Raw genomic sequence first — 72,089 nt, 5'->3', positions numbered from 1 at the left:
GATAACAGGAACTAGATTTTGTCAGTTGGAAGGAATTGAGTAAATCGCCTGTATCAAAATAGTAGTGTATTTTTCATGCAGTAATATGCTCAGCCTTATCACAAAATAAACAATAGCATTGACCTTACCCACCAATCAGTAAAGCCTATTATAATCATGTGATGGCTCAATCCAATAGTGAACATGCTTAGAAAAAAGCAAAAAAATAGTCTTGGCTGCCATTGTCTCAATACAAGATAAGATGTGCTAAAAAGTCCTTATCATGTGGGGCAGGATTAGATAAAGCCGGATACAAACCTGGGTATGAGACATAAGGAATTATTTCCTAGCCTCTTAACCACAGGGTTGTTGGGCTACAATAGCTATTTAACACACAGTGTATATAAGGGATAAACTGTGCATATGAGATATGGGTTCAAGTGGGGAAAATGTTCACTCCGTGAACAAAAAGCGCCAAATAATTGGGCGCCAAATCCAAAAGTTGGTGACCACCATGTGAGATCCCTTGTTATAAGCTTTTATTGATATAAGTATCATCCTCACAGCAACTACAATAAAAGAGCGCCCCATTGGAAACAAAAACAAAAAATGTGATATGATCAAGGTGAATGAGTCACATGTCGGCAATTTTCAATTAGAAGTTTTATTTTTACATCATTTTCTGGCAGTTTATGAATGCTACATTTTGGTGCAAACCCATCAAAATCAGACATCTGGTTACTGAGTTATGAACAATTTACCAATGGCTGAAAAAATATAAAACAAATGAATTGGAACACTGTTTTTGCCAATATCTCAAAAACAATATTAACGACATCCGACTCATTCACCTTGATTATGTCACAAATTGGTGACCATCATGTCATCTCTTGCCCACCGTGACAACCCTTAACCCACCCTAAGACCCTTAAAGCAACCACACCCCTTGACCCACCATGGCAACCCGTTGATGTTGTCCCGGGATGTTGTCCAGGGAAAGAAAAGCAACTAGATGTCACAGCTGTGTTTGAGCAAACACGAATATATATGCCCGTGGCCCCCTATGCTCACAAACGAAAACTTGGTGACCATCATGTAAAAGCCCTTGTTAAAAGCTTTAATTGATATCAGAATCATCCTCATAGCTCTTAGAATAAAAAAAACGCCAAATTGGGCGCCAATTCCAAAAATTGGTAACCATCATGTGAAAGCCCTTGTTATTAACTTTAATTGATATAAGTATCATCCTCATAGCACCTAAAATTAAAAAGCACCCAATTGGGCGTCAAATCCAACAGTTGGTGACCACCATGTGGAAGCCCTTGTTATAAACTTTAATCGATATAAGTATCATCCTCATAGCACCTAAAATAAAAAAGCGCCCAATTGGGCGTCAAATCCAACAGTTGGTGACCACCATGTGGAAGCCCTTGTTATAAATTTTAATTGATATAAGTATCATCCTCATAGCACCTAAAATAAAAAAGCGCCCAATTGGGCGCAAAATCCAACAGTTAGTGACCACCATGTGAAAGCCCTTGTTATAAACTTTAATCGATATAAGTATCATCCTCATAGCACCTAAAAAAAAAGCGCCCAATTGGGCGTTAAATCCAACAGTTGGTGACCACCATGTGGAAGCCCTTGTTATAAACTTTAATTGATATAAGTATCATCCTCATAGCACCTAAAATAAAAAAGCGCCCAATTGGGCGCAAAATCCAACAGTTAGTGACCACCATGTGAAAGCCCTTGTTATAAACTTTAATCGATATAAGTATCATCCTCATAGCACCTAAAATAAAAAAGCGCCCAATTGGGCGTTAAATCCAACAGTTGGTGACCACCATGTGGAAGCCCTTGTTATAAACTTTAATTGATATAAGTATCATCCTCATAGCACCTAAAATAAAAAGCGCCCAATTGGGCGCAAAATCCAACAGTTAGTGACCACCATGTGAAAGCCCTTGTTATAAACTTTAATCGATATAAGAATCATCCTCATAGCACCTAAAATAAAAAAGCGCCCAATTGGGCGTTAAATCCAACAGTTGGTGACCACCATGTGGAAGCCCCTGTAATAAACTTTAATTGATATAAGTATCATCCTCATAGCGCCTAAAAATTTAAAAGCGCCCAATTGGGCGCCAAAACCAAAAGTTGGTAACCATCATGTTGAAGCCCTCTTTATAAGCTTTAATTGATATAAGTATCATCCTCATAGCACTTAAAATTTTAAAAAGTGCCCAATTGGGCGCCAAATCTAAAAACTGGTGACCACCCCTTGCTCACCCCCTTACAAACCTTGACAACCCTTTACCCTCCTAACACCCATTAACCAACCACACCCCATGTCCCACAATGACAACCTTTTGAGGTGGTCCAAGGCACCAATATCAAAATGCCTACACATTCCCTTTTAAGGGAGTTTTTGTCAAGTGATCAATTTCCTTGACGTACGATTCAGGCCGTTATCATTGTAAACCCATGTAGCTAACGAAATGCTACCTATTGCGTTACACTGTGTTAATAGGTCGTACCTATTTTGCCTTTTAAAGCCTTTGAACTTTGACCTTTGGGGTTGCAGCTACCATAGGATACATCTGGGGCCATGGGCCATCATTGTACCAAGTATGAACCCTGAGGGCGCTGTAGTTCTTGAGCTAGAGATGTTTGAAATTTTACACATATTGGTCCCTGTAGCCCATGACCTTTGACCTCTGGGGTCGGGGCTACCCCAGGAAATTTCTAGGGGTCATGGGCCATCATTATTCCAAGTATGGGCCCCGAGCCTACTTTAGATATTGTGCAAAGTTATTGCGAATATTCGCAATAACATTGCGAATATTCGCAATAATTATTGCGAATATTCGCAATAACATTGCGAATATTCGCAATAACATTGCGAATATTCGCAATAATTATTGCGAATATTCGCAATAATTATTGCGAATATTCGCAATAATGTATGGGTGGCCGATAGCAACAAAACACGTCTAAATTATACGCCTGATCAAGATGCAATCTTGGACGTCCAAAAATTTCGCGGCAGACATAAATCGACGAATCACAGTGTCAGAAATCTACTGTAGATAGTTTTATACTCACACTTTGCTATCTACTGTAAATTCTTTTATACTCCCACCATGCAATCTACTGTAGCTCCTTTTATACTCACACCCCGCTATCTATAATGTTATACTCACACTTTCCGATCTACTGAAGTTACTTTTGTAGTAACACTCTGGTATCTACTGAAAATTGTTTTATACTCACACCTGATATCTACAGTAGATAGTTTTTATTCGCATCCTGCTATCTATTGTAATTTTATACTCACTTAAGTAGAGATTAAAGTGCGACAGGGTCGGAAATCTACTGTAGATAGTTTTATACTCACACTTTGCTATCTACTGTAGATTCTTTATACTCACACCATGCAATCTACTGTAGCTCCTTTTATACTCACGCAAAATGCCATCTTTTGCACTATACTGTGTTAATAGGTCGAACGTCTTTGCTATTGACGTACGTTCAAATCCGTCATCATTGCAAATACAGGTAGCTACCAAAATGCCATCTTTTACACTACAATGCGTTAATAGGTTCAACGTACGACTCGTATTTGATATTGACGTACGTTCCAATCCGTTATCATTGCAAATACAGGTAGCTAGCCAAATGCCACCTTTTGCACTACACTGTGTAAATAGGTCGAACGTTTTTTGCCTTTTAAAGCCTGTGAACTTTGACCTCTGGGGTTGCAGCTACCATAGGATACATCTGGGGCCATGGGCCAACATTTTACCAAGTATGAACCCTGAGGGCGCTGTGGTTCTTGAGCTAGAGCTGTTTGAAATTTTACACATATTGGTCCCTGTAGCCCATGACCTTTGACCTCTGCCGTCGGGGCTACCCCAGGAAATTTCTAGGGTCATGGGCCATCATTATACCAAGTATGGGCCCCGAGCCTACTTTAGATATTGTGATATTGTGCAAAGTTATTGCGAATATTCGCAATAACATTGCGAATATTCGCAATAATTATTGCGAATATTCGCAATAATTATTGCGAATATTCGCAATAATGTATTGGTGGCCGATAGCAACAAAACACGTCTAAAATTATACGCCTGATCAAGATGCAATCTTGGACGTCCAAAAATTTCGCGGCAGACATAAATCGAAGAATCACAGTGTCAGAAATCTACTGTAGATAGTTTTATACTCACACTTTGCTATCTACTGTAGATTCTTTTATACTCCCACCATGCAATCTACTGTAGCTCCTTTTATACTCACACCCCGCTATGTATAATGTTAATTGTTATACTCACACTTTCCTATCTACTGAAGTTACTTTTGAAGTAACACCCTGGTATCTACTGAAAATTGTTTTTATACTCACACCTGATATCTACAGTAGATAGTTTTTATTCGCATCCTGCTATCTATTGTAATTTATACTCACTTAAGTAGAGATTAAAGTGCGACAGGGTCGGAAATCTACTGTAGATAGTTTTATGCTCACACTTTGCTATCTACTGTAGATTCTTTTATACTCACACCATGCAATCTACTGTAGCTCCTTTTATACTCACGCAAAATGCCATCTTTTGCACTATACTGTGTTAATAGGTCGAACGTCTTTGCTATTGACGTACGTTCAAATCCGTCATCATTGCAAATACAGGTAGCTACCAAAATGCCATCTTTTACACTACAATGCGTTAATAGGTTCAACGTACGACTCATATTTGATATTGACGTACGTTCCAATCCGTTATCATTGCAAATACAGGTAGCTAGCCAAATGCCACCTTTTGCACTACACTGTGTAATTAGGTCGAACGTTTTTTGCCTTTTCAAGCCTGTGAACTTTGACCTCTGGGGTTGCAGCTACCATAGGATACATCTGGGGCCATGGGCCAACATTTTACCAAGTATGAACCCTGAGGGCGCTGTGGTTCTTGAGCTAGAGCTGTTTGAAATTTTACACATATTGGTCCCTGTAGCCCATGACCTTTGACCTCTGCCGTCGGGGCTACCCCAGGAAATTTCTAGGGTCATGGGCCATCATTATACCAAGTATGGGCCCCGAGCCTACTTTAGATATTGTGCAAAGTTATTGCGAATATTCGCAATAACATTGCGAATATTCGCAATAATTATTGCGAATATTCGCAATAACATTGCGAATATTCGCAATAACATTGCGAATATTCGCAATAATTCTTGCGAATATTCGCAATAATGTATGGGTGGCCGATAGCAACAAAACACGTCTAAAATTATACGCCTGATCAAGATGCAATCTTGGACGTCCACAAATTTCGCGGCAGACATAAATCGACGAATCACAGTGTCAGAAATCTACTGTAGATAGTTTTATACTCACACTTTGCTATCTACTGTAGATTCTTTTATACTCCCACCATGCAATCTACTGTAGCTCCTTTTATACTCACACCCCGCTATCTATAATGTTATACTCACACTTTCCGATCTACTGAAGTTACTTTTGTAGTAACACTCTGGTATCTACTGAAAATTGTTTTTATACTCACACCTGATATCTACAGTAGATAGTTTTTATTCGCATCCTGCTATCTATTGTAATTTTATACTCACTTAAGTAGAGATTAAAGTGCGACAGGGTCGGAAATCTACTGTAGATAGTTTTATACTCACACTTTGCTATCTACTGTAGATTCTTTTATACTCACACCATGCAATCTACTGTAGCTCCTTTTATACTCACGCAAAATGCCATCTTTTGCACTATACTGTGTTAATAGGTCGAACGTCTTTGCTATTGACGTACGTTCAAATCCGTCATCATTGCAAATACAGGTAGCTACCAAAATGCCATCTTTTACACTACAATGCGTTAATAGGTTCAACGTACGACTCGTATTTGATATTGACGTACGTTCCAATCCGTTATCATTGCAAATACAGGTAGCTAGCCAAATGCCACCTTTTGCACTACACTGTGTAAATAGGTCGAACGTTTTTTTTTTTTTATTGCCTGTGAACTTTGACCTCTGGGGTTGCAGCTACCATAGGATACATCTGGGGCCATGGGCCAACATTTTACCAAGTATGAACCCTGAGGGCGCTGTGGTTCTTGAGCTAGAGCTGTTTGAAATTTTACACATATTGGTCCCTGTAGCCCATGACCTTTGACCTCTGCCGTCGGGGCTACCCCAGGAAATTTCTCGGGGTCATGGGCCATCACTATACCAAGTATGGGCCCCGAGCCTACTTTAGATATTGTGCAAAGTTATTGCGAATATTCGCAATAACATTGCGAATATTCGCAATAATTATTGCGAATATTCGCAATAACATTGCGAATATTCGCAATAATTGCGAATATTCGCAATAATTATTGCGAATATTCGCACAATTATTGCGAATATTCGCAATAATGTATGGGTGGCCGATAGCAACAAAACACGTCTAAATTATACGCCTGATCAAGATGCAATCTTGGACGTCCAAAAATCTCGCGGCAGACATAAATCGACGAATCACAGTGTCAGAAATCTACTGTAGATAGTTTTATACTCACACTTTGCTATCTACTGTAAATTCTTTTATACTCCCACCATGCAATCTACTGTAGCTCCTTTTATACTCACACCCCGCTATCTATAATGTTATACTCACACTTTCCGATCTACTGAAGTTACTTTTGTAGTAGTAACACTCTGGTATCTACTGAAAATTGTTTTTATACTCACACCTGATATCTACAGTAGATAGTTTTTATTCGCATCCTGCTATCTATTGTAATTTTATACTCACTTAAGTAGAGATTAAAGTGCGACAGGGTCGGAAATCTACTGTAGATAGTTTTATACTCACACTTTGCTATCTACTGTAGATTCTTTTATACTCACACCATGCAATCTACTGTAGCTCCTTTTATACTCACGCAAAATGCCATCTTTTGCACTATACTGTGTTAATAGGTCGAACGTCTTTGCTATTGACGTACGTTCAAATCCGTCATCATTGCAAATACAGGTAGCTACCAAAATGCCATCTTTTACACTACAATGCGTTAATAGGTTCAACGTACGACTCGTATTTGATATTGACGTACGTTCCAATCCGTTATCATTGCAAATACAGGTAGCTAGCCAAATGCCACCTTTTGCACTACACTGTGTAAATAGGTCGAACGTTTTTTGCCTTTTAAAGCCTGTGAACTTTGACCTCTGGGGTTGCAGCTACCATAGGATACATCTGGGGCCATGGGCCAACATTTTACCAAGTATGAACCCTGAGGGCGCTGTGGTTCTTGAGCTAGAGCTGTTTGAAATTTTACACATATTGGTCCCTGTAGCCCATGACCTTTGACCTCTGCCGTCGGGGCTACCCCAGGAAATTTCTAGGGGTTATGGGCCATCATTATACCAAGTATGGGCCCCGAGCCTACTTTAGATATTGTGCAAAGTTATTGCGAATATTCGCAATAATTATTGCGAATATTCGCAATAACATTGCGAATATTCGCAATAATTATTGCGAATATTCGCAATAATTATTGCGAATATTCGCAAATAATATTCGCATAATGTATGGGTGGCCGATAGCACCAAAACACGTCTAAAATTATACGCCTGATCAAGATGCAATCTTGGACGTCCAAAATTTCGCGGCAGACATAAATCGACGAATCACAGTGTCAGAAATCTACTGTAGATAGTTTTATACTCACACTTTGCTATCTACTGTAGATTCTTTTATACTCCCACCATGCAATCTACTGTAGCTCCTTTTATACTCACACCCCGCTATCTATAATGTTAATTGTTATACTCACACTTTCCTATCTACTGAAGTTACTTTTGAAGTAACACCTGGTATCTACTGAAAATTGTTTTATACTCACACCTGATATCTACAGTAGATAGTTTTATTCGCATCCTGCTATCTATTGTAATTTATACTCACTTAAGTAGAGATTAAAGTGCGACAGGGTCGGAAATCTACTGTAGATAGTTTTATACTCACACTTTGCTATCTACTGTAGATTCTTTTATACTCACACCATGCAATCTACTGTAGCTCCTTTTATACTCACGCAAAATGCCATCTTTTGCACTATACTGTGTTAATAGGTCGAACGTCTTTGCTATTGACGTACGTTCAAATCCGTCATCATTGCAAATACAGGTAGCTACCAAAATGCCCGCTTTTACACGACAATGCGGTAATAGGTTCAACGTACGACTCGTATTTGATATTGACGTACGTTCCAATCCGTTATCATTGCAAATACAGGTAGCTAGCCAAATGCCACCTTTTGCACTACACTGTGTAAATAGGTCGAACGTTTTTGCCTTTTAAAGCCTTTGAACTTTGACCTCTGGGGTTGCAGCTACCATAGGATACATCTGGGGCCATGGGCCAACATTTTACCAAGTATGAACCCTGAGGGCGCTGTGGTTCTTGAGCTAGAGCTGTTTGAAATTTTACACATATTGGTCCCTGTAGCCCATGACCTTTGACCTCTGCCGTCGGGGCTACCCCAGGAAATTTCCAGGGGGCATGGGCCATCATTATACCAAGTATGGGCCCCGAGCCTACTTTAGATATTGTGCAAAGTTATTGCGAATATTCGCAATAATTTGCGAATATTCATTGCGAATATTCGCAATAACATTGCGAATATTCGCAATAATTATTGCGAATATTCGCAATAATTATTGCGAATATTCGCAATAATGTATGGGTGGCCGATAGCAACAAAACACGTCTAAAATTATACGCCTGATCAAGATGCAATCTTGAACATCCAAAATTTCGCGGCAGACATAAATCGACGAATCACAGTGTCAGAAATCTACTGTAGATAGTTTTATACTCACACGTTGCTATATACTGTAGATTCTTTTATACTCACACCATGCAATCTACTGTAGCTCCTTTTATACTCACACCCCGCTATCTATAATGTTATACTCACACTTTCCGATCTACTGAAGTTACTTTTGTAGTAACACTCTGGTATCTACTGAAAATTGTTTTATACTCACACCTGATATCTACAGTAGATAGTTTTTATTCGCATCCTGCTATCTATTGTAATTTTATACTCACTTAAGTAGAGATTAAAGTGCGACAGGGTCGGAAATCTACTGTAGATAGTTTTATACTCACACTTTGCTATCTACTGTAGATTCTTTTATACTCACACCATGCAATCTACTGTAGCTCCTTTTATACTCACGCAAAATGCCATCTTTTGCACTATACTGTGTTAATAGGTCGAACGTCTTTGCTATTGACGTACGTTCAAATCCGTCATCATTGCAAATACAGGTAGCTACCAAAATGCCATCTTTTACACTACAATGCGTTAATAGGTTCAACGTACGACTCGTATTTGATATTGACGTACGTTCCAATCCGTTATCATTGCAAATACAGGTAGCTAGCCATATGCCACCTTTTGCACTACACTGTGTAAATAGGTCGAACGTTTTTTGCCTTTTAAAGCCTGTGAACTTTGACCTCTGGGGTTGCAGCTACCATAGGATACATCTGGGGCCATGGGCCAACATTTTACCAAGTATGAACCCTGAGGGCGCTGTGGTTCTTGAGCTAGAGCTGTTTGAAATTTTACACATATTGGTCCCTGTAGCCCATGACCTTTGACCTCTGCCGTCGGGGCTACCCCAGGAAATTTCTAGGGTCATGGGCCATCATTATACCAAGTATGGGCCCCTGAGCCTACTTTAGATATTGTGCAAAGTTATTGCGAATATTCGCAATAACATTGCGAATATTCGCAATAATTATTGCGAATATTCGCAATAATTATTGCGAATATTCGCAATTCGAATAATGTATGGCTTGCCGATAGCAACAGAACACGTCTAAAATTATACGCCTGATCAAGATGCAATCTTGGACGTCCAAAAATTTCGCGGCAGACATAAATCGACGAATCACAGTGTCAGAAATCTACTGTAGATAGTTTTATACTCACACTTTGCTATCTACTGTAGATTCTTTTATACTCCCACCATGCAATCTACTGTAGCTCCTTTTATACTCACACCCCGCTATCTATAATGTTAATTGTTATACTCACACTTTCCTATCTACTGAAGTTACGTTTGAAGTAACACCCTGGTATCTACTGAAAATTGTTTTTATACTCACACCTGATATCTACAGTAGATAGTTTTTATTCGCATCCTGCTATCTATTGTAGATAGTTTTATACTCACTTAAGTAGAGATTAAAGCGTGAATAAAAACTTCATCAGTAGATATCAGGGTGTGAGTATGAAAGTATCTATAGTTCTATAGTAGATATCAGAGTGCGAAAATAAAAGTATCTTCAGTAGAAAGCAGGATGCGATTATAAAACTATCTGCAGTAGATAGCAGAATGTGAGTATCAAACTTCTAAAGTAGATAGTAAAGTGTGAATAAAAACTATTAACAGTAGATATACGGTTGTGAGTATAAAATTATCTACAACCAGATTTCGCGGTTCTCGGGTTGGTTGGTTCTCGTGACAGGACTATCTCTAATTACCCAACACCCGTTACCCATATAGGCCTACCTACCCTGACCTTTGAAACTACTATGATAATATACGTCTACTGTATGGCTTCTGTACGTGTGCCGTATTGAAATTGGGGAAAATAGGCCTCCGATGAGATGCACCTGCACGGTTAACCACACTGTTTGCAATGTTTGCCGATGCTCGCACTCCGCCCGTCGGTACCCTGCGCTGTAGTTGAAAGCCATCATATATAATATGTGGTTTTCTCCTTCATGATCTGCTTTATTCCTGGTTATAAGCCATCTTCCTTGTATGTGCCGCCCCATAAGCCACCTTAGGGCCTTTTATGTAGTGCCGCCCACAAGCCACCCTCCTTCTATGTTTCACGACGTAGGCCCATTACAGTAACACAGCGTGATATACCGTTTTCCACTCCTCTTTTCTCCTGGTTAAAAACAACGTGCCGCCATTGATATGCGACTGACAAGCGTTTTTCTCTCCTCCCTCCCTCTACTTTTGTCCTGGTTACAAGTCGCCCTCCTTGTATGTGCCGCCTCACAGGCCGCCCTTCTTCACCAGCTTTCACCTATATTTATAACGCCTGTTGTATTTTTCCACCGCCCCTTTCTCTTGGTTACAAGCCAACATGTGCGGCCCTATAAATAGGTGGCTGATAAGCTTTTTCTCTTCACCTCTTACTTTTTTCCTTGTTACAAGCCGCCTTCCTTGTACATGCATGTGCCGCCCAAAAGCCCCCATACTTCTGTGTGCTGCCCCACAAGCCACCCTCCTTGTAGTGCAGGCCCATGATAGTTAAAACGTGTGATCTATCTTTTCCTTCCTTGTATGTGCCGCCCGTCACAAGCCGCCCTCCTTGTTATAGGTCACCCTGTAGGCATATTACGGTATAGTTATAACGCTTGTTGTACTTTTCCATCCCTCTCTTTTCTCTTGGTTATAAGTTTACCATGTGCCGCCCTTTATGGGTGACTGACACGCGTTTTTTCACAAGCCAGCCTCCTTGTACCGCTCTTCTTGTGAGTGCACACCATGTAAATACAAGTCTCCTACACCCTGGGAGGAAAAAATCAGTGTTTCAAACGAGGAATCGTGCCAAAACGACTAAATTAAATACATTAGAAAAGGCTTAAAACCCAACTATTAGGCCCTGATTCATATTTAATCCTCATTTAGGCCTTGACTAAACTTTCAAAATGTGTTACATTTCAGAAACACCAAGCTATTCGTAAGGTGGCGTAGGCTGCATGGGCTATAGGGTGATCTAGTCGGCATTTTTCTGGGAGGAAAATGCTGGACTCCATATATAATTTCTACAATGGATGTCTTCATCTGACCTTCAACTTGCAGAAAGGGTAAGTTTTGAAGAACTGAGTCGCTCTGGAGTCAGTGCACCCTTTGTATATGTCGCCCCATAAGCCGCCCTCCTTGTATGTGCCACCCTGTAGGCCTAATAGTGCTCTCTCTCCTATTATTGCCTGATTACACACCACCCTACTTAAATGTGACACCAATATAGGTGATATGCGTAATTTCTTCTCTTCTCTTCTCTTCTCTTCTCTTCTCTTCTCTTCTCTTCTCTTCTCTTCTTTTCTCTTCTCTTTTTCTTTCTTTTTTCTTCTTTCTCTTCTCTTCTCTTCTCTCTCTTCTCTTCTCTTCTCTTCTCTTCTCTTCTCTTCTTTCTTCTCTTCTCTTCTCTTCTCTTCTCTTCTCTTCTCTTCTCTTCTCTTCTCTTCTCTTCTCTTCTCTTCTCTTCTCTTCTCTTCTCTTCTCTTCTCTTCTCTTCTCTTCTCTTCTCTATCTCTTCTCTTCTCTCCTCTCTTTTCTTCTTTTCTCTCTCTCTCTTCTTCTCTTCTCTTCTCTTCTCTTCTCTTCTCTTCTCTTCTTCTTCTCTTCTTTCTCTTCTCTTCTTTCTCTTCTCTTCTCTTCTCTTCTCTTCTCTTCTCTTCTCTCTTCTTCTTTTCTCTTCTCTTCTCTTCTCTTCTTCTCTTCTCTCTTCTCTCTCTTCTCTTCTCTTCTTTCTCTTCTCTTCTCTTCTCTTCTCTTCTCTTCTCTTCTTCTCTTCTCTCTCTTCTTCTCTCTCTTCTCTCTCTTCTCTTCTTCTCTCTTCTCTTCTCTTCTCTTCTCTTCTCTTCTCTTCTTCTCTTCTCTTCTCTTCTTCTTCTCTTTCTCTTCTTCTTCTTCTTCTCTCTCTCTTCTCTTCTCTTCTCTTCTCTTCTCTCTCTTCTCTCTTCTTCTCTTCTCTTCTCTTCTCTTCTCTCTTCTCTTTTTCTCTTTTTCTCTTCTCTTTTTTTCTCTTCTCTTCTCTTCTCTTCTCTTCTCTTCTCTTCTCTTCTCTTCTCTTCTCTTTTCTTCTCTTCTCTTCTCTTCTCTTCTCTTCTCTTCTCTTCTCTTCTCTTCTCTTCTCTTCTCTTCTCTTCTCTTCTCTTCTCTTCTCTTCTCTTCTCTTCTCTTCTCTTCTCTTCTCTTCTCTTCTCTTCTCTTCTCTTCTCTTCTCTTCTCTTCTCTTCTCTTCTCTTCTCTTCTCTTCTCTTCTCTTCTCTCTTCTTTTTTTGCCGCTCCGTTTTTTTTACCCCGCTGGCGCCCCAAAGCCCTCCCCCAAAAAAAAATGCCTAATAGTATGTACTGGTCCATATGGGACATAGCCTAAGTGTGACATGGCCTAAGTGGGACGTGGCCCTAGTGGAACATGGCCCTAGGGACATGGACCTAGTGGGACATGACCCAAGTGGGACATGGCCCTAGTGGGACATGACCCAAGAGGGACATGACCCTAGTGGGACATGGCCCTAGTTGGATTGGACGAAGTGGGATTGGACCAAATAGGATTGGACCAAGTGGGAATGGATCAAGTGGCATTGGACCAAATGGGATTGGACGAAGTGGAATTGGACCAAATGGGATTGGACCAAGTGGGAATAAACCACCGTGACAAACGTTTCTAGAACTTTATGCGATGGTAGTTTTTATACACAAATCTCTGCTTAAGTGAGTATAAAACTATCTACAATAGATAGCAGGATGCGAATAAAAACTATCTACTGTAGATATCAGGTGTGAGTATAAAAACAATTTTCAGTAGATACCAGAGTGTTACTACAAAAGTAACTTCAGTAGATATGAAAGTGTGAGTATAGGATTATAGATAGCGGGGTGTGAGTATAAAAGGAGCTATAGTAGATTGCATGGTGTGAGTATAAAAGAATCTACAGTAGATAGCAAAGTGTGAGTATAAAACTATCTACAGTAGATTTCTGACCATGTGATTCGTCGATTTATGTCTGCCGCGAAATTATTGGAGGTTCAAGATGCAATCTTGAACGTACATGATTAGGCGTAGAATTTTAGGCGTGTTTTGTCGCTATCGGCCACCCATACATTATTGCGAATATTCGCAATAATTATTGCGAATATTCGCAATAATTATTGCGAATATTCGCACACTATTGCGAATATTCGCAATGTTATTGCGAATATTCGCAATTATTGCGAATATTCGCAATAACTTTGCTAATATTCCAATAGCTTTTCTCAAGATCAAAGTAGGCTCGGGCCCCATACGTGGTATAATGATGACCCATGGCCCTAGAAATTTCCTGGGGTAGTCCTGACCCCAGAGGTTAAAGGTCATGGGCTACAGTGAGCAATATGTGTAAAATTTCAAACAGCTCTAGTTCAAGAACTACAGCGCCCTCAGGGTTCATACTTGATAAAATATTGGCCCATGGCCCTAGATGTATCCTATGGTAGCCGCAACCCCAGAGGTAAAAGTTCACAGGCTTTAAAAGCAAAAACGTTCGACCTATTTACACAGTGTAGTGCAAAAGATGGCAATTGGGTAGTACCTGTATTTGCAATGATAACGGATTGGAACGTACGCCAATAGTAAACACGTTCAACCTATTAACGCAGTGTAGTGCAAAAGATGGCATTTTGGTAGCTACCCTTATTTGCAATGATAACGGATTTGAACGTACGTCAATAACAAATACGTTGAACCTATTAACGCAGTGTAGTGCAAAAGATGGTATTTTGGTAGCTACCTGTATTTGCAATGATAACGGATTTGAACGTACGTCAATAGCAAATAGTTTGATACTCACACTTTTTGATCTACTGTAGATAGTTTTATAATTACGCCCTGCTTTCAACTGAAGATACTTTTATTCTCGCACTCTGATATCTACTATAGAACTATAGATACTATCATACTCACACCCTGATATCTACTGATGAAGTTTTTATTCAATCTCTGCTTAAGTGAGTATAAAACTATCTACAATAGATAGCAGGATGCGAATAAAAACTATCTACTGTAGATATCAGGTGTGAGGATAAAAACAATTTTCAGTAGATACAAGAGTGTTACTACAAAAGTAACTTCAGTAGATCGGAAAGTGTGAGTATAACATTATAGATAGCGGGGTGTGAGTATAAAGGAGCTACAGTAGATTGCATGGTGTGAGTATAAAAGAATCTACAGTAGATAGCAAAGTGTGAGTATAAAACTATCTACAGTAGATTTCTGACCCCGTGATTCGTCGATTTATGTCTGCCGCGAAATTCTTGGACGTCCAAGATGCAATCTTGGACGTACATGGTTAGGCGTATAATTTTAGGCGTGTTTTGTTACTATCGGCCACCCATACATTATTGCGAATATTCGCAATAATTATTGCGAATATTCGCAATAATTATTGCGAATATTCGCTAATAATATTCGAATATTCGAATATTCGTATTATTGCGAATATTCGCAATAACTTTGCGAATATTCGCAATGATTTTGCAAATATTTCAATAGCTTTTCTCAAGATCTAAAGTAGGCTTGGGGTCCATACGTGGTATAATGATGACCCATGACCCCTAGAAATTTCCTGGGGTAGCCCCGACCCCAGAGGTTAAAGGTCATGGGCTACAGGGACCAATATGTGTAAAATTTCAAACAGCTCTAGCTCAAGAACTACAGCGCCCTCAGGGTTCATACTGGGTAAAATGTTGCCCCATGGCCCCAGATGTATCCTATGGTAGCCGCAACCCCAGAGGTCAAAGTTCACAGGCTTTAAAAGGCAAAAAACGTTCGACCTATTTACACAGTGTAGTGCAAAAGGTGGCATTTGGCTAGCTACCTGTATGTGCAATGATAACGGATTGGAACGTACGTCATTAGTAAATACGTTCGACCTATGAACGCAGTGTCGGGCGCAGTGTAGTGCAAAAGATGGTATTTTGGTAGCTACCTGTATTTGCAATGATAACGGATTGGAACGTACGTCAATAGCAAATACGTCTGACCTATTAACACAGTGCAGTGCAAAAGATGGCATTTTGGTAGCTACCTTTATTTGCAATGATAACGGATTGGAACGTACGTCAAGAGCAAATACGTTAGACCTATTGACACAGTGTAGTACTGGTAGCTATCTATATTAGCAAAGATAAAGGCTTAGAACGTACGTCTTGATATAAAACTTATATAAAATTCCCTTAAAAGGGAATGTGTACGCATTTTGCTTTTTCTTTCTTGGCGTCCAATTGGGCGCTTTTTTATTTGAGGTGCTATGACCTTGAGATATAAGAAATGAAAGCTTATAACAAGGGCTTCCACATCGTGGTAATCAAGTTTTTGTTTGAAGGCAGGGCAAGGGGGGGGGAGATAACGGATATTATATTCGTGTTTGCCTAAACACAACAGTGCTTTCTCGTTATCTTTCTTTTTGTCTTTCACATCCTGCTATCTGATGTAGATAAATTTATAGTTATTAGTTTTTATACTTCACCCTGATATCTACTGTAGATTATTTTTTATTAACATCCTGCTATCTGATTTACTCAGACCACACTATCTACAATTTTATACTCTCACTTTGCTATCTACTGAAGACATTTTTGTAGTTACACCCTGGTATCTACTGAAAATGGTTTTCATACTCACACCCTGATATCTGCTGTTGATAGTCTTTATTCACTCTTTACTATCTACTTTGGAAGTTTTACTCTCACAAGCCTGCTATCTACTGGAGATAGTTTATACTCACACTTTGCTATCTACTGTAGATAATTGTATTATCATACACTGATATCTACTGAGGATAGCCTAATTTAATCTCACACTCTGATATCTAGGCCTACTATAGATACTTTCATACGGTTGATAGTTTTATTCAAACTTCGCTTATACTCACAGCCTGCTATCTACTGAAGATACTTTTTATTTTCAAACTCTAATATCTACTATAAATACTCACACCCCGATTTTTACTTGTTGGTAGTTTTTATTCGCCCTTTGAAATCTACTTTAGAACGTTTTGTACTCATACCCTGCTATCTACTCTACATATTTTTATACGCACGCTTTGCTGTCTACTGTAGATATATTTACACTAACACCTTGTCATCTACTTAAGATTCTTTTATATACGCACACCCTGCCATGCATCTACTTAAGCTCGTTTTACACTCATACCCTGCTATCTTCTGAATATACTTTTATACTCACACTTTGCTATCTACTCTAGATAATTTTATAATCGCACCCTCCTATCTACTGAAGATACTTTTATTCCCACACACTGATATCTGCTATATATAGGCCTACTATCATACTCATAACCTGTTGATAGTTTTATTCACACTTTGCTATCTACTTTAGAAAGGTTTTTACTCACACACTATCTACTGTAGATAGTTTTATGTTCACACTTTTGCACCAGCTATCTACTGTCGATAGTTTTATACTCAATAATTATTGCGAATATTCGCAATAACATTGCGAATATTCGCAATAACATTGCGAATATTCGCAATTATTGCGAATATTCGCATAATTATTGCGAATATTCGCAATAATATTGCGAATATTCGCAATAATATTGCGAATATTCGCAATAATATTGCGAATATTCGCAATAATTGCACGAATATTCGCAATAATTACCACCCGTTTGATTATGTAGGCCTACTTATTAATGCAATCGGTGTTTCATGCTTCGGCGTCACGGTTCTATAACTTTATAGATAGTTTGATACTCACACTTTATTACCTACTGAAGATAGTTTTATACTTGCATGTTGCAATCTACTGAAGATACTTTTATTCTCATACCCTGATATCTACTCTAGATATGTCATCTACATCAGATTCTTTAATACGCATACCCTGTCATCTACTTTAGCTCGTTTTACACTTCTCATACCCTGCTATCTACTGAAGATACATTTATACTCAAACTTTGCTATCTACTCTAGATAGTTTTATAATTACGCCCTCTAATCTACTGAAGATACTTTTATACTCACAACCAACTACTGAAGATACTTTTATTCTCAAACTCTAATATCTACTATAAATACTCACACCCCGATTTTTACTTGTTGGGAGTTTTATTCACCCTTTGAAATCTACTTTAGAACGTTTTGTACTCACACCCTGCTATCTACTCTACATATTTTTATACTCATGCTTTGCTGTCTACTGTAGATATATTTACACAGACACCTTGTCATCTACTTAAGATTCTTTTATACGCACACCCTGCCATCTACTTTAGCTCGTTTTACACTCATACCCTGCTATCTTCTGAATAATTATACTTTTATACTCACACTTTGCTATCTACTCTAGATAGTTTTATAATCACACCTACTATCTACTGAAGATACTTTTATTCCCACACACTGATATCTGCTATATATAGGCCTACTGTCATACTTATAACCTGATATCTACTGTTGATAGTTTTATTCATACTTTGCTATCTACTTTAGAAAGGTTTTTACTCACACACTATCTACTCTAGATAGTGGTATGTTCACACTTTGCACCAGCTATCTACTGTCGATAGTTTTATACTCAATAATTATTGCGAATATTCGCAATAATTATTGCGAATATTCGCAATAATTATTGCGAATATTCGCAATAATATTGCGAATATTCGCAATAACATTGCGAATATTCGCAATAATTATTGCGAATATTCTCAATAACATTGCGAATATTCGCAATAACATTGCGAATATTCGCAATAATATTGCGAATATTCGCAATAACATTGCGAATATTCGCAATAACATTGCGAATATTCGCAATAATATTGCGAATATTCGCAATAATTATTGCGAATATTCGCAATAATTATTGCGAATATTCGCAATAATATTCGCATTGCGAATATTCGCAATAATCACACCACCAGTTTGATTATGTAGGCCTACTTATTAATGCAATCGGTGTTTCATGCTTCGGCGTCACGGTTCTATAACTTTATAGATAGTTTGATACTCACACTTTATTACCTACTGAAGATAGTTTTATACTTGCATGTTGCAATCTACTGAAGATACTTTTATTCTCAAACCCTGATATCTACTCTAGATATGTCATCTACATCAGATTCTTTAATACGCATACCCTGTCATCTACTTTAGCTCGTTTTACACTCATACCCTGCTATCTACTGAAGATACATTTATACTCAAACTTTGCTATCTACTCTAGATAGTTTTATAATTACGCCCTCTAATCTACTGAAGATACTTTTATACTCACAGCCAACTACTGAAGATACTTTTATTCTAAAACTCTAATATCTACTATAAATACTCACACCCCGATTTTTACTTGTTGGGAGTTTTATTCACCCTTTGAAATCTACTTTAGAACGTTTTGTACTCACACCCTGCTATCTACTCTACATATTTTTATACTCATGCTTTGCTGTCTACTGTAGATATATTTACACAGACACCTTGTCATCTACTTAAGATTCTTTTATACGCACACCCTGCCATCTACTTTAGCTCGTTTTACACTCATACCCTGCTATCTTCTGAATATACTTTTATACTCACACTTTGCTATCTACTCTAGATAGTTTTATAATCACACCTACTATCTACTGAAGATACTTTTATTCCCACACACTGATATCTGCTATATATAGGCCTACTGTCATACTTATAACCTGATATCTACTGTTGATAGTTTTATTCATACTTTGCTATCTACTTTAGAAAGGTTTTTACTCACACACTATCTACTCTAGATAGTGGTATGTTCACACTTTGCACCAGCTATGTACTGTCGATAGTTTTATACTCAATAATTATTGCGAATATTCGCAATAATTATTGCGAATATTCGCAATAATTATTGCGAATATTCGCAATAACATATGCGAATATTCGCAATAACATTGCGAATATTCGCAATAATATTGCGAATATTCGCAATAATTATTGCGAATATTCGCAATAACATTGCGAATATTCGCAATAACATTGCGAATATTCGCAATAATATTGCGAAAATTCCCCATAGTATTGGGAATATTCGCAATAACATTGCGAATATTCGCAATAATTATTGCGAATATTCGCAATAATATTGCGAATATTCGCAATAATTATTGCGAATATTCGCAATAATCACACCACCAGTTTGATTATGTAGGCCTACTTATTAATGCAATCGGTGTTTCATGCTTCGGCGTCACGGTTCTATAACTTTATAGATAGTTTGATACTCACACTTTATTACCTACTGAAGATAGTTTTATACTTGCATGTTGCAATCTACTGAAGATACTTTTATTCTCAAACCCTGATATCTACTCTAGATATGTCATCTACATCAGATTCTTTAATACGCATACCCTGTCATCTACTTTAGCTCGTTTTACACTCATACCCTGCTATCTACTGAAGATACATTTATACTCAAACTTTGCTATCTACTCTAGATAGTTTTATAATTACGCCTTCTAATCTACTGAAGATACTTTTATACTCACAGCCAACTACTGAAGATACTTTTATTCTCAAACTCTAATATCTACTATAAATACTCACACCCTGATTTTTACTTGTTGGGAGTTTTATTCACCCTTTGAAATCTACTTTAGAACGTTTTGTACTCACACCCTGCTATCTACTCTACATATTTTTATACTCATGCTTTGCTGTCTACTGTAGATATATTTACACAGACACCTTGTCATCTACTTAAGATTCTTTTATACGCACACCCTGCCATCTACTTTAGCTCGTTTTACACTCATACCCTGCTATCTTCTGAATATACTTTTATACTCACACTTTGCTATCTACTCTAGATAGTTTTATAATCACACCTACTATCTACTGAAGATACTTTTATTCCCACACACTGATATCTGCTATATATAGGCCTACTGTCATACTTACTATAACCTGATATCTACTGTTGATAGTTTTATTCATACTTTGCTATCTACTTTAGAAAGGTTTTTACTCACACACTATCTACTCTAGATAGTGGTATGTTCACACTTTGCACCAGCTATCTACTGTCGATAGTTTTATACTCAATAATTATTGCGAATATTCGCAATAATTATTGCGAATATTCGCAATAATTATTGCGAATATTCGCAATAATATTGCGAATATTCGCAATAATTATTGCGAATATTCGCAATAACATTGCGAATATTCGCAATAACATTGCGAATATTCGCAATAATTATTGCGAATATTCGCAATAATATTGCGAATATTCGCAATAATATTGCGAATATTCGCAATAATTATTGCGAATATTCGCAATAATCACACCACCAGTTTGATTATGTAGGCCTACTTATTAATGCAATCGGTGTTTCATGCTTCGGCGTCACGGTTCTATAACTTTATAGATAGTTTGATACTCACACTTTATTACCTACTGAAGATAGTTTTATACTTGCATGTTGCAATCTACTGAAGATACTTTTATTCTCAAACCCTGATATCTACTCTAGATATGTCATCTACATCAGATTCTTTAATACGCATACCCTGTCATCTACTTTAGCTCGTTTTACACTCATACCCTGCTATCTACTGAAGATACATTTATACTCAAACTTTGCTATCTACTCTAGATAGTTTTATAATTACGCCCTCTAATCTACTGAAGATACTTTTATACTCACAGCCAACTACTGAAGATACTTTTATTCTCAAACTCTAATATCTACTATAAATACTCACACCCCGATTTTTTACTTGTTGGGAGTTTTATTCACCCTTTGAAATCTACTTTAGAACGTTTTGTACTCACACCCTGCTATCTACTCTACATATTTTTATACTCATGCTTTGCTGTCTACTGTAGATATATTTACACAGACACCTTGTCATCTACTTAAGATTCTTTTATACGCACACCCTGCCATCTACTTTAGCTCGTTTTACACTCATACCCTGCTATCTTCTGAATATACTTTTATACTCACACTTTGCTATCTACTCTAGATAGTTTTATAATCACACCTACTATCTACTGAAGATACTTTTATTCCCACACACTGATATCTGCTATATATAGGCTTACTGTCATACTTATAACCTGATATCTACTGTTGATAGTTTTATTCATACTTTGCTATCTACTTTAGAAAGGTTTTTACTCACACACTATCTACTCTAGATAGTGGTATGTTCACACTTTGCACCAGCTATCTACTGTCGATAGTTTTATACTCAATAATTATTGCGAATATTCGCAATAATTATTGCGAATATTCGCAATAATATTGCGAATATTCGCAAATATTATTGCGAATATTCGCAATAATATTGCGAATATTCGCAATAATATTGCGAATATTCGCAATAATTGCGAATATTCGCAATAACATTGCGAATATTCGCAATAACATTGCGAATATTCGCAATAATTATTGCGAATATTCGCAATAATATTTGAATTTTTTTTTTTTTTTTTTTTTGGCACTAATATGCTTCCGTATTTATTTATTTATTTATTTATTTATTTATTTATTTATTTATTTATTTATTTATTTATTTATTTATTTATTAATTAATTAATTAATTAATTAATTAATTAATTAATTAATTAATTAATTTATTTATTTACTTTGCGAATTTATTTTGCGAATGGATCTGAGAAGGTGTAGGCATTTAGGCCTATTATAAAACTACACATTTATTTTCAATTACCCGGTAGTTATTTCGTTTTGTTTGTTGAATACAAACAAAAAGAAGGACATTTGGAAACAAAAGAACTTTTGTACAAGAAAATATTATTCAAAATAATTAGGTTACAGAAAGCAATTTTGGAAAAGTCACTGTATCTGAAAATGTCAAACGAATGCTGATATTCTTGGGAATGAATGATGGTATTAAACAAAACTCAATTTACATTGTAAACCAGTTGAAATAAGATGGAAAAATATGTTTAGGAAAAAATAATGTTAAGAATAATGTTATGCATAAAACGTAATCGCGCCATATAATTTTGTGTAACAAAAACCGGTGGACCATCACCACCTATAGAACCTTTTCAACTTCTCCTCACAAAATTGGACACGTAAGAAGCCCAACACAAGGCTTGCACTATGGTTATATTCATATTTCCGATTGGTATCTTCTGTTAGATATATTCCGTATTTTGCTGGCAACCGTTCCTCGCAATACTTCGTAAATGGCACGAACTGTCAGTATAACAAGTTATTCAATCTCAATTTCATAATTTCAAGGGTTCTCATTGTAGGTTGTCGATGTACGCTTAATGTTACTGAACTTAGTATCTGGTGGTGATACTAAAAAAAAAAAGATGAGAAATATTTGCTTATAGCATTGCGACTGACACAGCGACTAATCGCGCGGGACCGTCGTTTTCTATACAGTTATTGTGATATGTGCCAAGGAACAATGGGAAAGCGTGTATCGCTTTGAAGATCTATTCAAGTATAAACCGCCCGATCTAAATCAGTGAGTGAAAAGGACAGAGATGCTAGTTTAAAACGACAGTAAAATTCCGTATTTCATCATGTATAATTATTTTGTGAGTTTTTAGTGACGAGTTATTAATAGAGTTAGAGCAGAGTGGGGGTATTTGGGGATAGGAGTGTGTTTGTCGATGGACTGTGGATTTGTTGATGTGGGTGCTGCGGGGTATGTGAGGTACACGTGTGTGTGTTAGGGGATTGGCATTTTCTTCGGAAGGGGGTCCCGGTGAGCGGAGTCAATATTTTATGACACCCCCTATATATCGCGGGCAAAAGTTTTTTACGACCCCCCCATCTTGGGTCGAAAATTTTTGTGACCCCCCTTCCACCTACAAAGACTCAAGACAAATTATTCATCCATAACTTACTGCCACTGTCTTGAATCTTCATGAATGTTTCATTCACTCAAACAGTTAACCTCAATCACTCCACGAAAGTAATGCCACAAGGCAAAGGAAAAAATTATTCGGAATGCATAATAGATGACGTTTTAACGTGATATTTGTACAATATTCCCCAACTTAATTTTTGGACATTGTATTATTCTTACACATGTCTCAGCAGCCAGATGACATTTTTTAATACCTCATTATTTTGACTTAAAATGGACAGAAACCTTTCGTGATAGTTATTACGTATATTATTTCATCATTTTTGGTAATTTATGGTCAATATTAAAATTTGAAAGGAATTTTACATTATGACGTTAAATGTCAATATGCATAATTATCATGTGGAAATAAATGAAGGTAAAACTGCTCCTGCTATACGTCTTTGTTATTGTTTTATTGATGATGTTTTTAAGGAACATACACTCTGTATTTTACCAATATGGCCTTAATCTTAACTTAAAAATAACAAGAAACAAAATGTAAGGCATCCACTTCGCCCAGACCCTGTGTTATTTCACAAAGGGTAGGCTACATCATACAGATAAGGGCGCCCTAAAACAAGCACCCCGCGCCCATCACCCATCACCATTTATAGGCCCTACGCCACACTATATGTACATGCTACCACACACATAATACCGCCGTATTTTATTTTTAAAACGTAGTTTAAAAACTCTGCAAAGTAAATCACAACTCACCAATATTATATTCCACAAAATTGGACATTAATGTATTCGGATCACTGAGGTGTGTCCAAATGTATCAATTTCTTTTGGCCTGAACTCAGCAATTGTTATACCGTTACTGTTGGTTCATTCAGGGATAGACATGGAATAGTTTTAAGGTGACAGAGAACAGGTGTGTAGTTCGATCCCAAAACCATTCATACCTATCACCTGTTTTTATCTGTATTATCATGCGATTGGCCCGTGGTACCTTATACGACTGTCAAAATTTTATTTCAATGAAGATGATGATATTGACTGTGCCATGAGTGACATTGTATTGTATACCCTCTATTGCTTTAGACTTGACCAAGTCTTTTGACATGGTTAGAACAGTAAACTTAATTTTCAATTGAAAATTCATGTAGACTGTATTATAATAGGCCTATGGCTAAATTACTTAAGTTATAATGGCTGTGCGACATTATCATTATCAAGATATCATAGGCCTATTATTTTGTATTTAACATAGGCTCTACTTTACAGTTAACATAGTAGGCCTACTTTATGAAGTAGTGTCAATGAATTATCAAAAATGAAAATTCATGTAGGCCTATATACCAAAATTATTAAGTTCAAAATCTTCCAAACAAGATATAAAAGGTAGGTCTATAACTTACGAGGGTACTATTTTGGTGCCACAGCTGCATGCATGTAATCTAAGACCAATTGTAGGATATTGAGTTTGGATCTACAATTTGGTCAGTTCCCTAAAACTTGTGAGTACACTATTTTTGGTCCTACTTGTATGTAATCTAACAGTATGGAAAGTGGTGCCAGGTGCAATGATAGCCATTTACATGTAAACACTAAAGAAACCACCATGAGGTATTATCAGCACATTTAGACCTATATTTATTGCAAGCTGGATTTGACCAGAGATATGAGACAACACAACGTGGGGGGGGGGGGCATATAAAGCAATTGTTGAATAGGCCTATATTGTGTGCTTTCCTGTGACTTATAGACCCAAAGCCTTGGGCCAAGGCTACTATAATTGCTTTAAGCAATGCGTAATGTAAAGCCAAAATATATATTAGTCACGGTCTGGCCGTCTGTTAACGACATGACAACAGACACGCCCCCGGTACAAATAGTTGCAGCTTGTAAAAGATACTGTTTATGGCAAAAAACATTAAAAATGATACTTTAAGGTATTGTTTTATTAATTTTTGTATGGCACATCATACATACACATGTGCTGAGGTCAAAAAGGTAACAATTTTGTTTTTGAACCCTGACTCACCTGCCATTCCAAAACACCCCTTAAGGGCAAGCACTATTACAGATTTTTTCGACTAGTGAAAGAAACATTTGTTGATAAAAAATATCCGACAGTAAAAACATGATCTGGTATTCTTAGTTTCCATTTTGTATGGGAATGTCATCTTTAAAGGCCTATAACTCAAAAACATGTATGGCGACTTGTTCCGGGTTTTGTTGGAGTTGGTAACATATTTGCCGTCGTCAATTGAATATAAATCGGTCTCAACGGTCTTCTTTCAAATTTACCCGTAAAATTCCTATAGTATTTGATGCATGCTTGATTATAGAGCCACCGCGGCTGAGTAAGATGCAATATGGAATATAATATTGATATTATAGAAGAGGCTACATTTTGTCAAGTAACATAAACAGTAAACTTATATTGCCGTTTACTACAATGCCGTAAGGGGTAGGATGGTTATTCAAAAAGTTCTAACTCCATCATCACATCTCTGTTACAGTCATGGACATAAACCATTGGGCATCCTTTTCGCAATTATTTGAGCGATATGATTCATAAGATCGCATTGGCTTTTGCATTACCGTGTGAAGAAACCACCTTATCTTTGTTGCATCTTTCTGTTGTATACTATATTTCTGATCATGGTGTGCGAGTTTAGCGCAGATTTGTACGCCCGCGTCATTGACTTACATAATCGCGGCTACGAACAGAAGTATGTTGGTGCCGGTTTAGGAATTACACAAGGTGCAGTTTCTTAAACTTCGAAGAGATGTCGAGAGACCGGAATTACTACACCTAGACCAGGGAAGACCGTTCTCTCCTGAGATTTTGCCGCAAATGTCGAACAAAGCCTGCATCTCGGCTACGAACAGGATAGCAGAGATCCATAAACGCGCCTGTTACCAGGATACCTTTGAACAATCGGCCGGTGAGTACGGATTTTCGCGCAATAGCAACAAACCTGTTCCTAAATATGATTGAAAACTGCATGTAATACAAAAATATGACTGTATTTTACGGGTCAGGATATTGAAATTGCCCATGATTATACCTTTAATAGTACGCTCGGCAACAAAATAAAGGTCATTTTGATGGTTTTTGGTTGTCTGAAATTTTGGTAAAAGTGAATGCAGATTTGGTACGTCAGAAACGGTTACAAATTGAAGCCAAACGAAACGTATATTGTAGCTTTGCATAATCTCCATTAAAATACTTTAAAGATGCCGTTGTCAAACTTCTTACTGAGGATAAATAGTTTGTTCTTATTCGCCGTAGAAGTGATGATGTAACCGGATTAACTACCATAGCAATAGATGAATACATTTATTTAATATATCGGATTGCACTACAACGTTCACGCGATACCTATGCATTGAACCATAGATGTCAAAGAACACGAATAAAGAGTAGGATCAAAATTCTATAGAAGATTTATATCATACTGATCACTCGTAAGATTAGTATCATTGAAAAGATGTGGCATACCTTTTATTATTCAAAATTAGCATTTCTTTTCAGGCCGTTTCCGACATACCAAATGTGTATTCGCTTCAACCAATACATTATAACAACCACAAACCACATTTTAATCAAATAGCTTTTATTCTGTAGCCAAGAAATAGCTTTTATTCTGTAGCCAAGATGTTAGAGTATAAGATAACGTGAAATGTGACGATGGAGGTAGAACTTTTGGAATGACCCTCGTATTTTACAACCTGTCTCTTTTATGTGAACAATATCAACGTATGTTACAAGATTATGTGTATTGCCTTTATCATTATAACAATACGCAGAAGTTCTATATGAATTTTTGAAATTAAGATTATATTTGCATGATTCAAACGATTTAATTCTTTATTAAGAGTTCCTTAACCAAATTTTCAATATTGAAAGGCCATCGCCCTCTACCCGTGTTTGTAACCACGATAAACGCTTAAGTGAATGTTAGTTGTTCATTCACATTCTTTCGGAAAGATAAATTGACTATTAACATCCATGAAAATTCTTAGAATAAGAAAACGCAGTCTTTAATGTATATGACTTAACCACACAAACTCTCATCGTGTTACATGCTAGGATGGACAGCAAACAAATCAATCATCCGATAAAAGCATTTTGGGCTTGAGGAAAGGAAAATTCAATTTCATACGTAGGAAATTTGACTTCTTTGTGGTGTTTTGAATGCGTAAATAAATATGGGAAGCTATTTTGTTACCAGCATTAAGGCAGGTCTTTCTTGGTTAGTTGATTTACCTAATTTACTGTCGCTGTCGTGTTGAAACACCGTTGTCAGACATAGCACCTTTGTATACGGGAAATAAGTTACTTAATTCGTACGCATACGTGTCATTCAGACAGTTATAACTATTTTAGTAATTTTGTGACCCGCTCTGACAGAATCAGGAACAAGTCCCATTTTTTACATGTCATGATTTGAATAAAAATGTTAGATAAAAAGTGATACCAATATTATATAAATAACATCAATACTTTTTAAGATATGGATAATTTTCTAAACGATACCTTGATATGTTTGCCAAATCGATATTCTCAGTAATGGACCAATTAGTTACCTGCTTTACACAGGATTGAATAGGAATTATCATAGTTCATCTGTTTTTATTGATTAGATAAACCTCTTTTTAGTAAGTACTTTCAAGGATTTGAAAGTTAACTTGGTTCCACGGTCACAAAACAAATTACGAATTCCAAAATTTGGAAGAATGGCGGCATTTACCTGACCCGATTTTTCAAAATAACACTTCTTAAAAGGCTTGGTCTCTCATCTTGCAGGTCACTGCAGCACCGATAACTACATCCAGATAAAGTGAGAGGAAAGAATATATTTATCTCTTTACACCGATTGTAATACGTGTTACCAGGGAAGGTTAAGATTTAACTTAATGATATTTGGCTAGTAATAATGACGTTTTCTGCTGCTATTTGATATCAAAATAACATTTGACATCAAACTGATCACAAACGTAAGGACAACACCTGCTTGCAATGTGGAACACCCCGTTTGGTGCGTTAGAGACCATCTTTCATTCAAAATAATAAACAAAATAATGTTGTGTTTAAGGTTACACGAAGAAACGTATAAAAAACGTATAAAAGACGTATAAAGTTGTTCTCTAAAACAGAGTTTTCTCTGTAATCAAATCAAATTTTTAGAATAAGTTTGAAAATCCTTCGTTTAAAGCATTTTTACGCACCATGTTCACAAGACAAAAAACACGTTCCATGACGTTTTTTTCAAATGTGCGCCCCGTATAAATCCACGCCGAGTGATTGTTTTCTTCTTTTTCGTATTGTACTACAAATCGATCAAAGAAATAATGTTGCCGTGGGGAAGAACCAAATACAGTACCGATTAAATTTTAAAAGCCCGTTTTGGGGGAAAATTTTGGAGAATTTGCTTGAGAAAAAGCTGGTTTGTGAAATTATCGATATCTTGATTACGGGACGTTAATTTAGACAATTGAATACCTACATTATTTCTCAACATTCTGCCAATTGCTATTCCATTTGATTTTCACTCCAAATTGAAGCTAGTTTTGCAAAAAACGAGGTTTTTCTGCATCGGGTTCGTCCAAAATTTCAGCGCCGACATGCGTGTATATTCTAAGAGCCATTATGCGGACTCAATTGTAATAAATTCATTGCGTCAAATTACAATTATATATCCCCTTCGAGGACATTTAATTGCGTAAGCTGATGTGTGGCCGAGCGGATAGAGCGTTGGACTTTGAATCTATTATGATTTATTTTTGTGGGTTCGAGTCCCCGTGCGGCTAAAATTTCGGGTTTTTTCCCTCTTTTCTCATTTTTACTTCTGTTCTTCCCTCTTTTCTTTCTCCTTTTCTTTTTTCATTTCTTTTTTTTTTTTTTTTTCTTTCTTTCTTTTTTTTTCACTATTTCTTTATTCTTTCTTGCTCATTTCTTTTATATTTTTTGTATATTTGTTTGAATCGCTGACTACAGTGATTGATTGTTTTTCACTTTATATAATTAAGAAATTTGTAGGCCTTCTAAGTCTGTCTTGTTGAATATTCCCAAATTCAATTTAAAAATAATTGCTTCATGATGTTGTTGTTGATGTTTCAAGATATCAAGGCTCTATAAATTTAATATCAACACATTTTCTAGACGGTGGCGTATCTTCATGGGGCGGGCATAGGGGCCAGAGGAAGTGCCCCCAATCGATTTTAAAATTTATAAAATCCTCATGAAAATTGCCGAAAACGGCTTGTGCCCCCCCCCTCCCCGCCCCCGCCGCATCACGAGCTCCGGGCACGAGCTGAGCCAAGTTTCATGTCTTGACCGTGGATCGATATTCTATTATAATTATTAAAGTAGGCTTACCTCCCGGTACGCTTGTTCATTTTCTGCAGGGCTGTTTCTGTTATGAACTTACGCCCCTCTGAAATCAAGCGCATGAAAAACCTTTCGGCTAACCTTAAAAGACCATCTTCAAATAAGTTCGACTAAGAAAAGAGCGTTTAAAATTGTTTGTAAACTCAGGGCGTCAAAAAGAAATTTTACTACAATAAAATCGATTCATTTGGGAATATCGTGTCTCCGGCATCAAGCTGGATGTGACAGACGTTTCAAGAGCCTTGACTAAGTAAAAGGACAAATATTGATCACTATTGCATGTGCTTTTAGCAAATTTAATTGCGCTAGTGTCAACGTGACTGTTACTTGTTTTGTTGTTGTTTTTTTTGTTTTTTTTCATCTTAGTTCTCAACATTTTATATACGGCCTGTTGCCATTAAGGTGTACGAGTCGTACTGTCTGAGGATATATTGTTACAATATATAACTTAACCGGCAACAAATCTCAGAAATCTGATACTTGGGAATGTTCTAGGTAAACTTTACACCACGTGTATATTTGAAGAGATTTCCTATCCATATTACATTGCCCATTTGCAGACGAAATTGAAAGATATAAGGGGAACAAAGAATTTGTTCAGAATAGTTACAATTGAAAGATATAAGGTTTAGAACTTCCAATCGCTTTTTTCTTTCAATTTCCTCGCCTGTCTGCTGTTTATGTACACAGGTAACAAATTCCGGCTTAGAGATGATTGAACCCTGTAGCAAAATCGAATTTGTTATTCTAGGCATAAATAATCGTACTGCGGAATTTTCCATCGACCGCGATGGATGAAACTTATATAACACATCACGTGTCACCTGTTAAATCTTACGGTGATACTCCAGGTCATTACTTGTGATTTGGTTTCTTTGAATATGAGCCTTTCTTTTTGCTGTTGATGATGTTGTCTCTCTTGCTCTTGGGAATTGTGCAATAATGATGAGTTTTGAGTGGTGGGTAAAAAAAGGCACGCATACTCCAAAAACAGGCACGAAATGGTTGAAATCCCCATATGTACATTCTAATGACCAACCAATAATTCATATTTATATCTGTCGTACTTGTCAGAACACAGACCGAATTTTAGCAATTTATTCTGATTTTATCAAATTTAAGTTTGAGGTGACACCAATAAGTGTTCGTCAGAACTGAAATGCACTTGTAATCTTCTAGTTTTGAAAGCGAAAGGTTTTAAAAATATGTCTCTTAAAGCTGGTAAGCAATCAAAAAGTATGAATGGCCCCTCGGGGCCAAATGTTAAAAACCTACTGTACACAAAGAAACAGAGTGAGTTCATTGAACAACCAGGATTCCGCGCGGTTGTTTTTGTACCTTAAGCTTATAACATATGACCCCAGGGGGACATCAATTTGCTGAGTATGTATCAACCATATGTTCATGCTTCACCCATTTCCAAAAAAAATTGGTTAATTTGAAGTGTATTTCAGCTGTGACTAATGGCAATTGCTAACGATTTAGGAAATATCACCTCAAACCCGAATAAATTTAATAATAACACAACAATGCTGCATACAGTCCAAAATTGTGTCACCTTTAGCCTTCCTAAATGAGCACCATAATATAAACTCATGTTTCTATCAAACAATTATTTTACATCATCTCCCGACACACCTTAATTAATATTTAGCCAATTATTATACAGACTCTTTCCAGACTAGTCGTGGAATTTTGCGAAAAAAAAAATGCCATACTATCAAATGAAAAGTCTGTATTAATTACTAGAGTGACTGCGAAGAGGCGTTCACTGTAAACGCCATACGGGTTACGGATTACGGCATTATGCGGTAGAACGCCATAGAGCCGTTCACATCCAAACTAGCCTCCTACACATCCAGTTTGTGTCGGTCCTAACGCTCGTCGTTCCTAGTATGTTCGTGATAGCCGCATGGAGTCTGAATCAAGACTACATGTAAACACAATATTACAATAAGCTCATGGTGGCGCTATGCTGAGACGAATATATCTAAAAATATAGGAAGCAGCCATGAGGTGCATCGAGCCATAGAAGATTATATTCTTTAATCGAACCCATTTTCCTCGGTATTGATATGCAAATACGACTGACTGTATCTATAATTACTCTAAGCATTCAGTCCAGATTAGCGATATTTGAGTTTTGCCATGGAAATGTTTTGCGGGCTATTGGAAAATGATTATAGGCCTATGCACCATACTTCTCCATACATAAATTCGCCCAGTCCTATTTCCCAAATATGAAATTTAAAAAAAAGCTGAATTTCAGGTTGGCAGAGGTGGGCCTCGAACCCACGCCGCAGCTGCATACAGAATCCCCAAGTCCAGCGCCACATGAGTTGTCGGTAGCCAGATTGAATTTTAAACATAGGTTATAGGCAACTCAAACATTTCTCGGGTATAGCATAGAAATACAACAATACGTGTATTGTGCTGCACACAATACATAATATCGATTTTGACTATCGGTCCGTGCAATGTATAGGGAGTCTGCCATTTTCTTGTAGGCCTATAGTTCCCGGATTATAGACGTTGGGTTTTCCCCCAGTTTATTCAAGATTTTCACATAGAACCCCCAAGATGTTTTTAGAAAATGGAAGATTAGATTACCATAAAAACGATACAGTAATCTTTATCGGGGTTCTATGTAAAAATTATATTTTTTTTTCATCATCGTTCCCGTATCGCGTTTCACGTAAATTTCGCAATCTCTCTATTAATAACATAATACGTGTATTGTTGGATGGGATGTTCTTTCAGTGGTAATAAACGATACCTTGTTTATTATATGGTTTGTCACAATTTTATAATAATTAGCTTATGCCACTGCTATTAAAATATTTATCTCTACACTTACCAATTTCAAAAGATACCTCTGTGTAAAATACATTATGACTCTGCTAAGATAGGTAACCGACTTGTCAAATAAACTGCACGCAATGGGTATCTGACTTAACGATTGAACTTATGATACTCTCATTGAGTGACATTCAACGGTATCAAGTGATCAAATCAATCATCCTTTAAAAGCATTTTAAACTTGAGTAGGTAGCATTTTTATCTTTCTTGCTATAAATAACGTCCTAGGATGTAAAATCTCTCACGATATTAGCAGCATATTAAGGATGCATACAGTGCTACGCGTGGCGATAATTGTCTTTGACAGCTTCAGCATGTGGGGGTAACAATACTTAAATTGCAGCTACTAGTTATTCCCTAAAATAAACTCATTTTGATATTTAGTTTCCTTCTTTTCCGCATTATAATTCTTTACTGTATTAAAATTCTTTGCTTTAACACACAACGTACGACGTGATCCATTAAATGTTATAAGACAATAATTTTGATTCGGTTTTGTAGTTCAGGTGTTGTTGCGTTCGGTCCTAACCTATGGAATAAGAGAACAACTGACATAGAAAAACTGAAATGAACTAATTTGGCAAAGGATAACACTGTATTTACTCATCATGGATTTGATCAATTAGTTGATAATTAACTCTGGTCAACCAGAAAAACTCACTTTTTGGTTAGATGGAGCCACCGACCTCGGATAACCCTAAATCATCCACCCGGCTGAATTGGCCGAAACGTTGGTTATTCCATCAAACCAAAAACTGAGTTTTTCTGGTTGACCAGATTTAATTATCAACTAACTGGCAAAGGATATTGTTTACTCAGCAAGCCTTGAATTATGTAATGTGTATACCGATTACTATAAAGCATTCGTCGTGTGTTAACAGGCTTTTCATCATTATCGGGGCATATCATCCCATATTTATATAACAGCAATGCTATCAAAAATATTCCACCGCTGAGATATGCACATATTGTGACACCGTTTATTTCCACTACGAAGAGAATTGTGAGATCAGCTGAGTAGATATTTTATAATGTTGCGATTTGGTCGTTCACATATTTTGCGAATTGTGGTTAGCTTTGGCACAAATTGCATTGATCATTTCATGGCGTGTTGAATAATTCAAATATCACTGATATACTTTTGCAGGTCATGTGGATCGTGAGTTATGTTGTAAAGAGGGCTGTCACATCACCAACTTTGTAAAACGTACTCATTAACAACAATAAATGAAGCAAGTTTTCAAAGTATATGGTTTGTAGAGTAAACTGCTGCAAAACATCAAGGTGTTATATAATGAAAATCGATCTTTATGGCTAGCTCGACCAGCAATACTTAGGTATTGTTAAAAGTGTGTTAAATGTGTATATCATAAGACATTTACAAGCAAGGAGGACTTAAAGAGGGTAGGCAAAGAAAATTCATCACAACTTCAGTGCTGCAAACAGATCTAATCGAGTAACGGCCGTGGTTGATTGCTCCTCGTTCTCTATTGTAAACAGTCTTGATCAAAATTAAGAGAGAGTTGACCTGTGTTGTACATTATCTTCACAATCAAGAGGGTTTTAAAAGAGGTTTTGTCAAATAGCACATCTTTGTCACCATATAAGTGCTGTAAACAAATGTAATCGAGTAAAGAGCGCGGTTGAGTGTTTTTCTATTGCAATCGTAAACAATCTTAGACACAGTCAGGGGAGAGTTGTGGAAAGATAAAAAAAATCAGGGGAGAGTTAACCTGGTTCTTACAACGCTAAAACACCTTGGGAAACTATGTCTGCAATCGACAAGAACATAAAAGAACATTTAGTGGAACCAATGTTTTTTTTATTTAGGCATCCTTAAACCTGAAAGGATAAAAAACTTGATTGGTTCCATTTTTTCTATGACAACTGTGGTTTTTATGAGTGGTCGAAGGTCACAGTGGGCTCAAAACTTAAAAAATAGTACCATCATGTTGTAGTGTTTTTCAAATTAGTGTTCCCTTTATCACAGGGAATAAAAAAGTAAACCATTATATTTGCTTACGGTGCTTAGTTCAGGAGATATGAGGTCAGATATGTCGAATGTCAAACATTTCATACACAAATGTCAAGGAGTAAGTTGAGACAAGTTGCGATTAAAGGAGGAGTTCATAGTTCCCAAAATTTCAGTTGATTCCGATATTGCTTTTGCGAGTTATGCATGATTATGTGTATTACACTGCTTCATAGACCAGTGTCGTAATTTCGTTCTGGTATACCAGAACGAAATTGAACTTTTGACGACATTTTTTGCTAAACGAATTTATCTGCAAGAAATATGTGGTACATAAACATTATATAGCCAGAGGTGTCCAGTGGTATAAAAAAAAACTCAACTTTTTTTGAGAAAAGTGTGTGGGGGTATGAGGCTGTGGATCACGAAGTGCCCTTTTAAATTGGGACATTATGAAATGTTGGCCTCTGTGCATGAGCTATTTGAGAGTTGACTTTTTTTATTCCTAGCAATGAGAAGAACAGTTTGAGGACAACATAATGGAACAAATTTTAAATGTTGACTCAAGTTGACTTTGCATTCATGATAATTATTAGAATAAGAACACACATTCGTTAATGTATAGCTGACTTAATCACACAAAAAATCCATCTAATTGGATTCTGTTTACTTTTACATACATGATCATCATTAGAATAGTAAAACACACATTTGTTAATGTATATTTGACTTAACAACACAAACTTCCATCTAGTTACACGTTGGGACAAAGAGAGCCAGCAAATTCATCTCTTAAAAGCATTTTAAGCTTGGGGAATGGATAAACTTCAATTTCATAATTTTGTTTATGAACAATGTAATCTCTGACAACGTAAAAGATAAAATAAAAATGGGGAATTCATTTTACCCGACGGTAAATAAGTCATTCTTGGCTGTGTTGACTTGTGTTAAAAACCTTTCTCATATTTAATTTACCACATAGATTAAACTTTATTTCTCCGTCTCAAATATGATTTCGGAATGATTTCCAAAACCTCTTTCTTAAAGCTTCTTGGATGAGAAGATGATAGAGGGCGGGTATTGAACTGAAGGCCTATAGATAATAACATCACTGCTCTTCTCCATCTGACTCATTAGCTCAGTTGGTAGAGCATCGGGCCGGTGATCCGAAGGTCCCAGGTTCAAATCCTGGATGGTCAGTGAAATTTTTTCACTGGCTGTCATTTATGTATGTGTTGACTTGTGTTAAAAACCTTTCTCATATTTATTTTACCACATAGATTAAACTTTATTTCTCCGTCTCATTCTTGGTTAGTTTATTAACCTCATTTTCTGTCGTTGTTGTGTTTAAAATTCATTTCGGGACATGGTAATTTTAAAACCTTTTGTGTACCTTCCTTTGTGTATATGCTTATCATTCAGAAAATAACTGCATAATATTATGTTGGAATATCAGAGCGAAACTCACGTTAAAAACAATTCATGAACAGAATATAAGAAAAGAACAAATGAAACGGATTTTAAAGATTGAATAGCAATTCTCTGGCACAATGGAAGTGTACAAATGTCAGAAAAGCGATGAACAAAACGCTATAATGGCTATACAACTACATGTTCATCTCATTGTTCTCTGTTATTTCAAGATCACCGGCAATAATTTGTAAAAGCACCTTCACTTGCATTGTATGCTTGTCATTTCCATCCGACAGTTTGGCTTAAGGGCTGGGAAATCCACTTTGGATATATATAAAGCAATAGATCCCCGACGACTGTAAAAAAAACCATGTCCTAATGGGCCACATTTTATAACACAAAACACAAAGAGTGGCTCATTACAACGCCTTAGTTTTCCAAGTTTTCAATTATATATTTAGAGGTTAATGATGACTGCGCATCAGCTGTTTTGAGGGTATTGTGAATATTTAAACATTGTGCTTTCACAATACCCGAAAAATAACTAATGTAATTAAACTCACTCATAACGGGCACTTTTCACTTTTTTTAAATTCAATTAATTTTTTATCATCTTTTGTATTTGAAAACAAAATGCAATTTTAACTGTAATGCTGGTTTCATACTTTCTGCCGCTTGCCGCTTCATCACGCCGCTTGCACTTTTCTGCAAGCGGAGCGGCACACCGCTTAGCAGCAGCGGCATGACTCTGAAAGCCACTCTTGCCGCTCAGCACCGCACCATAATCTTATTTTGTTCTGATACGTCAGAGCGACACCGCTCTGAGTTGATTTGAATTCAATTCCAAGCTGTGCTGCCATCGCGGCAAAGCGGTGGAGTGATCGATATATCGGCTTGCCGCTGGTCAACGCTAGCGCTAATAAAATTATCTTCAGAGCGGCAAAGCGGCAAGCGGCAGGAAGGTATGAGACCAGCATAAGTTTCGTGTTCCCTGTAAAAAACCGAATAACCAAGTAAAGAAATACCGCTACCAACCAATCACACTAGCGCACAACCATGCGATGTCCACATACGGCGGCCAGCGCACGCGTAAACTGTTCGATTGCATAACACGTCATGTAACATTTTGACTGTAAAGCGTAATTCTAGCTACGTCACGAGACGCGGTCATTATACTTTTTCAATAACGTGCATTTGTGTGTTCGTATTTAAAAGTTATTATCTGTGATTGGATTAAACACATTTTTATTATACTATATTTCTTCTTCTTGTATTAATATGATTGATACCCATGAGTTCCTTCCAGATATAGCATTGGATTCCCTTAAAGTGGCAAGGATTTGCATATTAAAGGTATTGTATTTAAATAGGATAATCATTTACATTATCATAAACCATTAGGTTGAAACATCTACAATAAAATGTAATTTATACAAATTCGGAGATATCAATCTTACACAACGTAACAAAATGATGTTACAAAGAGAGTTAGGTGGTAAACATCCCATGCTTCACACTAAGGACATAATGTAGAGGTTAATAGGAATACTTGTGTGTTACATTTTTCCATCAACAGTCGCTCAAGATGAGTCGCTCATGAAATTCTATATGATGTACATTATACATATATCGTGGGACGTGGGTGTAGGTAAAATACTCTCAGGTAAAGATTGAACTACATTTCTCTGGCACAATGGAAGTATTGTTATGGCATTGTCTTCACGTTTCTCGTAATTTCACTGTGTGGATTCTTAACAAAACACTAATGAATATTAAAGTAGTGTAGCTTCCATATTTCGTCACTTGTTGAATTTTGTCTATTAAGTTGTACGTGAGATTTTATCAGTGAATCATATCAGAAGAGTTTGATAATCATCGGAGACATTCATTCATTCATTCTTATTATCATCATCATCATCATCAGTCAGCTGCTGAGCAGGCAACTACAAGCTTTTTCCAACTATTGCGATCTTTGGCAAGCGAAACAATTTTGTTTGGCTGCAGCATCCATCGGAGAGCACATTGGCCGATCGGAACGGGCTCCGACTCATAATCGGAAGGTTGTGGGTTCGAGCCCCGGCGATGCCATCGCGTTGTGCCCTTGAGTAAGGCACTTTATCTCGATTACTCATCTCCACCCAGGTTATAAATGGGTACCGGCATTTTTAAATGCTGGGAATGTAACAGACTCGCTGTAGAGGAGGTGTAGCGCTCACCCTATAGCAACATTACATGGAGGAGTCTGGCCCAATCGCCAATGAATGGGCACTCCGATCACTGTTTATACAGGATCGTCTCATTTGCCTTTACCTTTATCCATCGGAGACACTGGATTACTTATCGTTGTTAGTGATTTGTGTTATCTCTTTTATTCATTTATTTTTGTTTGTTTCTTTGTTTTTGTTTGTTTGTCTTTTAATGACTACATTATTTTTTTCAAAATCAGTCAAAAAATTGTAATTGTCCATTTTCCATGAGTCTCTCATTTAGATGAAGATTTTGAGTGATTCTCTTATGAAGGTAAATATAAGACACTATCAGCTTTGTTACACTACTCGTATTGCATGCACAAGAGAATTATTGTGTACTCCTTTATTCGTCAAAGTGCTAAAGTAACGATAGTGAACTTAAAGTACGACGTCAATATTAAAAGGGCATTTCGTGATCCACAGCCTCATCCCCCACTTTTCTCAAAAAAAGTTGAGATTTTTATATCACTGGAAACCTCTGGCTACATAATGTTTATGTACAAAATATTTCTTGCAGATTAATTCGTTTAGCAAAGATATCGTGAAATTTGAATTTCGTTCTGGTGCACCAGAACGAAATTACAACGCATTGTCTATGGAGCACGGTAATACACATAATCATGCATAACTCGCGAGCGCAAAATCGGAATCAACTGAAAATTTGGGAATAGGTTTTTTTTGCGTAGAAAAAAAAAAAAAAATGACATAAATAGAGGATGCTAGGATCACGAAATACTCCTTTAAGCAATTCATTTTCATTAACATGCCAGAGTTGTACTTGTAACACTTATCGAGTAATTGGAAACCGCAGCGCACTTGATCCATAAGATGCGCACATTCAACCCATCAATGCAATGCCGGGACATAGTTCAGGATAGTTTATAAAGATTCTGTGCGCTCTTTTGCACTGATCTCTTTCAAAATCTTCACCTAAGCGCGGATATTGAATTGTATTTACAAATCTGATCAACTTTAATCGCCACCAGCACCATGGAATTTTTTTAAGAGCGTTCACTAAACCAAAAACCTAGACGGTTTTATGCCACAATCTTTTTTGTCAAAACATATATTACTTCTCTTGACAAACTTGCCTTTGGAATTTTATTTCCTACGTGTATGTTAAGCTTTATCTTAAAGTTAAATACTGCGATACAAGATAATTCTTGCTACGGTATTAGCTGGCTGCAAAGTATGAAACTTTTCCTTAAACGTAGCTGAAAGCAAAGAGACAGACGTTAATATCACAGAATAAACCCATTACCCACTAACCGCTTTATTTATCACAGGCTTGAGAGCAGAGTTGAAAATAGTGGCTCTCAGATAAAAATGCGGTTTCTGAAATGTTGTTTTCGTGCAGGTGCTATATTTTGACCAAAATACCTATCTATAATGTAAAAAGGTAATATATTTTGTATTATATAACTCATACAAAGTTTCTTGTCATTTGAATTGCCAATTACTATTAATTATTTCTGTTATTTTAGTGGCCAGCTGCAAAAGGACTAATGGCAATTTCGCCGTTCAAATGACAAATACGTTGCGCAAATACGTTGGTATGTGAAACAGTTGCGCAAATACGTCAGTATGTGAAAAGGACAAAACAGCAATTTTGCCGTGCAATGACAGAGTCGCGCAAATACGTAGCGCAAATACGTCAGTATGTGAAACGGCAAATTCTTCAAATTGCAGATACGATATACTGGGCTTAGGCAGTATAGGTGGTCGGCAAATACGTCGTTATGTGATGCAGACATTTCAAGGTTTTGTAAATACGGCATAATTAAATTAATTAATATCTTACTAATTAAGTCACTTTGAGGCATGGTTTTTGGTGAACATATAGAGTAGAACATAACAAACTTATATACCAATTTTCTCAAAAATGTTGAAAATGTCGAATACGTCAGTATGTGATACGGCCGACGATTTGTATATCAATTACAGATACTACCCATATGCTAGGATGGTGGTAGTTAGTCACGAATAAAAAAAATTATAGCGTATATTATGATTAGTAAAATAAAAATGTTGAATGTTTTTTTCCTCTTGAATTACTGGCTTTGTTATAGGAAATTGTAAATGCGAATTATTCAGCAAAAATCGCAAAAGTTTTAGACTAATGTGCTTTTTTGCATAAAGGTTTCACACAAGTTTGTGCGATATCCACCGATCTATCGCAGAAGTGTATTTAAGATTTTCTGTGTAAATGCCAACAGGATATTGCACAGTGTTTATAGAATTGGGCTGTACATAGGCTTCACATCTTATCCCACGCTTATTGATGAATGTAGGGTATCTCTTAAGCAGGTGAATATTCAAAAGTATCATCCCCAAGGCAAAGCGCCATGTAATATCCATATATTGGGGCCAAATATGATATTGGCTTACTGTCACCATATAGGCATCGATCTAACCTTTACAGTCTATTTGGATTATAATTCCCAGCAGGCCCGGCAAGTTTAAGAAATGCACACATACCTAACTAAAGTAGTATATGACAACCTTAATTTATACCATCATACCTCGCCGTAATATTGAGGATTACGCTACCGATTTATTTTCGAACATGTACATTTGAACAGCTAAAAGGGCGTTTGTGTTTCAGATAGTAAGTGCGATGGTCAGGCAACGGAGTGCCTTATCATTTTCTTCTCATTGTTTTGTTCATTGTTTTGCGGCTAAGTTTGTGATTTCGGCAAATGAAACTTCATTTTTGAACACAGATTATTTTAAAATCTTCATTTAAACCACTGTTATGTGTTTGGGTCGTCAATACGTTGTCACAATTATACTGCAGCATATTGTGGTATCATTGATCCATTTCCCTGTATACTACTTATGCTTGTATCCATACGTAAATAATGGGTGAGGCGCAGCCGAACCCATTATTTAAACGTTTTTACTACCGAGGAAACATTATTTGCGTGTAATTGATAATGCTGCACCTTTTATTTCTATTCTATTACCAGAAAATAGTGCGATTTAAAAAGAAAATATCATTTTTTGGCACAAAAATGTTAAGTTGTTTACTTCAAGGTGCAGCGCGTACGCGTAAGTGACAGCGAGTATCGCGAAAATATTGCACGCGTAACCAAGCGTAATGATGTGCGTAGAATGTGTTACAGCGCTTGACGCGTTTTAACAAATCACAGTGCGCGATTGTGAATAATGGGTCGTGGAGGTAATAGAATTATGTATAAACTGTGATGTAACCAAAACCGTAAAAGGTGCGCCAAATTTGAAAATTGGTCAACTTTGTCCTAAGGCATTAGAAACAAATTAGTTCGATCTTTCGATCGACCATCGATGCTTGCTCGATCCTTATTATTTATGAAATCAATTAATTTACTATTGTTAATTGTGATAAAACAGTAATTTGTGTCTGTAGGGATATTGACCAATATTTGTAGAAAAGGTCACAAGTACAGTATTTTTTATTGCATTTTCATAAAAAGTAAAAAATAGTATACCCATATTATTGGAATTTTAAATTCTATTTCGTCTTTCGTAACAGTGTTTCTAATAGCAAACAATATATTCTCGGAAGATATCGGCTGTCACTATTTAGGGTGTGGCTATAGTCTCTATCTTTGCCAACGTACGCACCTTATACATTTCTCCTGTTTATCAATACAGGGAACACATTAAAGCTAGAGATAATTAAACCCCGAAGCGAATCTCTTTCGAGGCATAAAAAAACCTACTGTATGACTTTACATCGACCGCGGAAGATGATACTTATATAACATAGCTTACGTGACACCTGTTCAAGTTTAATATTGCGGTGACATTCCGGGTCATTACTTGTGATTGCGCGTCTGTGAATATATGTTTCTAGTTCTCATTCTTCCCGTTCGTCATGCTATTGATTTTCTCTCACCCGTTTTTCTGTTTCATGTTCTAATTTCCACAAAGTACATTGCGTTATCTTCTTCTTCTTTGGCGTCAATACTTTTTTTTAAAATCCTTTAAGGGATCTAGAATGAGCGTTTATTGCGTTTCGACAGTATTTTTTGAGGGACATGAGAGCACCTCAGACCTATCGAATTGCATTCTGAATACGAAGCATGTCATTCTGATATCAAATAATTTTCATTTTTTGAAAATCACAATATAATACAAATTTTATGACAAATTATAAAAATTTAATATTTTTCAAATTTTTGATATATAACAGTCCTCGAAGTAAATTATATAAATCTAATGATATATTCTTAAAGTGTATGTAGCTGGGAGGAAAAAGCCGACGGTCAATTGAAAATTTTGACCTTTCATATTGAAGATATGGATTTTTTCCCAAAAAGACCTTTTTTTTTGGTGTTTTGGGAAAAAAAATCCATATCTCCAATACGAAAGGTCAAATTTTTCAATTGATCGTCGGTTTTTCATCCCACCTACATACACTTTAAGTATAAATCATCAGATTTGTAAAGTTAACATGTCTGATGTGGTCTAATGTCCCAAAATAAATACTGTCCAAACGTTCATACCCCAGCCCTTAGGAACAACAATGATGCAAAGTTGAAATGCATTATGATGTCATTTTATATCATGACTGTGATGGTAATAACTGTTATAATAATATGAATAGAATATAAAATGAATATGAATAAGAATACGAATCCCAAAATGTTTATCAAATTTCTTCATCAAGAGATCAAAGAATCAATTCGAGCCATCATAATAATGAACACAGTTATCATGATTATATCTGTTCAAAATATAGCACTATTTAGGAAACCTGGATTGTGGACAATATCGTAACACATAACAATCGCAAAGTTAAGTAAAAAACCGTTTCAATCATTAACGCCATACAATGTATATAATATTGAGCACTTGTGGCTAAGACGCGTTTCTAAATAGAATAGTGTTGCCTGTTAGTTTGAAGTATGTCTTATACCTAACCACCTGTTTAAAATGCGTTGATTTTTAACTCAAAGTTTTGTTGTGTTTTTTTTCTTACTTACCTGAAGAAAACTGATTGAATGCTTCGCCAGTTTATGAACTGGTAAGCTCAATGTGTATAATGTATACATAAACAGAAACCTGTCAGACTTGAATGCTGTAATCAGCATACTGGAAATCCAGCCTATATGAATTTCAGAAAGTGTTGATACAATTGAACAATATTTCAATATTATATCACTTGTATAAATATGTTGCAATCGGGAGATCATAAGTCTGTTATATTTGTTTATCTTAATAGGCTTATTGGGTTCCACGCTCTTAATATTAATCACTTTTTATTTTCAAAGACATTTGTTGTTCAAAATATGGTAATTATCTTTACAGACTAGAGAGTTTTCTTCACATTCAAAGTATCTAACATTGTTGTATTAAATGTGGAAGTCGTGTACACTATCAAGACCAATATGAGTAGGCCCTATCAATCATTTTGATAATGTGTTTGAAATTAATGTGTCGTTTTTACACATTCTGCGATATCAATCTTATCAAATGTAATGAAAGTACACTCAATAAAAAAAGTCAGTCCAGTTGAGAGAAAAACATCAAATATATTACATTGACATAATGTGTTGTTTCGTGAACCAAACTTCAGCAAGTCGACAGAAGAATATACAGGGTTTCAAAAAAAAAGAGGCCCCCTTTTTTTAGGACACACCCTGTATTCCTTTCTTGGAAGGGGTACGACCTTTGACATATTCTAGATCTACTCCGTTATTACTGGATAGTAGTACATTGACTACATAAGACATTTATGGCTCACTAGCGCAAAACTACACTGTAATAATCTGTGCCAAAACCACGTTCATTTTCATATACTATTAACGTCCCATTATATTAGCCTATTAATTCATTCACAACATTACAAGTAATCTAGAAATTCCCAAGCCTAATTATAAACATTAACCTTTTACATTACAAAACGTCAAATGATCAAATTAAATTACTCTGGGCACATCACACTGTCTGTAGAAACCATATAATCGGGCTCACCAGCTTCACACATTTGTAGTATTTTCTATGGTCAAACATTTAATTTTTGTCTCTAAAGGATGGATACATGATTAGCTTGAGTCGTTTGCGGAATTTCATGCCGGAGGAAACACCCTCGGTGCATCCCCCACTCTCATTAGTACTAGGGTTAAAGAACAACAACATGTTCAAGATTTTATTTTCAATTTGCATGCAAGAGTTGTACTCGTAACACTCAATTGAGTAATAAGAAACTGCATCGCACAGGAGCCCGTAAGTGAAACAATTCAAACCATCAAATGCAGGGTCAAAACATCACTTTTATAAGCTCTGTGTGATATCTTGGCATAACCACTTTCAATATCTACACCTTAGCACGTATTTCAAACTGCATTCGCACATCGGATCAGTTTAACTGCCACCAGCATTATGGACGTGTTCTGGGGAGCGTTCACTGAATCAAAAACTGAGATGATTTTATGCCAAAACAGATATTACCTTTCTTCACAAATATGCCTTTGGGATTTTTAGTTCCTGCGTCTATGCTAAGCTTTATATTGCATTTAAAATACGCCGATTATAATTATTGATACGAGAATAGCGGTACGGTATAGAAGTAGCTAGAAGCAAAGAGATAAACGTGAATATCACACAGTGGTACTAAATGTGCACTCCCAAGTCAAAACGATATATCTCCTTTGTTTATCACAGGCGGATACTGCTTTTGAAACTCCTGCATAATAAAGAGTAAAATAACGAATCAAAATAGTTTGGATTTGTGCACTCCTATATTGAATGTTAAATATTTATTTACAAATTTAATTTGTCTAATTAGACCAATTTTTTGACAAATTAATCTTTTCAGTGTAGCAATAAATTTGCTTTCAATTCAAATGATTGCAAACTCTTCTCTGATAAGCGACGAAAGTTGCGTCAAAAATAATCTACGCTCCTTGGCATGACATGGGCATTATTGTGTGTCAGGTTGTGATTCGAGAATTAAAATAGTGTGGAGTCTTTTGGGTTCCTGGCTACTAATTCAGATACTTTCAATACTTATCGTGGTTGCAAATCACGGTGGTATATTATGTATCGCGATGGCAATCATTCTTCTTTCCACCCATGTAATATATATGTAAAATATATATTTCAGTGTTACAAAAATAACGACATGGCAGGTATGTCCTTACCAATGTTTAAATCCCGTGCAATTATAAAAGTCTAGCACGCTTACAAACATTCATAATGGATGTGCTCGAGTAATTCTAGCTGCGATTGCTAAGAACGGGTATCCGTGTAAAATGACACTATTTTAAACATACATAAGAAGCCTGAATTTTACCCATGAAATATATGTTGCGGATGTCTGTAATGTAAACTTCCGGTAACTACATATTGGATTGGTTTAAAAAAATGCAATTATTTATTCTTAACGTTCACTTTCTGGTAGTTCTAATACTTTTGTTGTCATAACACAGGTCATTTATAATATGTGTTTTTTTTATTAATTATTTAACTCGTATCACGTTTTAAAGATATTGCGCTTTTTTATTCTTTTGAGTTGCAATTAATGTCAGATTTAAACGAATATTATCTGGAAGAGTAGCGTCTTCTGCAAATGCGTCTCAGGTTTGGTTGTTGCTATATTGATTGGTACGGTATTTTTATTGTAAATAATGACGTGAATAGTACACTTGTGTTAGTTGCTCGTTTCGCTACTGTGATTTTTAAACTAACAAAAAGGTTATTTGAACTGCCACAACTGTATACCCTATGACGTGTTATTTTACTTCTGAAAGGGACATTTTCTGACATAAAAACAAAACAAATGTTACACCCACACACCTCATTGACTCACATAAGTCAAGTATATTGGCACATTCAGCTGTCATCCACAAGTCACATCATTGATTTAAACTAGGTCCTAGTAAAAATATGAGGCTTGCATTAACCAGTGTGAGGATGGCGAACGTAATGACAATACATTGGTTCCGTCTCGTGCCACTAGGTCATGTAATATTACCACGTATCAAATCCAGACTAGCTAAATCTTCCATCCGACAAAATATTCTCTGATCAGTAAAAACACGACTGAAGAAAATATCTTTAACCACCTTCATCTGGTCTAAATAATAGCAGTGCCAGAATATAGAATTACTACAATATTTAAGCACGCGTTCAGCTTTTCAATTTAATTAAGCCCGGCTCCTTATCTTACCTATGTGGATATGCTGAACAAATCATATTTGCTGTATGATAAGTTGTACTTTCCCGACAATGTTACCGTCTTTATAAGGAAGGTTAGTTGTATCAAAAGTCTCTTTATTCCGGTACTACATAAAAACTCTTAATAAGCACGCACTGACTTTGGCCTAATTGAAGCAAACAGTTTGTGCCTACCATCTGTCCGGTGCTTATAGGGGTGACATCCCGCTATCTCTAAGGTCCGCTATCTCTAAGGTTCGCTATCTCTAAGGTTCGCTATCACTAACGTGTAAAGTCTATGGAGACAGAATCCCGCTATCTCTAATAGAGAAAAAGGTTCGCTATACCTAAAAAAAGGTCCGCTACTTCTAAGGTTCGATATCACTAATTTAGAATAAGGTTCGCTAGTTCTAAGGTTCGATATCACTAATTTTAAATAAGGTTCGCTATCACTAATTTTGAATAAGGTCCGCTATCACTAATTTATTGAAGGTTCGCTATCTCTAAGGTTCGCTATCACTAATTGCAATAAAGGTCCACTATATCTAAGGTTCGCTATCACTAATTTTGGTTAAGGTTCGCTATCCCTAATTTATCAAGGTTCGCTATCTCTAAGGTTCGCTATCACTAATTTCGATTAAGGTTCGCTATACCTAAGGTTCGTTATCACTAATCTTAAATAAGGTCCACTATCTCTAATTTTAGATAAGGTCCGCTATCTCTAATTTCAAATAAGGTCCGCTATCTCTAATTTTAAATAAGGACCGCTACAGCGAACCTCATTTGAAATTAGAGATAGCGAACCTTGTTTAAAATTAGAGATAACGAACCTTATTTAAAATTAGAGATAGCGAATCTTATTTTAAATTAGTGATAGCGAACCTTAGAGATAGCGAACCTTAGAGATAGCGGACCTTATTTAAAATTAGATATAGCGAACCTTAGGGATACCGGGATTGTTAAAATTAGAGATAGAGGACCTTATTTTAAATTAGTGATAGCGAACCTTAGAGATAGCGAACCATAAAATAAATTAGTGATAGCGGACCTTTTTTTAAATTAGAGATAGCGGACCTTATTTAAAATTAGTGATATCGAACCTTAGAAATACCGAACCTTTTTCAAAATTAGTGATATCGAACCTTAGGTATGGCGGACCTTTTTTGTAATTAGTGATAACGAACCTTAGAGATAGCGAACCTTAGAGATAGCGAACCTTAGAGATAGCGAACCGTAACCCTTATAGGCAGGTCAACCAAACTGTGGGGGATTGAGGCCCGGTAACTTTTATTTTTGCTTTTATACAAATAATGTAAGTTAGGAATTTTAGTTACAGTTATTTCCAATTATACTTGGGCACAAAACGGGAGAACATCACATTTCTGTCCGATTTGTAAGCCAAAAAGCAATGTTTAGTCTGCTTTATAGTGAGAACATAAGGCAAAATCCAAACTAACAGCCTTTTTAGCTAACCGCATCCCAAGCCTTTAAGAATGAGTCCTTTTTCTAACCCTTCTGTACTGTAACTGTCCCAGAGCCTTTGAATTCGCTCAAAAACAGGTTGGTTGGCAACGGAATTGGATGCTACTTCAGGCTGTTACTTTATAGCACGGATCAATTATCGGGGAATTACTCTACTCATAGCTATCGAAAGCAGTAGCAGTGTTTGTTGAGAAAGGGGAAATGAATGTACACACTTTTTGAACATCAAACTAAACTCCTCAAAAAAAGTTTGGAAACTTTCAAAAACGGTTGTATATCAGAAAATTGTAAAATCTATCTCCATATTGTTTCATACCAGCGAAAACATTGTTCTTTCCTTTCAGCAATGACACCTCATTTGTGACGATAGCTTATTCCACGGCTGAGTAACTCTCTTTGAAAGACAGAGAGGTCGCAAAGAAAATGTGCGAATCTGACCATTATCTGCGCTCATCTTATTGCTCTGAATGAATGAAGGAGTGGTTTAATGCATGAATAAAAGAATGAATGAAACGAAACGTTGTTTGCAGTACCGGTACATCATGTTGAATGAAAAGTGTTAGTATGGGATTAGCAGTTCTACTACATGTGGATTCAAACAGATCTACGCAAGTCAACCTATCTTGCTGGTCATTTCTTCATAGTGGTCATTTGCAAGAAAGCTCTAATCAAACATGGTTCGATTACCAGACCTGGATAAGGCTCGTGCTATTGGTCAGCTTGAGGCTGGCATACCTCAGAATCACGTTGCGGCAACTTTTGGATTTCCTGCAGTATGATCTCCAAGCTAAAAGTCAAGTTTCGTCAGACGGGAGATGTCAAAGACAGACCCAGAAGTGGCCATCCAAGAAAAACAACGGCTGCAGAAGACCGGTACGTGAGACTGGCAGTACTTTGAAACCGTTTTTAATGAAACAGTGTGGTATTCCTTATTCATGTTTACTGCTGCAAATGGCGCAGACAATGACAGATTTGGCACATTTTGTTTGAGACCTCCTTGTCTTTCAAAGACAGTTACTCAACAATGAAATAAGTTATGGTCACAAATTTGGTGTCATTTTTGACAAAAAAGAACAATGCTTGTATTGATATAAAATAATATGGAAATAGATTTCAAATTTTTCTGATATAAAGCCGTTTTGGTAAGTTTCCAAACTTTTTTTGAGGAGTTATAATAATTTAAATGTTGCAACTATAGCATATTTACCTAGTCCGGTTTGCAATTATTCCATATTCTTCTGCTCTTTCCTATAGCTTTGGTTTTGTAGCGGTGTATTAATTGTCAATAGTGATACATGAGACGTGATTTCGTTGGTACTAACAAATATGACAGTAGCTGTCCGCCACACCCTGCGGTAGCGTGGATGTATATAACATGATACGTTAAAAACAAGCGAACGTCATAAAAGGAATATCATTCTTAATATACTGCGCCAATAAAGTATCCTTACACTTGGAAAAATAATCACAATATTCAAACTGAACAATATTGGGGTAAATTTGTTTTTTAATAGATGCACTATCTAATCCTGCAAATTATGACACCACATTGAATCCAATGTGACTTCAAGAAGCAAAGTTACAATCATTTGATTAGACGAAGGTCCAGTTTTAAAAACCTATTCAAAACTTCGCAGACTAGACATCTGGTTTGAGAGTGGTGAATGGCTAATGCGTTTGGCTTTAATTTAAAACAAAAGGAAGAAAAGAAAACTGAAACAAAAGAACTGACAAATAAAACTGAAACAAAAGAACTGACAAATAAAATGAAAGTTATGAAAAGTACAGAGAAGCAAAAACTGAAATAAAAACTGCTTTAAATAACGCTTCATTGAAGAAACTGTGTTGTCTCTTTGTTTCGTTTGTTGGAATCTTTTTGCGCCTTGTATAGGCCAGTTTGTCACTTTTACAACTGGACATTCGTCTATTCAATTGCTTGTAACTTTACTTCTTGAGGTCACATTAGATTCGATGTGGTGTCATAATGTGCAGGATTAGACACTATTAAAAAAATAGGCTCTATTAAAAAAACAAATTTACCCCAATACTGTTCAGTTTTGAAATTGTGAATATTTTTCCAAGTGTAAGGATACTTTATTGGCGCAGTATACTTGTTTTGTTGCTGTTGTTGCATGGCATAAGATGACAAATCTGCCACGATAATGATGGTGAAGAAGGTGAGAATTGTGGCGATGATGATCATGATAATCATACTCTTAGATGATAATAATGTGTCTTAAATATTGTAAATACTTCAGTAAAAATTCAGGGCAAAATGTGTGTAATTTACGAAGCTTGTATTTTCAAAATGAATGGGCACTTTTATGTGGGTATTTAATTTGAAAGCAAGTGTGTTGATGCCACGATTTGACTGGCTAGTTTCTCTGTTCCTCTCCTTCATGAAATTGGCTATAGAAGCAAGATTGATGAAATCGTTTACTATAAATTAAGTTTTTAAAGACGTGACAGTCTTTTTAATCATGAACTCTTCAGTTTGATACAGCCAACCGCATTTTCTAGCTGTCGACTTTATCGTCCTACATATATAGTCACGCATTTAAAGACACCCTTTCTCCTCTTCATTGAGCTCAAAATAGAGTAATGATACCCGCCTTCTACCTAATTAACTAGCAACGTTAAGCTCATCTTGTTTCAAAATGGGGTGTATCGGATTACACTCCGTGTTCCAATCTTTCAACTGTCATCATGCGCAGTATTATTTCCTTTGAAACTAGGTTTGAGAGATCGCTGTCCCGGATTCCTTTAAATAAGAGTTTGCATAGAGGTCACTTTTACAATCGGTAAGAAAGATAATTGAATGTGCTGTCGTAAATTGAACATCATTCTGTCTTCAACGGCGTCACTGTAGAATCATGCGTAAAAATAAAAAAGAAAAAGAAACCTTGCTCAATACAAATTGTGTTTATGTTTTATACTACACGCTCCTATGGATATAATAACTGGTTAATGGACTGTTAAAGTTATACTTGAAAAGTACAAAGGTCCTGCCAATCTTCTGCAGAAGGTTTGGAATAAAATATCTGGCACCAAAAGGAGAACCTGCGAGCATCATGAAACTCTAATGCTTGCTTTAAAATCTTGCACTCTATCCCAAGACTGATTTACCTGGCTCCAGGATTCGATATTAACATCATTAAAATTCCACTACCACAACTTCCCAGATCTCTTAATTACGATATGTTTGACTTTACCACCACTGCTGGGAGTATTCCTGTCAATAGCCTAGTCTGTGCTGATATCGGTATAAACGACAGTAGAAATAAATATGTCTACTTGGTTGAGTCCATTTGAATAAATTATTAGTATAACTCATGAACGTAAAATTTAAAATATACCAATCTCATATCAATTTTTTTAAAGATGGCTTCACTTTCAATCTCACGTGCATAGAAATCAAGACACGTGGTTTAATACACCTAACACCATCACAAAATTTTCCCATCTCCTCATCTGTCAAAAGCCAGATCACCACAGGTCAAACAAGAAGGACCCACGCATACTTGATATCCTCTCCAGTTATATAATATCTGGAATAGCCTCCATTGGGTACATCTGGTCAACCTTTTCTCACACTACGAAGTGTTTGTTGTTAGATTGACCCTTGCAATATTGTATGTAAGACCTTCTTAAACATTTGAATATAATTCGTTGTCTGACATACTGACCCTTGTCATGACACGAGCTGTGCATTTGTTTACGGTCTTAGCTGTTTTGCCCCGTTTTGCCTATGTGTATGTATAATGCTTGATTGGATATATTGTATAGACACTGTAAGTCATTGTAAGGATGAGAAAATGGCAGTAATCAGATTTTTAATATTTGCAAACATTCCAAGCAAGACAAGAAACAGAATTTTCCTATTGGTGTGATCTGTCCGTACGGACACTTTAACACATTAATCCGTAATTTATTGGACCATCTTGGACCCTTATGTCCTTATTAAACTGAGCTCAAAAAGAAACTTATAATTTTTCACAACTTATCTTAAAATTCTGTCCACTAAAATTACACACAGGATTGCTTCAACACTCTACTCAAAGCACATTTCAGTAACCAAGCAGTTGTCTAACTGACACAACAGCAAAAAGCACTGACACGGAATATCTTCCTGGACCACTTTCGCAGCACAATATTTGGCACCCACCACAACAAATCTGTGAGTATGCATGCAAGGTCCTTGCACATATGATGAAACTGTGCTGCGTTCTGCTTTCTTGTTTCAGGTCTTGTTCCACACTATTCCACTTACTCTTTGTGAATTTTCATCTGTGCAAGGATATAATACTCATTCTCACAGATGTCTTGTTCTGGGTGCCAATTATTTGGCTGTGATGTTCCAGGAAGCTGTTCCATGTCAGTGTATTTTGCTGTTGTGTCAATTGGATAACTGCTTGGTTACTGACATGTCTTCAGAGTAGAGTATTGAAGTAAACCTGTGTGTAATTTTGGTTCATTTTGACGGACAGGATTTTAAGATATGACCGTGTGAAAAATTATTACTTTTTTTTTGAGCTCAGTTTATTATTCCATCGTTATTTTCGTCGATTGTAGTGAGCTATTATTTTAAAGACAGAAACTGTGAATTATCCCTATCAACAGGAGTTCATCGACAGAGTAGTCCTATTTCATAGGTCGTTGCACTCATTCCAGCTCAACACGTTAGTGATCGGTGAGAGTAATCCACGATGTTGTTAGTTAATCATTCATTCACACTCGGTTAGAACGGGAGAATAATTGTTTTATATTCGCAGTAATTCATCAAATAAGAACAGTCTTTAATGCATATCTGACTTAACCACAAAAGCTGCCAGAATTGAGCGCAAAACAACCAATCATCCCTTAAAAGCATGTTAAGCTTGATGTAAGGCAACTCGTGTAGGAAAGTGTTGTTTGTGTAATAAATGAGTTTTTTATGAATTGAGAAATCTTTCACAATGCTAGGGACAAAATTGCTACTTGATGTTACTGCTAAACAAAAAATCTTACTTAACATTTCAATCCAGTCAGTACTTTGGTAGTCCAGTGAGTCATTTTGCTAGTACATATCAAGATTTAGAAAACAATAGTTTCACATATTGGACAGCATTCCCTATCTAGCTGCTAGTGTTATAATGACACTGTTCGGCATAATTCAATAATATTCTTTAATTTTTACTGATTTTAGCACAGCTTTTTTGTTCAACTATAGAGACAGCCATTTAATCCAATGGATCGTCAAACTCTGTCACCCATACCATTGATAGTGGCTGCTAGTACTTTGTTAGACATATTTTGGTACACGTTGAATAGCATTCCATATCCAGCAGCTAATGATTGTATTCACGACGAATAATAATTGCACTTGCTAGTATGTACTTTTTTGAATATCAAAAAACATCATCCTGTCTTGAAACAAAGCTAAATTCAAATCATTTAGTTACTTCTAACTGGTAATAAAAGTCAAATTTATTAGTTGGCCAAGTTTTGGAAATAATGGACAAAAAGCGTCCATGGCAATCAAGTCCCGGGACTTGCACTAAAACTAATTTCAGTTTATGCATTCTGATTTTTGGAAAACATATCTTTTATAACCAGGAATCAAATCTAAATAAGATATAAAACTTATGAGCAAAGGCATAACCTATATTACACACTTTGAATGCTTAGACTTCTTCCAGGTCTTTGAATTGGGCTACTTACGAATCATGCAAAATTTGTTTATCCCATTTCTCCTGAAATTGCAAAAGTATTCGAATTAGAACTTGTTGAAGAACTAGAAAAAGATAGTGCTGCATTTTATCCCGAACAAATTCGCCATGATACTGTTGAAGATGTGATGACGCTCTGTGGTGTTCCACTTACATTCATTGGTCGGATCACAATCCTTCATGGTTAGTGACTGAAGTAGGCCTCTATCTCATACTATCATTGTAATTATCAAAGGCATTGCTATTATATTATTTTATTCCTCTTCCTATTAATATGTGATAGCAAGGGCGTCCTTCGTGTATCAATATCATTGATACCCATCAAATCCTAAACTTTGGATTCACTTAAAATAGCAAGGATATGCAGACAGTCATTCAAATCATCTAGCGTTGTACTAAAATAAGATCATGCATGTTATCGCTGAAATATATTGGGTATGACACATGGTAATACATTTTAATGGAGTTTAACATATTTATCAATCGATATCTTATACAACGTAACAGATCTAAATTCTAAATAATGATGTTGTAAAGAATGCTAGGTGAAAAATATCACATGCTGCACGTTAAGCACATCGTTAAGTTTATCAGCGAAGCCTCTCAGTAGAATTTGATAATCATCGGAGACACAGCATAAATATCGTTATTAGTGCTTTTATTATCTTCTTAGTGTTATTCGGTGCTTTTACTTCGCATCTGTGATGTTTGTTTGTTTGTTTGTTTGTTTCTTTTTGTTTTGATTTTGCTTTTAGCTGTGATTGCCTTTGCACAGTTGTGTTTGTTTGTGTGTCTGTTAATATAAAACATAGTAAAAATTAAGTTATTGTTTACAGAATCAGTTGTCAAAAACATTTATTGTCCAGTTTTCATGACTCTCTAATGAAGATGAACATTTTGATTGATTCTTAAATGAAAGTGAATGTAATTAGGGATTCAATCATGTTTCACCGTTGTTCATCACCGATTAACAACGATGTGTCCGCGTCGTCTGCGCGAAGTAAACCACGCAGACGCGCCGGACCCTTTCAAGAACGAAAAGAAGCTAAAGATCGTATAATTCAAGATTATTTTACGAGGAATGGTAGTTAATCATTGTCACTCAGCCTTACCAAAACTTCGATGATTTCTCTGTTGATATCAGCAATAAAACTACAGAATAAAACGGAAATGTTTAGTCGCTACCTGAAATATACTGAATTCAACAAAAGGTTCCGGGCATGACGAATTTCACGCGTAACCCGTAGTCTCGCGCGCTAAACAGCTAAAAGCGATATCATGCTAATGTATACAGATGCTTCTGAGTCATTCCCCCATTTTAATTTCCCTTCTTTTGCAAAATTATTCCCCTTTATAGCATTTTAAAAGCTTTTTCGGATATAAAATGTGCCTATTATTGACAAAAATTGGTGGGGCTATTTAGTAACTGGAAATTACTCTTTCAATCTTTTAATACAAATAGTTCCTTTTATTGATTGATAAAATATGTTTATAAAATTTCCTTGTTGCTTGTTTCACCTATTCCATCTGTGTTAATGGTAGTATTAATCACCTACCCCTTGCAAATAAATAAATATGATTTAGGATAAATAGCGCCATCTATAGTTTGTATTTAGTTAATAATGAAGCCAATTCTATAAACATCAAACAACCGTGCGTTCGCGTATACACTACAGTAAAAGTGTGGATTTATCACGGATTAACAACGGTTGGCTCCTGTACAAAGGTATATGAAGAGTTGTTGAAGACACTGTCAACCATGCTAATCGCTACTCGCATTGCATGCACAAGAGCAGTGTACATCTTTCTTCCTCAAATTTCTTAAGAAACTATAGTGAATTTAAAGTAGGACACTAATATTAAGCAATTCATTTTCATATATATACATGCCAGAGTTGTACTTGTAACGCTCAATCGAGAAATTAGAAACCGCAGCCCACTTGAGCCATAAGATGCGAACATTCAATCCATCAAATGCAAAGCCGTGAAATAATGTATACTCTGGGAGCTCTTTTGCACTGATATCTTTCAAAATCTACACCTAAGCGCGTACATTGATTTGTATTCACAAATCCGATCATCTTCAAGCGCCACCAGCATTATGGAATTTTTCTGAAGAGCATTCACTAAATCAAAAACCTATACGATTTCATGCCACAATCTTTTTGTTTAAACATATATTCACTTTTCTTGACAAACTTGCCGCTGGTATTTTGGTTTCCTACGTGTATTCTAAGGTTTATATTAGAGTTAAATACTGCTTTAAACGTAGCTGAAAGCAAAAAGACAAACGTTAATATCACCGAGTAAAAATTCATTATCTGATTTGTTTCGCACAGGCAGGTTCTACGTGGGAGCAGACGGATTTCTCAGATAAAAAAAAATCCAGTGTCTACTTTGTTATGTTTATTTACAGATATTGTCTGTATATTGGGATACTTAGGATGGCAGTAGTGGTTAATCACGTATCAGGATAATGTTATTAAAAATAATATGATTTAACATATTTTCTTTCCTCTTTCATTAATGGGTTGGTGATATTATATAAAATGCTGGGTTTGTCGATTTACAAAATATGTAGCTTTTATTAAGAGTACGAAGATCAATTCAATATCCGTTTTTGCATATAATTTATGTATCTTGTGGAGTCTCTCACTGTCTTAACTTGTGGTGTTATAATATAATATATAGCAGTTTATACTTAAAATAGATCCCCTGAACTACGAATTAATTCAGCGGATATCAAATCCATCGCCATAAAAGACTTCACTTGAACAGGAAAGCAGTGGGCTTTTTCTGCATCACGGTTTAACACACAAAATTGTACGATATCCATCGATCTATCGCAGAAGTGTATTTAAGATTTTCTGTGTAAATGCCAACAGGATATTGCACAGTGTGTTTTAGAATTGGGCTGTACATGGGCTTCACATCTTATCCCACGCTTATTGATGAAGGTATGGTATCTCTTAAGCAGGTGAATATTCAAAAGTATCATCCCCAAGGCAAACCGCCATGTAATATCCATATATTGGGGCCAAATATGATATTGGCTTACTGTCACCATATAGGCATCGATCTGATCTTTACAGTCTATGTGGATTATAATTCCCAGCAGGCCCGGCAAGTTTTTAAGAAATGCACACCTACCTAACTAAAGTAGTATATGATAACCTTAATTTATTCCATCATACCTCGCCGTAATATTGAGGATTACGCTACCGATTTATTTTCAAACATGTAGCCTACATTTCAAAAGCTAAAAGGGCGTTTGTGTTTCAGATAGTAAGTGCGATGGTCAGGCAACGGAGTGCCTTATCATTTTCTTCTCATTGTTTTGTTCATTGTTTTGCGGCTAAGTTTGTGATTTCGGCAAATGAAACTTCATTTTTGAACACAGATTATTTTAAAATCTTCATTTAAACCACTATTATGTGTTTGGGTCTCTTTGTCGTTTTTATAATTCGAGCCACACATATTTCTGCAACATGGTCGTCAATGCGTTGTCAAAATTATACTGCAGCATATTGTGGTATCACTGATCCATTTCCCTGTATACTACTTATGCTTGTATCCATACAGGTGAATATTTATGAGGTATGTCATTCATCGAATTGTGCACAATTGATGCGTGGTGGAACGGTGAAGTGCAAGATGTGGCGTTTATAAACAAATATAATTAAGAAATAAAGGGTAATGCATTATCTTTCACACCCAAATAATGTGTCCGAGGCAGTAAAACGTAAATAATGGGTGAGGCGCAGCCGAACCCATTATTTAAACGTTTTACTGCCGAGGACACATTATTTGCGTGTAAAGGATAATGCTGCACCTTTATTTCTATTCTATTACCAGAAAATAGTGCGATTTAAAGAGAAAATATCATTTTTTGGCACAAACATTTTAAGTTGTTTACTTCAAGGTGGAGCGCGTACGCGTAAGTGACAGCGAGTATCGCGGAAATATTGCACGCGTAGCCAATCGTAATGCTGTGCGTAGAATGTGTTACAGCGCTTAATCCATTATTGCAGAATAATGGGCTCTCACGTGACGCGTTTTAACAAATCACAGTGCGCGATTTTGAATAATGGTTCGTGGAGGTAATAGAATTATGTATAAACTGTGATGTAACCAAAACCGTAAAAGTTGCGCCAAATTTGAAAATTGGTCAACTTTGTCCTAATAATATCATTATAATTAAAACAAAGGCCTATAATTTATCGTTGGTAATTGAAGTATAATTAGTTTTACAGTTACTGATTTTTTAAATATAAAAGTCGGCAATGATATCTAATTTAAAGCTAATACGTCTCATTATTGTTCAACATAATTTTTTAACTTGTGATACTGGCCCATAATCAGACAATCAGATTCGGTCGGTCGGCATGTCGGCACTCGCAATAGATCGCTTCACCTAATTAGTTGTTTTTGTCGAGATTCGGCTGTTAGATCACGCACTTTCAGACATGAAGGGGACACTTACCGTTGCACTCAATGGGAGAAAATTGTCACATAATACCTCTTGGTGAAACATTCAAATGATTTTTTTATCAGGGGAATAAAGTACCATTATTATTAAACAAAAGGAAAAGCATATTGGTGGGTTTTTTTTCAACGCGGAGACAATGGGATGAAACTGAGCCCCGTACAAACCAACAGGGATTTTGCGAGGGTGTCCCTGTTAACAGACGTGAGAATTGGGTAAGTGAAAATGATGGAAAACCCCGATCGAGAGAATTTGACAATCGACGTGGTTTTGATCTGGTATGTGTATAGTCATCCCAAGGCCCTACGTAAGACACATCGCAATGGGTTTCCGATAATGTATATTGCAACACGTCTAACCGCTGAGATAAATCGATTCCTTTTCTGAATATGTCGTAGCGGACAGCCACACGCAGGAAATATTTTGAAAGCATAGACTAAGTAAAGCAAAGTATTTGTCACCAACGAATGCGGCTAAGACAAATTTGATCGCGTTATAAAAGGCCATCATGACTTTCGTTTTGCACAACAAGATTGTGTTTCTTTTGCTATACAGTTACAGTTAAAGGAGTAACATCTTCTTCTTCTTCTTCTTCTTCTTCTTCTTTTTCTTATTTTTTTCTTCTGCTTCTTCTTCGTCGTCGAGTATTCACAAGTACACTACCAGACGCGATGAACTGAAGTGTCATCGTAAGATTAAACTTGAACAGGTGCCATATAAGTTATGATTTATAAGTGTAATTCATTGCGGTTGAAGGAGAATTCCGCAATAGGATCATATACACCTACAATAACAAAAATCATGTTTATCAAAGATTTCACTAAATAATTTAATCAGCTCAAGATTTAATTTGTTAAGATAACCAGCAGGAAAGCATTGAAATAGAAAAACAAAATCAACCTTATAAAAATTGAACTATAATCTAGTCAACTGGACTTACTATTTTTGATCAGTAGGTCTGATGATGCGTTCAGGATTGGACGTGAAAATTTCCCCACTCAAAAATAGTAAGTCCAGTTGACTAGATTATACTGGATGAATGATAATCTTCACAAACGTAAAATCAACCTTGCAAACTCAATGGCCTTCGTATTTTTAAATGTAAAATTCAACTACAACATCATCAGTTTGAAAATACATGATATCATAAATCCAAATTGCCGAAATTGCGCATTATTCTTCACACGCACCTGTCGCCCTTGCGTGTTTGTAGAAAAGGTCACAAGTACAGTTTTTTTTTATTGCTTTTTCATAAAAAGTAAAAATAGCATACCCATATTATTGGAATTTAAAATTCTATTTCGTCTTTCGTATAAACAGTGTTTCTAATAGCAAACAATATTATTATTATCGGCAATTTAGGGTGTGGCTATAGTCTCTATCTTTGCCAACTTATGCACCTAATACATTTCTGCTGTTAATCAATACAGGGAACACATTAAAGCTAGAGATAATTAAAACCCGAAGCGAATCTCTTTCGAGGCATAAAAAAACATACTGTATGACTTTACATCGACCGCGGAAGAAGATACTTATATAACATAGCTTACATGATACCTGTTCAAGTTTAATACTGCGGTGACATTCCGGGTCATTACTTGTGATTGCGTGTCTGTGAATATATGTTTCTAGTTCTCAGTCTTCCCGTTCGTCATGCTATTGACTTTTTCTCTAACCCGTTTTTCTGTTTCATGTTCTAATTTCCACAAAGTACATTATGTTCCCTTCTTCTTCGTCCTCAATACTTAAAAAAAAATTCCTTTAAGAACAACAATGATGCAAAATTGAAATGCTTTATATGATATCATTTTATATAATGACTGTGATGGTAATAACTTATATAATGATATGAATAGAATATGAAATGAATATGAATAAGAATACGAATCCCAAAATGTTTATCAAATGTCTTCATCAAGAATCAATTCGGCCATCATAATAATGAACACAGTTATCATGATTATATCTGTTCAAAAATATAGCACTATTTAGGAAACCTGGATTGTGGAAAATATCGTAACACATGAACTGGTAAGCTCAATGTGTATAATGTATACATAAAAAGAAACCGTCAGACTTGAATGCTGTAATCAGCATACTGGAAATCCAGCCTATATGAATTTCAGAAAGTGTTGATACAATTGAACAATATTTCAATATTATATCACTTGTATAAATATGTTGCAATCGGGAGAGCATAAGTCTGTTATATTTGTTTATCTTAATAGGCTTATTGGGTTCCACGCTCTTAATATTAATCACTTTTTATTTTCAAAGACATGTGTTGCTCAAAATATGGTCAGTAGTTTTGCAGACTAAAGAGTTTTCTTCACATTCAAAGTATCTAACATTGTTGTATTAAATGTGGAAGTCGTGTACACTATCAAGACCAATGAATATCAATCATTTTGGTATGTGTTTGAAATTAATGTGTCGTTTTTCACATTCTGCGATATCAATCTTATCAAATGTAATGAAAGTACACTCAATAAAAAAGTCAGTCCAGTTGAGAGAAAAACATCAAATATATTACATTGACATAATGTGTTGTTTCGTGAACCAAACTTCAGCAAGTCGACAGAAGAATATACAGGGTTTCCAAAAAAAAGAGGCCCCCTTTTTTTAGGACACACCCTGTATTCCTTTCTTGGAAGGGGTACGATCTTTGACATATTTTAGATCTACTCCGTTATTACTGGATAGTAGTACATTGACTACATAAGACATTTATGGCTCACTAGCGCAAAACTACACTGTAATAATATGTGCCAAAATCATGTTCATTTCATTATATACTAAGAATTTCCCATTATATTAGCCTATTAATTAATTCATAACATATCAAGCAATCTAGAAATTCCCAAGCCTAATTATAAACATTAACATTTTACATTACAAAACTTCCTGTGGGTATTACTAAAATGATGTCATATCAATTTTACATTCTTCGGGATTCTCCAAAACATAAATAGTCCTGACTTGGTTTACTGCGATTATATAGAAAAGAGGATTCCCAACGTTCATGACTTAGCTTTAAATTGTAAACAAAGATAAATGGTCAAATAAAATTACTCTGGGCTCATCACACTAGAAACCGTATAACTGGCATCACCAGCTTCCCACATCTATAGTAATTGTTTATTGTCGACTTAAGTACTGGGGTAAACATTTTGTCCCTAAAAAATGATATATGATTAGCTTGAGTCATTTGCGAGTTTTCATGCCGGAGGAAACATCCTCGGTACATCCTCCACTCTGATTAGTACAAGGGTTAAAGAACATCAACATGTTTAAGATTTTTTGATTTGCATGTCAACGTTGTTTTTGGTTGTTTGATAGCATGTAAAATTGAGTCATGTTTAAGAAAAGTTTAACAATGGTGGCCCTATTAAACTTAAATCGTATTTGTATTTTTACAAAGGGTATACACTTGTTTAATGGTATTAGAACATCAGTAAAGAGACTAACAAAGAGCAAGGGAATTTTCAAACAATTTTTTTATCATGAAATGTAAGGAATAACGCATATTATGTGGATAATTTAAAATAAAAATATTTGTAAATAGCGCCCTCAATTTGCACACAAATGTACAGTTTATAGCATAAAAATTACCACAAAAAGAAGAAAAAGATGAATAATTGGAACCGATTTAGAAATGAAAAATCTATGTTAAAAATAGCTACAAAATATATATATGTATATTAGTGTCCAGGTCTAGAATTAAATAATATTTAATATTTTGTTCGAAACCTTAACAAATGCTCACATCAAATAACCGTCTCGTAACTCTCAAATTGCAGGGCCCAGGAACCCGCAAGTGAGACCATTCAACACATCAAATACAGGGTCAAAACATCACTTATACGCTCTGTATTTAATATCTTGCTATAACTAACCACTTTCAATATCTACACCTTAGCGCGTGTTTCAAATTGCGTTCACACATCGGATCAATTTAATCGCCACCAGCATTATGGACGTGTTCTGAGGAGCGTTCACTGAATCAAAAACTGAGATGATTTTATGCCACAGATATTACTTTTCTTCACAAATTTGCCTTTGGGAATTTTGGTTCCTACGTGCATGCAAAGCTTTATATTGCATTTAACATGTTTAAAATACGCCGATTATAATTATTGATACGAACATAACGGTAAGGTATAGAAGTAGCTAGAAGCAAAAGAAGATAAACGTGAACATCACAGAATGGAACTACTCTCCCAAGTAAAAACGATAGTATCTGCTTTGTCTATTACAAGCGGATACTGCCTTTGAAAGACACTGATTTATTTGAACCTAACTGATAAAATACAGCATTCATGATATGCTATTTTGTTTACGTGCAGGTACTGAATTCTGATTTGATGATTCAAATACACATGTTTTCAATGCAAAAAGGCATTAGTATGTGATGTACCGGGTGTCCCAAAAGTCCTTAACATTGTGAATTTGCCATAACTTGCGTTGGGTTAATAGTGTTGTTACAGAAATTGCACAGTATGTAGATAATTCTTTTAGAAATGTTATGATACCAAACATGCCTATGTGGTCATGACCCTTTGGCATGAAATTAATGGATATCTACCGTACCGTTAAACCCACTTTTATAAACGCAAAATAAGTCTCGTCATTTGAGACGTGAACACGATATAAGGTGTTATCATTTTAAAATCTGTTTTGTTTAATTTGGCTGTGTTTGTTTGATTGTTTGTTTGTTTGTTTTCAATGCGTAATCTTCATTTTCTGTTTTATCTGGGTTTTATATGGAAACTGCTTAAGATCTTTTCTGAGGATTCAATGAACAATTGTACGCGGTACGTTGTTCTCCATTGAAAGTCGACGTACTGATCGCCTTGGGCTTTTCGCCACCGCTCTTCGTATGACATCAATGTTTGTAGCCGATCTTCCTGTTTTTCCACGTCCTGCCCTAAGTAGATCATGAACAGATCTAGTTGATAGGAATTTAGGCACTAGTTGCTGGATTGTATTTCGGCTGGGTAGTGCATAATTTACATTAAAATGTTCCTTAAACATTGCTTCAGTGAGTTTGTCCGACTTTGTCTCGGCAAAGAATATGACCTGAATCCGTTGATCTACACATAGGAAATTCATCTCCACTTCAACTGTTTTAAAGTAAAGTTTAATATTGTCAATATATCCTAATTATAATCTAAAACAGCAGTCACGCTTACGCCAAGCCATGTAATCCATGAATGTTCATACCTAAATGTAGCGTGTGCAGTGAGTGAACCAACTCTATTGTTCAGAGAAGCACATCATTCATGTTCTTGAACAAAGAACATATGAGCTTGTTTTTGTGGGTTTGATACACACATATGTACAGTCGCACAGTAAGGTCAATGGGTCATCAATAATGCTGTTTTTGGTATCAGAATAATTCTAAAAGATCAATCTATGTGAATATATTCTCCATTTTGGTACGAAGTACGAAATATTTGAGATATGGCTAATTCAAAATGTTAAGTTACTTTTGGGACACGCTGTATTTATTGTTTTCACTGTGTATTTACTTGTGATGGCACTGATGTACTCTTGCATAATAAAGAGTAATATACCGAATCAAAATAGTGTTAGCAAAATAAACTATATAAATGCTTTGTTTTTTTCCATGAACTTACAAAACCATATGTGATCCGTTACAGCGAAAAGTACCTTATGTCGGCTGCTACATGTGTCTCTTTTCCACATTAATAGCAGAAAGTATCAAACAATCATGACAATATAAAGTGGCGGTTATTTCTTATCATCCTTAAATCAACAAATTTCAGGAATATCCTCTCATTTTTGTAGAGCTGTATAACAAACAGTTCTAGGCATAGGTACACTAGCATATCATCGTCAACAATCGGTTTAAGAACTGCTTTAGAATGTGACTGGCACTAGCAACATGGGACATAAGTATCAACCGGCTTAAGGTTACCAACTATTTTAAACTTTTGCGATTTGGTAGTTCACAGGATATTTTCAGCATTTGTGTACTCTTGAATAAATATTTCGTTTACAACTGGTTGCAAATGATTTTCTGATAAGCGACGAAAGCGACGTCAAAAATATGACATGGTCATTATGGGGTTCCAGATTGATCCGAGAATTAAGATAGTGTGGAGTCTTTTGGCTTCCTGGTTAGTAGTTCAGGTACTTTCAATTCTTATCATGGTTGCAAATCACGGTGGTATATTATGTATCGCGATGGCAATCATTCTTGTTTTCACCCATGTAATATATATGTAAAATATATATTACAGTGTTACTAAAATAATAACATGGCATGTATGTCCTCACCAATGTTTAAATCCCGTGCAAGTATTAAAGTGTAGCACGCTTACAAACATTCATAATGGATGTGCTCGAGTAATTCTACCTGCGATTGCTAAGAACGGGTATCCGTGTAAAATGACGGATGTCAGTAATGTAAACTTCCGGTAACCACATGTATATTGGATTGGTTTTTAAAATGCAATTATTTATTCTTAACGTTCACTTTCTGGTAGTTCTAATACTTTTGTTGCCACAACACTGACGATTTATAATGTGTTTTTATAACTTATTTAACTCGTATCACCTTTAAAGATTGCTTTTTTTCTTTTGAGTTGCATTTAATGTCAAATACAAACGAATGTTATCTGAAAGAATAGGGTCTTCTACAAATGCGTCTCAAGTTTGGTTGTTGGTATATTGATTTTTACGGTGTTTTTATTGTGAATAGTGACGGGAATAGTACACATGTATTAATTGTACCGTCAGTTGGTTGCTCGTTTCTCTACTGTCAAAAATGTCATTTGACCTGCCACGACTGTATACCCTATGACGTGTTATTTTACTTCTGAAAAGGACATTTTCTGACATGAAAACAAAACAAATCTTACACCCACACACCTCATTGACTTACATAAGTCAACTATACGGGCACATTCAGCTGTCATTCGCAAGTCACATTATTGATTTAAGAGGCAGTCTCCCTTATTATGTACGGATTTGCGATACAAAAAAAAATAGAATTGTCTCTAAAAAATAATTTTGGTACATATTAGCACCAACAACTCACATGTAAAATATGAGCGTGCACAGCGCCCTCGTTCAGCTTGAAAAAATTCTGGAAATTTCAGCCTCTCTGAGCCTTACTTGCAAATGGTAAACTTTGGAGGTGCATAACATCGTGCGCCATCATCATCCCAACCTGCATTTTGCATTTTTTTAAAGTACCAAATGGTTACATTACAAAAACCAAGAAAAAAAATTGGGATCTTGATGGCGCACAAAATCAGCAAATCCAATGATTTGATGAAAAGCGCCCTCGTGCAAACTTCAAAGCATCATAACGGGCTGCGCCATCAAGATCCCAAGTCCGAACAAGTTTGAAATTAAAGACCTCCATGGCAAGTTTCATTTTTCAGCAAAAATTTTTTGGGATTTCATTGGCGCACCGAGTTAACAGAGGTCAAAGGTCAAAATTTCCTATTTAAGCACATATTTGCACGCCTGTATTATTGCGCGCCAACGTCACCTGACTCTCCAAATAGCATTTCATCAAAGAATAGTTAATTCTCTGCAAGAACTGAACAAATTAGCTTGGGATCTCTTGATCTTCATATTTTTCTGATTTTTTGAAAATGGACTTAGCCTCATTTTGGAGGTCAGTTTGACCTCTTTTTCCCACTCGCTGCACAATGTGGGCTTTTTACTGCATCACAAAAAGATGCGCCAACAAGATCCCAATTTTATTTTTCATCGTCTAGCTTCTTTGGCGACCAGTAGACAAAAAACAAGCAACAGCTAATTGGGATCATGTGGGCGCACGAATATAAAAGAGGTCAAAGGTCAAGCTTTGTGCCAAAGTGATGCATATTTGCCTATGTGCAGCACGAAAGTGGAACTTTGACCCGCAATAAAAATGTGCGCCAACAAGATCCCAACTTACTTTTTGGATGATTGGATAAAGGGGCTTATGTATAACTGATAACAAGTAAAAAAAAAAAGTGGGATCATGTGGGCGCACTAATTCAATAGAGGTCAAAGTTCATACTTTGTGCCGAATTGGCATTACTTTGCCTATGTGCAGCACAAAAGTAGAACTTTGACCCGCAATAAAAATGTGCGCCAACAAGATCCCATCTTACTTTTTGGATGATTGGATAAAGGGCTTATGTATAACTAATAACAAGTAAAAAAAAAGTGGGATCATGTGGGCGCACTAATTCAATAGAGGTCAAAGTTCATACTTCATACAAAATTAACCGATTTTTAGCCTAAAGTTGCCGAATTCAGCAACCTTTCACTCAAATTTTGGAAAATATGACTAAGTATTTTGACAAAAAAAATTTTTACTCTCACCAACTACCATGATGGAATCAGCATCATCTGAAATGCACTCACACAAGTTTCTATGAGACATGTCTGGTGATCCCCATTGAAAAAAAAATTCGGCACAAAGTATGAACTTTGACCTCTATTGAATTAGTGCGCCCACATGATCCCACTTTTTTTTTACTTGTTATTAGCTATACATAAGCCCCTTTATCCAATCATCCAAAAAGTAAGATGGGATCTTGTTGGCGCACATTTTTATTGCGGGTCAAAGTTCCACTTTTGTGCTGCACATAGGCAAAATAATGCCAATTCGGCACAAAGTATGAACTTTGACCTCTATTGAATTAGTGCGCCCACATGAGCCCACTTTTTGTTTACTTGTTATCAGTTATACATAAGCCCCTTTATCCAATCATCCAAAAAGTAAGATGGGATCTTGTTGGCGCACATTTTTATTGCGGGTCAAAGTTCCACTTTCATGCTGCACATAGGCAAATATGCATCACTTTGGCACAAAGCTTGACCTTTGACCTCTTTTATATTAGTGCGCCCACATGATCCCAATTAGCTGTTGCTTGTGTTTTATCTACTGGTCGCCAAAGAAGCTAGACGATGACAAATAAAATTGGGATCTTGTTGGCGCATCTTTTTGTGATGCATTTAAAAGCCCACATTGTGCTACGCGTCATTTTTCGAGTGGGAAAGAGGTCAAATTGACCTCCAAAATGAAGTCCATTTTCAAAAAATCAGAAAAAAATATGAAGATCAAGAGATCCCAAGCTAATTTTTTCAGTTCTTGTAGAGAATTACCTCTTCTTTGATGAAATGCTATTCGGAGAGTCAGGTGACGTTGGCGCGCGATAATACAGGCATGCAAATATGTGCGAAAATAGGAAATTTTGACCTTTGACCTCTGTTAACTCGGTGCGCCAACGAAATCCCAAACAATTTTTGCTGAAAAATGAAACTTGTCATGGAGGTCTTTAATTTCAAACTTGTTCGGACTTGGGATCTTGATGGCGCAGCCTGTTATGATGCTTTAAAGTTTGCACGAGGGCGCTTTTCATCAAATCATTGGATTTACTGATTTTGTGCGCCATCAAGATCCCCATTTTTTTTCTTGGTTTTTGTAATGTAACCATTTGGTACTTTAAAAAAATGCAAAATGCAGGTTGGGATGATGATGGCGCACGATGTTATGCACCTCCAAAGTTTACCATTTGCAAACTAGGCTCAGAGAGGCTGAAATTTCAAGAATTTTTTTTTTTTGAACGAGGGCGCTGTGCACGCTCATATTTTACATGTGAGTTGTTGGTGCTAATATGTACCAAAATTATTTTTTAGAGACAATTCTATTTTTTTTTGTATCACAACCCCCCTTATTCATGTACATAATAAGGGAGACTGGCTCTTAAGCAATTCAGGGAGTCAGGTCTTAGTAAATACCTGAGAAAACACAGGATGGTGAACGTAATGACAATACATTGGTTACGTCTCGTGCCACTAGGTCATGTTATATTACACTAATTGTTACATATCAAATCCAGACTAGCCTCTGCAAATATCGAGGATAGTTAATTCTTTCATCTGACAAATATTCTCTGAGCAGTAAAAACACAAATGAAGAAAAGTATCTTTAACCAGCTTTATCTTTTCAAAATAATAGCAGTGTCAGAATATAGAAATATTACAACCTTTAAGCACACGTTCATTTTTTTTTAAAATTTAATTAAGCCCGGCTCCTTATGTTACCTATTTGGATTGCCGAACTAATCTTATATGCTGTCTGATAAGTTGTACTTTCCCTGTGACATTAACTTCCTTTTAAGAAGGTTTTAATAAGCACGCACCAGCTAATTTAAGCAAACAGTTTGTGCCTATAATATTTCCAGTGCCTAAAGGCAGGTCGACCAAACTTTGGGGGAATTGAGGCCCAGTAACTTTTATTTTTGATTTTATACAAATAATGTAAGTGATTTTACTTCCATTATTAATACTTAGGCACAAATCGGGTGAACATCACATTTCTGTGCGAAAAAGCAAAGTTCAGTCTGCTTTATAGTCAGGACACAGGGCAAAATCCATTTTGACTGATAAACTAACAACATTTTTAGCAAACCACCTCCCAGGCCTTTGAGAATGAGTCCTTTTTCTAACCCTTCCTGTACTCTATAACCGTCCCAGAGCTTTTGAATTCGCTCAAAAACGGGTTGGTGGGCAATGGAATTGAATGCTCCTTCAGGTTGTTACTTAAAGGACCAAAACAATTCTAGGCTATTACTCTACTCATAGCTGTCAACAGCACATACAAACCACCAGTAATAGTATTTTGTTGTTAGTCTCTAGAATGAGAAAAAGGGAAATGAATTTGAACTTTTTTGAACAAAAAAATAGTAGGTCTATAATTTAGACGTTCTCACTATAGCATATTTACCTAGTCGGGCTTGTAATTATTCCATAATCTCCTGCTCTTTCCTATAGTATTGGTTTTTGTAGCAGTGTATTTGTCAAAAGTGATACATGAGACGTGATTTCGTAAGTACAAATATATAACAGTAGCTGCCCGCCATACCCTGCGGTAGCGTGGATGTATATAACATGATACGTTCAAAACAAGCCAATGTTATACAAGTAATATCATTTTTGTTGATGTTATTGCAGGGCATAATTTGTCAAAGCAGACTAAATCAGGCAGATATCTACCAAGCGATGAAGAAGAAGGCGAGGATCATAACGACGATGATCACGATAATAACTCATTAGATGATATTATGTGTCTTAGAATATTGTGAATTCTTCAGCAAGAAGTTCAACTCCTTATAAAGTCAGGGCATAATTTGTGTGATTTACGAAGCCTGCATTTTCAAAGTGATGTTTCATGTGGGTATTACTTTGGTAGCAAAAATAGAATGACAATTTTATATCGGAATGGGTTGCATTGCTAGTTTATCTCCTTCATGAAAATGGCCATCAAAACAAGATTGATGAAATTGTTTACTATAAATTAAATAATATATAGTCACGCATTTAAAGACACCCTTTCTCCTCTTAATTGAGCTCAAAATAGAGTAATGATACCCACCTTCTACCTAATTAACTAACAGCTTTTAGCTCATCTTGTTTCAAAATGGGATGTATCGGATTACACTCCGGGTTCCCATCTTTCAACTGTAATCATGCGCAGTATTAATTCCTTTGATTATTAACTGGGTTTGAGAGATCGCTGTCCCGGAATCCTTTACATAAGAGTTTGCACAGAGGTCACCTTCTCAATTGGTTAGAAGAAAGATAATTGGATATGGTGTCGTAAATTGAACATCATTCGGTCTTCAACGACTTCACTTAAAAGTAATAACTTGGTCAATACAATAACTGGATAATGGAGCTGTTTACGTTAAACTTGAAAAGTATAAGAGTCCTGCCAACCTTCTGCAGAAGGCTTGGGGTAAATGATCTGACAACAAATGTAGAATCTACGGTCATCAAGAAACCAAATATACGTTTTGAATTATTGCACTCTTTCCCCCAACCAAGACTTATTTACGTGGCGGCAATATTCGATATTAATCCATCATAAAAACGCCACTACCACAACTTTCCGGATCATTTAATTACGATATGTTTGGCGTGACCACCGTTGGGATTTTTCCTGTCAGTATCCTGGTCTCAAAACTCCGTGCTGATATTGGTATAAACAACATTAAAAGAAATATGTCCACTTGGTTGAGTCCGTTTGAACAAGACGCATAAACGCCAAATTCAAAATATGCCGATATCATATCAGACATTTCCGAGAATGGCTTCATTTGCAATATCACATGCATATAAATCAAGACACGTGGTTTGGTTACACCTGACACCATCACATGATTTTTCTATCTTCTGATTTGTCAATAGCCAGATCAACACAGGTCAACCAAGAAGTACCTACGCAAATTTGATATCCTTTCCAGTTATATAATTTCTGGAAGGGCCGTCATGAACCAACATTGGGTCAATCTGGTCAACCTTATCTCAAACTACTATGGAATTACACAACTATTCAATTTAGAACTACAACAATTAGTGCTGCTTTTTTATCTCGAACAATTGCGCCATGCGTGGCTGTTGACGATGGGATGACACTGCCCGCGTTCCATTTACATTGTACATTCATTAGTCGGATCGCAAATCACTGAAAAAAGCACTGACATCTGAAATGAACACTGAACATGCTGAAAAAAACGGTCTCTGTAATAACAACTAAAATAATCACTGAAACACTCACTGAAATTTGATCATTTCAGTGGGATTAGTGAGTTTCAGTGTGATTAGTGTCCAAGGTCATTTCAATAATCACACTGAAACTCACTAATCCCACTGAAATGATCAAATTTCAGTGAGTGTTTCAGTGATTATTGTAGTTGTTATATTACAGAGACCGTTTTTTTCAGCATGTTCAGTGTTCATTTCAGATGTAGTGCTTTTATCAGTGATTGATTTCATAGTGGTACTATCATTGTAAACATCAACGACATTGTTATTATACTACAGTAAGCCAAATAATTAAAGTACCAGTTATGCTCACCCCTGTATATCCTAAATAAAGACAAATATGTCAAAAGTAAAACAAGCAGTCAATACCTGTACTCTTTAGCTCTGATTTAAGACCTTGTTTGTTGAGAATTAAAGAAACGGTGATCTAAAACATAATGAAGAAACGAAATCAGAAGTTGCACTTTTGTGTTCTAATCAATGAAAGCATGACGCCAGTTTTAACGTGCTAATCAATGGAAGTGCAGCGCTAGTTCTCTTGTTCACGAACGCTTTGTGTACAGATCAATAGGGTATTTAATGCAGCAAACTGCAACTTTTACATTGGTATCCTCCTTAGGTTTTGGGATCGTCATGCCTTTATTTCTTGAACAATTTCAATGAATAAGGTCTTAAATTCGAGCTAAAAGATGCACCTATTTGCTGCTGGTTCCAATTATGCATATATGTCTTTGTTTAGGATATACAGGAGGTGAACATAACTGGTACCTTAATGTTCTGGATTACTGCATTTTTCTTCCTCTTGTATTAATGTATGAAAGCAAAGACATTATTAATAGACTATTATTAATCTTCTTGTATTAATATAATTAATACCCATCAAATCATTCTCTAGATATGTCACCTGATAATACATTTTTGACAAATTAATCAATCGATATCATTCTTATACAACATAACAGAACGAAGTTCTAAATAATGATGTTGTAAAGAATGTTAGGTGAAAAATATCACATGCTGCACGTTAAGCACATAATATAGGGCTAATATATATACTGTGTGTTACATGTTCGCATCAACCGTCGCTCAAGATGACATGTACTGTGTGTTAAGGTGTCATTCTATGTCATCATCATACTATACATGATACATATTACGTGGGA

Source organism: Amphiura filiformis, chromosome 11, assembly GCF_039555335.1.
Source record: "Amphiura filiformis chromosome 11, Afil_fr2py, whole genome shotgun sequence".
Classification (NCBI taxonomy): domain Eukaryota; kingdom Metazoa; phylum Echinodermata; class Ophiuroidea; order Amphilepidida; family Amphiuridae; genus Amphiura; species Amphiura filiformis.
This window is presented reverse-complemented; position numbering follows the sequence as displayed.